The sequence below is a fragment of the Schistocerca cancellata genome, chromosome 9 (assembly GCF_023864275.1).
Source record: "Schistocerca cancellata isolate TAMUIC-IGC-003103 chromosome 9, iqSchCanc2.1, whole genome shotgun sequence".
In the NCBI taxonomy this organism is placed as follows: Eukaryota; Metazoa; Arthropoda; class Insecta; order Orthoptera; family Acrididae; genus Schistocerca; species Schistocerca cancellata.
In genome coordinates this window covers 297,064,277-297,136,365 of record NC_064634.1, presented here as the reverse complement: position 1 = coordinate 297,136,365, position 72,089 = coordinate 297,064,277, and the positions used below count along the sequence as shown (strand labels likewise).

The 72,089-nt window shown below is 42.0% G+C and overlaps 1 protein-coding gene across 1 annotated transcript; it reads right to left on the bottom strand.

Annotated features, from left to right (window-relative positions):
• Positions 1–20,830: 20,830 nt before the first annotated feature.
• On the bottom strand, positions 20,831–63,596 carry LOC126100330 (uncharacterized). The gene is made up of 4 exons (XM_049910943.1): positions 63,506–63,596; positions 52,523–52,549; positions 41,475–41,748; positions 20,831–21,070 (listed from the first exon to the last, which is right to left on the bottom strand). The coding sequence occupies exons 1-3, from the start codon at positions 63,551–63,553 to the stop codon at positions 41,506–41,508; spliced, it is 318 nt and encodes a 105-aa protein (XP_049766900.1). The 5' UTR covers positions 63,554–63,596; the 3' UTR covers positions 20,831–21,070; positions 41,475–41,505.
• Between the last annotated feature and the right edge of the window lie 8,493 nt (positions 63,597–72,089).

The following is a 72,089-nucleotide window of genomic DNA, read 5'->3' as shown; positions in this document are numbered from 1 at the left end:
TTTTCAATGCAACACAATTATCTTCTACATTTTTCTGGAAGACTTTGAAATTGTGCTCTCTATGAGCAATTTTCACATAGTGTTCTGTTTCAAGAGTACCAACTTTTGTTTCCACAGACCCAACTTGAGCATCAATCTTTTTCCAATATGTTTCTACTTCATTTTAAAGCTGTTTTACCTCCTCTACATTTTTAGTTATTCTTGTATTACTATTTTTCAGTTGTGTTTCAAGATCCTTCAAAGTACTGTTTGTTTCAGCAATTTGGGCACCTAAGGTATTAGTTAAAGTATTAGCTGTCACAGTAATTCTGACACCTAAAGAACTAGTAAAAGTACTAGTTGTTTCAGTTAACAACCTTGACAATAATTCTGCAATTCCACTGTCTGAGCCTGCAGCTTTAGTTTCATTAAAACCAAGGAATAGTGAACAAGCACTCACATTACACTTCCTCCAGCTTCATTGTCACAAATATGGTACTGTGTTCCTTTACTGTTTACTTCAATTTCACTTTCATTGCCAGTGGTGCTGTTGTTTGAACTCGCAACATTGTCAGCTACATGTTCCTGATTTTCTACTGGTACACTGCTTTGGTTAATATTGATTGCCATATTGGTAAACAAATGCAGTTTTAAACACTTTGAATGAAAATTTCAGTCTTTACCCTAAATTCCAGTCTTCTCTTGAAATTTCCACTCCACAGAAAAAAGAAAGAATAAACAATCAAAACATTTATCTCAGTTGTCCATGACAAGATAATGCTTTGTGTCCACTTTTTAGTTAATGTCTCTTTATTTACCTTCCTGCATCAATAGATTGTCCATTTCAGATTTCCATGTCAGTCTTTCCTTTTAAATTTCCCATTGTATTAGCATCCATTACTGCACAAATGAAACTGAAACTCAAAATTCTGTTAGCAAAATCTCATTTGCAGGGCAGCTATAATCCCATATTCTCCACCACAATTGAATTACAACAGTGCCAGGGGGGTGCAATCCCAGTTTATCTCAAGTTAATACATTGTTTCTGTGGGTGTAAAAGTTAGCAGAAAATTCTCATCTTCATTTTTGGTGAACTCTGGCAATGCAGTAGCTGTAAAAGGAATTGTGAGAATCTGCTCCACCAAATTTGATGCAACTTCCTGACCTCTTCACAGCATAGTTAATGATTTGTATGCCAAGACACTTTTCAGGTAATCAGATTGACCAGCTGTTTCACTTCTACAATTACATATTTATTGCTTCAACTGGCACAAGTTTCACACACAAAAACTGTTACAAAACTGGCTCTCTCATGGCTGATTTACCATTGCTTGTATATCATTTCCATAATTACAGGTGGCATCAATCATTATTACAGACAGAAAGTTTGAGGGATACAATCAAAATCAGGTTGGCGCTCACAAAGTGATATCAGAATATTGAGCAACAAGTCACTCCTTCTACATTGCAATACTAAGTTTTGCTTGGTTCCTAGTTTTTTAGTACTGAAATTTACAAAATACATTCACAGACAACACTTCACAAGATCACTTATATCATGAATGTTATTGGTTGGAAAATGTTCCTACATTTACAATAGTTCTTTACATAAATACAAATGGAAAGTTAGTTTCACTTCTTCTAAAAATCATTCTAGAATTGCAAAATGAGAATGAGATTTTTATATAAGTATCAATTAGTAGCAGTTCAACCTCTATAAAATTGAAATGAAATTAAGTACATACTCTGAGCTCGAACATAATGAGATATCTCAAACAGAATGACTTTCTGCATGCCAACCTGCATGGATTCCAAAAACAATGATCATGTGCAACTCCACTTGCAATTTTCTCACATGACACTAAGGCAGTAAGGCAGCTGCAGTATTTGATGATTTCTGAAAAGCATTTGAGTCAGTACCACACCTACAATTTTGTCAAAAGTATGAGCATATGGGGTATCAAGTGAAATTTGTGACTGGATTGAGAACTTTTTAGTAGGAAGAATGTAGTATGTTATTTTGGATGGAGAGTCACTGTCAGATGTAGAAATAACATGAGTTGTGCTCTGGGGAGGTGTGTTGGGACACTTGCTGTTCATGTTGTATATTAATGACCTTGCAGACAATATTAATATTAACTTCAGCAGACTTTTTGCAGATGATGCAGTTACCTATAATGGAACAAATACTAACAAAGGGGCTGGACAGTACTTACCTCAGCTCAGTACAGCCGATAGATACACATAAAACAGAACCGAAAATTTACGTTCCTAGCTTTTGGAACGAATGTTCCTTCATCGGGGACGAGAGAGGGGAAAGAAAGGGAAGAAGGGAAAGGAGATTCAGTTACTCACAACCCAGGTTATGAAGCAACAGGGAAAGGAAAATAGGGAGGGTAGCAAGGATGGAGGCATGGTTGTCAGAGGGAAGCCAAAGATATTCTACTGTAAGTACTGTGCCAGCTTCAAACCAAAGAGGATGCATACAGAAGTAAAGAGGTATATAGTATAAAGATAAACACAACTACGTAGGATGAAAAGATGCATGAATGGCTAAAGAGGAAAGGGAAAGAGGAGAAGACTGAAGAGTGAATGGGAGTGAGGTTGTTTAACGTAGGTTCAGTCTAGGGGGATGGCGGGATGAAAGGACGTGTTGGAGTGCAAGTTCCCATCTCCGCAGTTCAGAGGGACTGGTGTTGGGTGGGAGAAGCCAAATGGCACATACGGTGTAGCAGGTTCCTAGGTCCCTAGAATTATGCTGGAGGGCATGCTCCGCTACTGGGTATTGGGCATCTCCTAGGCGGACAGTTCGTCTGTGTCCGTTCATGCGCTCAGCCAGTTTAGTTGTTGTCATGCCGATGTAAAAGGCTGTGCAGTGCAGGCATGTCAGTTGATAAATGACACGTGTAGTTTCACACATAGCCCTGCCTTGAATTGTGTATGTTTTACCAGTAGCTGGGCTGGAGTAGGTGGTTGTGGGGGGATACATGGGGCAGGTTTTGCAGCGGGGTCGGTTACAGGGGTAGGAACCGCTGGGTAGAGAAGGTAGTCTGGGAATATTGTAGGGTTTAACAAGGATGTTACGGAGGTTAGGGGGACGATGAAAGGCAACTCTGGGTGGTGTGGGGAGAATTTTGTAAAGGGATGATCTCATTTCAGGGGTTGACTTGAGAAAGTCATATCCCTGGCGGAGTAATTTGTTGATGTTTTCGATGCTAGGATAATATTGGGTGACAAGGGGGATGCTTCTGTGTGGTCTGGGGGTAGGAACATTGTTGTTGGACGGGGAGGAATGTATAGCTCGGGAAATCTGTTTGTGGACAAGGTCTGCAGGATAGTTGCGGGAGAGGAAAGCACTGGTCAGGTTATTGGTGTAATTGTTGAGGGATTCATCACTGGGGCAGATACGTTTGCCACGAATACCTAGGCTGTAGGGAAGGGAGCGTTTGATGTGGATAGGATGGCAGCTATCAAAGTGAAGGTACTGTTGTTTGTTTGTGGGTTTTATATGGACAGAGGTGTGGATGTGAGCTTCAACAAAATGAAGGTCAACATCCAGGAAGGTCACTTGGGTTTTGGAGAAGAACCAGGTGAAATTCAGATTCGAAAAGGAGTTAAGGTTATGGAGGAAATTAAGGAGTGTTTCTTCACCATGAGTCCAGACCACAAAGATGTCATCTATAAACCTACACCAGGCCTGGGGAAGCAGCTGTTGGGTCTTCAGGAAAGCCTCCTCCATGCGGCCCATGAAGAGGTTGGCATAGGACGGAGCCATCCTGGTTCCCATGGCCGTTCCCCTGATTTGTTTGTAGGACTGGCCTTCAAAAGTGAAGTAATTATGGGTGAGGATGAAGTTGGTAAGTGTGATAAGGAACGAGGTTTTTGGAAGATCTTCGGGTGGGCATTGGGAGAGGTAGTGCTCAAGGGCAGAGAGACCATGGGTATGTGGGATGTTTGTGTAAAGGGATGTAGCATCTATGGTGACAAGAAAGGTTTCAGGTGGGAGAGGAGTGGGAATGGATTTGAGGCATTCTGGGAAGTGGTTTGCGTCTTTGATGTAGGATGGGAGTCTGCGGGTGATAGGTTGTAGGTGCTGGTCTACCAGAGCTGAGATACGTTCGGTTGGGGCTTTGAAGCCTGCTACAATGGGACGGCCAGGATGGTTCTCTTTGTGGATTTTGGGTAATAGGTAGAAGGTAGGGGTATGTGGCTCAGGTGGAGTGAGTAAGTCTATGGAAGCCGTTGTGAGGCCATGTGAGGCACCTTGGATTTTTAGGATTTTTTGCAGCTCAGTCTGGATGGAGGGAATGGGGTCCTGGGTAACAGCTTTGTAGGTTGAGGTGTCAGAGAGTTGACGCAGTCCTTCTACCACATACTCCACACGGTCAAGTACGACAGTTGTGGAGCCTTTATCCGCCGGGAAGATGACAAAAGAGCGGTCTATTTTCAGCTCCTTAATGGCACGGGATTCAGCTGGGGTGATGTTGGGGGTTGTCGGGATGTTCTTCAAGAAGGACTGGGAGGCAACACTGGATGTGAGGAATTCCTGAAATGTCTGCAAGGGATGGTTTTGGGGGAGGGGAGGAGGATCCCTTTGAGAAGGCAGTCAGAACTGTTCTAGACAGGGTTCAACACTGGGTCTAGTATTTGGGGGCTGTGTTTGGGTAGTGAAGTGATATTTCCAGTTGAGGTTCCGGGTGAATGAGAGGAGATCTTTAACCAGGGCAGTGTTGAATTTAGGTGTGGGGCTAAAGGTTAAGCCTTTTGATAGAACAGATGTCTCTGGAGGAGAGAGGGATCTGGATGAGAGGTTTAGGACTGAATTGGGACTGGTGATATGTGGCATTTGACTGTGGTTATAGTTGAGATTTGGCCTGTGTGGGGTATGTGCTGGGATGGGGAGATTGAGTAGGGTGACTAGGCTAGGTTTGTTGGCTATGAGGGGGGTTTGTTGAAGGTTCTGTTGTGGTTGGTGTTTGTGAGGGATAGGGAGAGGGACCCCACTTCTTGTGTTGCACTAGCACTGTGGATAGTTTTTTCAGGTGGTGTGTGGCATGGAACTCAAGTTTGCAGCTGGCTTCTAGGATGATGTTCCTGTGTTCTCCAAGCAAGGGTTTGAGAGGTGGTGGACTTTGAAGAGAGATAGGAGCTGTTGGGAGCAGTGGTTACATGAAGTAGTGTAGAGATTCAGGACAAGTTGGGTAAGGGCTAAGGATTGAAGGTTCTGGAAGTCCGGGAGAGACTGGTGGAAGGAGGAATTGCACCCGGAGATGGGAACTTTTAAGGTAAGTTCTTTAGGGGTAATTCCAAAGGTTAAGCAGGACCGGAGGAAAAGTATGTGGGATTGCAGTTTGGCTACGGTGAATGCATGTTTCCGGAATGAATGTAAATAATGTGGTATAGGATTAGGGTACATAGTGGGTAACTGGTGGGTAGGGAAATTAAATAACTAAAGTTGAAATAGTAATCATAAGAAGGAATAAAACACGGAGGGAAGGACGAGAAGGAAAGAAATTGTGTTGGTAATGTTCAATACCAAAGGAAGACCACTAAATAAGAAAAATACAGAAAAAGTTGACCAGACCAAGCAAGTATGTCCAGATCAGGGGAAAAGAACACACGTTGCTCAAAAACAGAGATAACGAGTGGCGAAAAAAGATCGCGCGTGCCGCAAAAGCGATCACGCGTGCCGCAAAAAAGATCGCACGTGCCACAAAAAGGATAGCGGGTGGCGCAGAAATGTCCCAAAAAAATTTTCTTGTGGCGGAGAAAGATAGCCAATGGCACAAAAATATCGCCAGCAACAAGAAATCAACGGAAATGGATGATACGGGTAGGTGTGAAAGAGATTGTTGGCAGTGATTGTTGGCTGGGAAACAGCGAATAACGAACGTTAAAACTGTGGAATGTTGAATAAATAAATCAATAAATAAAAAAGAGAAGAGGACTATAAACAGAACAAGATAATAGGAGGAAGATGAAACTAGCACAGTTAGTGACGAAAATATTTATTTATGTATATATAAAACACTGAAGAAGAGAAAGTGTTAAGATGACAGACATAAGTGATAGCCAACAAAAGGGACAAAACAATGAAGGATGTGGACCATATAGGTGATCTAAATGATTGATGGAAAATCTCATATAAAGATGTGAAACTTTGTTAGTATTTGTTTCACATCTTTATATGAGATTTTCCATTAATCACTTACCTATAATGGAGTAATGTCTGAAAGAAACTGCATAAATATTCAGTCAGATCTTCATAAGATTTCAAAGTGGTGGAGAGATTGGCAACTTGCTTTAAATGTACACAGATATAAAATTGTGCAATTCACGAAACGAAAAAGCATAGTATCCTATGACTGCAATATCAGTGAGTCACTGCCGGAATTGGCCAAATCATACAAATATCTATGTGTAACACTTTCTAGGGATATGAAATGGAATGATTACATAAGCTCAGTTATGGATAAAGCAGACAGTAGACTTTGGTTTGTTGGTAGAACACTGGAGAAATGCAATCTATATCTACATCTACACACTGCAAGCAACTGTGAGGTCCATGGCAGAGGACAATCAGTCTACAAAGGAGATTGCTTACAAATCACTCATGCGACCAGTTTTTGAGACCCATACCAAATAGGAGTAGTAGTGGATACTTAATGTATACAGAGAAGGGCAGCACGAATGGTTACAGGTTTGTTTGACCCCATGGGAGAGTGCCACATAAACACCAAAGAAAATGGACTGGCAGACTCTAGAAGATAGATGTAAACTTCTATGAGAAAGTCTAATAACAATGTTTCAAGAGCCAGCTTTAAATAATGACTCTAGGAATATACTTCAACCCCAATATATTGCTCACATAGGGACCAAGAAAATAAAGTTAGAATAATTACAGCATTCACAGAGGCATTGAAACAGTCATTCTTCTTGCACTCCATATGTAAATGGAATGGGAAGAAATCCTAATAACTAGTACACTGGAATGTGCCCTCTGCTATGTACTTCAGTGGTTTGCAGATTATAGATGTAGACATAAATATGAAGCAGTGTAATGAATTTAGTTTTAAAATGACCGGATAAATAAAATAAGAATGTTAAAAAATTTATGTAAGCCTGTAAATGTGGCTGCATGAGATCTGAATTGACACTTTATGTCATACGTGTCCTAACAATCATTTATCAGTATGTTTCCAACTGTGGTCCTTCCTTGCATGTGCAAGATGGACAATTAGGGGTGATCACTAACAGCACCTGCCACAGGTTAACCATGATGGAAGGTCCTCCCATACGTCATAAGGCTCACTGCCTGCCACCCTTTTTTGGGTGCAAAAGCAACTATTAATGATCTTTTAAGTGCAGGTATTGAATGCCCCTCAGACAGTAATTGGCCATCACTGATTTACCTTGTGCCTAAAAAAGACCGTTCATTCCAGTTGTGTGGTGACTATTGGAAATACTTGCAGCACTATTGACAACTATACTATCCCCCACATCCAGGACTTCACCCATCTGTTTGATGGGGCATTAATATTTAGTGCTCTTTATTGCCAGAAAGTGTACCTTCAGATCCCTATGTTCAAAGAAAACATTGCTAAAATGATAGTCATTACACTGTTCAGCCTATTCCAGTTCTTCTCCATGCACTACAGGCTGGAAAGCACAGCCCAGGCACAGCAGAGGTTCATTGACTCTATCTTGTTCAGTCTTCCATACGTCTATGCCTACCTCAACGATATTCCGATCTTCTCTCACTCTGTCAAGGAACATGGGAATCAAATGGCCTGGGTTCAGGCTGCCCTAAGTGACAACAGCTTAGAAATTAACTACGACAAATCACAGTTAGGATGTGCGAGTGCAACCTTTCTCCGTCACACCATCACCACTGATGACATCTTTCTAATGTCTGATTATGATGATTTCATCTATGGTCTACTCCTGCCCACAACTCACAGTCATTTAGGCCATTTTCTCATTATGTTAAATTTCTACTGCTGACATTTGTCCTACACTGTCTCCATCAAGGGTCCACTCACAGACCCTGTGCCTGGGAAAAACGTATCTGGGAAATGAAAGCTACAGTGGTCAGACAAAATGATTCAAGCATTCAATGCACTCGAGACAGCTCTTTCAAATGCTTTCATACTCATGCTTCTGGTCCCAGACACATGCATTGCCCTCACAGCTGACACGATTGACACTTCAATTGGCACTGTTATTCTGCAACACATTGGTGATACAACATAACCTCTCTGGTTCTTGTCAAAGAGACTCAGAGCTTCCCAATGCAAGTGGTCAGTATTCAACTGTGAATTATTCATGGTATATGAAGCCATGAGATACTTCAGTGTTGATACTGAAGGAAGCACATTTATGATTTTTACAGTCCATAAGCCACTTGCTAATGCTATTTGCAACCCAGCACAGGACAATGTGATTGTGAATTTCCTTTCTACAGTGAACTCCATCACTTTCCCTTTGGACAAGCTGGTACTGTGACAGGTGATCAACATTGGACTTCAAAATCTGCAACAGGGCCCCAACTCAATGCAGACCTTGGTGTCTCACTGCCTTCCTGGCTCTTCAGTCCCTATATCATGTTATACGTCTACAGTCAGCCTCCGCCGCCTTGTCCTATTCCCTCTGCGATAGATGGTTGTCTTGGCCACCCAAGACCTCAAGCACCCAAGCATCAAGGCTACTAAAACATGCCTCGTCATGGAGCATTTTGTTTGGCCTGGCATAAGTAATGACTACAACACATGGACAAGTGCTTGCATTCTGTGTCCGAGAAGCAACGTTGGACATCAGACACAACCACCACTGGGCAAAGGGGTATAGACATATTCTTTCAGCCACTGATCAGGTAACCAAATGGGTCAAGGCTGTACCTCTTTTGGATGTGACAGCCGAATTGGTCATGTACGCTTTCATCTTCACATGGATTGCACATTCAGGTGTCCCTCATCTAGCACCATGAAATAGGGATGGCAGTTTAAGTCCTTACTCTTCACTAAGTTATGTGCCCTCTGCTGTTGTTGACAAGTTCCATAGAACTGTTTATCATCCACAGAGCAACAAACTTGTAGAACACTGGCACCACACACTCAAAGCTGCTCTAATGTGCCATGATGGTCCCCAGTTGGACACCCTACTTCGAGTTTTAGTCGGTATTCGCTCTGGCCAACAAGATGACTTGAATGTTTCTCTTGCAGATATCCTTTATGGCAAGCCCCTAGTGTCACCAGCCAAGTTCATGGAAAGACTCTGAGCTCCCTCCCTGGGACAAGCTTCCCACCCTAGTCGAGCATGTCTGCTCACATGTTGCAAACATACACACCCCAGCCCCATGGTCACACATCCTGCCATAATGTACTGGCTCACTGTGAAATCATCATGCTACCATGTTATACAATGACACAGTTTGGGCAGCACTTCAGCCATCATACTCAGACCCACACAGGAGACTCAGCCATGTGAGTAACACAATGGGCATCTTACTCAATGGAAAATGCCAAATTGTTTCCATCAAAAGAGTACAACCCTCTTAGACCGTGGATGACAGGCCCTCCTCAGCTACTGCACCTCATGCAGAAGTGACGTGTAATGACACCCCTGCCTCGTGTGACATTGGGTGCAATGTGACACCCCCTCCCCAGTGTTCTGTTTTTTTGTGTGATGCTTCCCTACCAGGAAGTGTAGTAAGGATACACAGTTGCTCTTCTCTCCCCCACCCCAGTACTACTGTGTTCAGAGTTGATATCTCTGACTTTTGCATCAAGAACCTCTCCATCCAACTTTGTGACAGCACACTCTTCGTGTTTCTTGCTCTACCGTCCATATACGATGACTTATCCACCACCCACATAACTTTGCTTCACTCATTTGAGATACCATTTGATGGCAATGAGGACAAAATCGAGGCCAAAATTGCGAGAGATGGCTGCCTTTCCATTACTGTTCTGCTGCTTGCACCTTCATAAGATTTTTGGCACTCATTGGAGACACCCCTTTCCCATGTGGACAGATGCTTATGACTATCCCTTTGACTCTGAGACTACATTGTTTCAGGCATCATGCCCTTAACCTCCATTGGTCACCAACAAAAGACCCATTTGTGACTTTCTTCAGGCTGGCCATGATGTGGCTAATCATGCAAGCTTGCTGTGTGGTGGCCGACCACCATATCACACCCTATGTGGTTCCACACCAGCCTTGTTAGTCCCTCCTCTTTTCTGTGCTCCAAACAACTGGGGAGGAGGGGGAGGGGGGCACTTGGTTCCTATTGACAGTGAACCAAACAACTTCAGTGAAGGAAATGAAGATCTTTAGCTTTAGTTTTGCTTTGTATCATTTCTGTATACATGCATGCTTGCTTGTAGTGTGTTTGAGGTATGAACAAATAATGAGTTACATTGACTAGTTGGGCTTATGTATCTATCTCCGCTGAGTTTAGTAACTGAAACTCGTGTGCTCTTTCCATGTAAGATGTTCATTCATCACAATGCCTTGAAATCTGTGTGTATCAGATGCTTCATCTCTAAACAGTGATTCAGTATTTGTATCCACTTCAGATTGGTTATAATTTAACAAGAATTTCATCACCACTGTCTTATCCTCATTCAGTGTAAATGTATTCATGAGTAGATGTTCTGTGATGAGATAAAAATTTTCTTTATGGTTTAGTACTGCTAGCTGTTAAGTGCATTCTACCTAATAAATGGTGTATCCTCAGCACAGTTCACTAACTTCAAATTTTATGGTCATGTTATGTTATTGATATAACCAACAAACAAAAATGGCCCAAGAATACATCCATATGGAAGTCCAGAGCTGAAGAATCTTGTATATTGATTTTATTGTTAGGATCTCTCCTTGACTCTTATGTATTATCAGGGAGGGTATCTGGCCACCAACTGTTACTAACATTGCCTCAGTCTGTAAAACAAATCCAAGTCCTTCATTCTTCTAATATAACATAGTACACTGTCTTCAATCACACTCCTTCACAACCAGTTTTTAATTTGCATAAAAGTACTGAATGATTCACAGAATCAGTGGCCAAACGGCTTGTTCCAATGGAAGTGCTTGTGCGTAGAGAATATTTTCTGAGCATCTAGCATCAGTTGTAGTGTTTACAGTGAAACTTAGAGATAATGAGAGTCAGTGTACATTTCTATTTCTTTGCACCAGGAGGTTGGAATTTTTGGGTTCTGAAATCTCACCAGAAGGAAAGCGCCACACTGTGGAAAATGTACTATAAAATCAGCAGAAAAAATATCCAACCAGAGTTATAGAATTTGTAATTTTGAGGACTACAATGATTCAATTGTGTGCACATTGCAGTTTTTATGCAAGTGTTGTATGAGGTTTTGTAGTAGGGAGAACACTGAAGGAGGAGAGAGAAGCCTTTCATCAGATAAAAGAGCAACTTTAGAGGAGCATTTACCTGGGTTATGCAGATTTTGATCAGGTGGTTCACATGTATATTGATGTGAGCTGAATTGGAACTGGCATATGTCTGACACAGGTAGACTCAGAGGGAAATACTGGGATCAACACCACATACAGCTACAAACTGAGAGGAGCACAAATCAGATATTTCACCACTGAGATTGAGATTCTTTCCACTGTATATATCTCCAAAGAATATTGGAGCTATGTATTTGTTGGCTGGAAGCCTTTTGTTCCTACTGATTGGAAACACACAGTTTTTTAAGGAGCCACATATACAATTGAATTACATGTTGAGCCCTTGCATTAGAAGAGAAGATACCCCTAACAAAGACAAAAAGTCAGTCTTCAGCTGCACAAGAAAACCTTTATTTGATTCAATGATTTGAGCATACTTCACTTCTGAAGATGACAGTTTAAACTGCTCAAACTGGCAACCAAATAAAAGTTTTCTTCTGCAGCTGCTGAACTACTGCTATGAAAAAAATCACAGAGAAGATACTGACAGCAGCACACAAGTGCTGCTGTGTACAAGCTGATAAAGAGCCATGAGTTGACCTTAGGTTCTGTGACAGAAACTGCCCTTCTCGCTGTTTTTGTGTTTTTTAGGATTGAGCTACTTCAACAACTATGGCAAAACAAGCCATAGTCACAAGAGAAATAACAGCACTCATTGGGTTTGTTCATTTGTATCATGGGGATGATTATGAAATGAGAGTTGGCAATGCTCACAGTGCATACAAGGTGGAGTTTCATTCCATGGACATTTCCTCATAGGGACACTGAACAAAAATCTTAAATAGGTAACATGTCATTTGTGCTGAAGTAGTTTAGGATGTTAGGTATCATAAAATTGTGTCCTACACTTCACTCATGCAACCTTAAACCTATTTATCACTATTGCACAAACACGTAGCATTAAACAAGTAAATTAATTATGAGACAGAATTGCTGGCTAATACTTATTGTCTTAAGGTGAAATATAAAAAAAAGCTCCCACAAGCAGTACTTTGGTGTTCCCCACCTCTTCCCTGCTATCCCTCAGCCTCCCTGGCCCAGCCTCCTCCTTACCCTCACAATCTGATTGCTTCTCCCACCATGCACTGCTGTTCATAGTCTGGCCTCAACAGCCATGGTGTATGTGTGTGAGTTACATTTGTGTGTGTGTGTGTGTGTGTGTGTGTGTGTGTGTGTTATTTCTGATGAAAGCCTTGTTGGCCAAAAGCTTACTTTCTGACAGTCTTTTTGTTGTGCCTATCTGCGGCTCAGCACCTCTGCTATATGATGAGTAGAAACTATTCTTTTTAAATATGTGTCTATACATGTTAGTGAATATATTATTTATCAGTAACAATGTTACTTGATAGACTACATGCATTTGTATTGGCTAAAAGTTGTGAGATGAAAGTTTAATAAGAAGAATGAATACTGGACACACAAGATTTGATAGTAAGAGCCATTTCAAACAATGAATACTACCCCCTTTTAAAAAAAATAGTGCATTTATACAAGGTGATTCAAGAGCAATGTCACATAATTTGTGAGGTGATTCCACATGTGAAAATAAACCAAAAAAGTCCTATGAGCACATCTCTGATTGCAGACTACACACAACCATGAATCAGTTTGAAGATAGCTGTAAATATTACTTTCCAAATTGCTGTGTAGGTACTGTGGTGGACAGAATAATGGTGGGTCAGATGACTGATCCACCCTACAAGAGGTGTGGGGTTTTCTAGCAGATGGCAGTACTGTGATGTCTGCAAGCATACCCAGTGTACATTCATGGGTTGGATCAGTAAGCAGTCATGAGGCTGTGTGCATGCCATGCTTGAGTGTCATTTAATTGAGCAAGCCCATTGTGTCCATGAATGTTTTGAAGGGGGCTGTTTACCAAAGGAAATGAAATATGCTGAAGTCAAACCACTCTCCAAGAATGGATCTAGACAGATCACGGGAAATTATCATCCTATCTCAATTCTTCCAGTCATATCTAAAATATATGAAAAACTTGCTATTACCTAAATCAAAAACTTCATTGTGAAATATTCTGTTATCCTAAACAATCAATTCGATTTTCAGCAGGGGACAAACACCATAGATGCAATGAACAGTTCCATTGAGAAAATAAGTACATTATTGGAGAAGAGAAATAAGGTGGCAAGAATTTTCTGCCGCTTCACAAAGGTTTTTGATTCTGTAAACCATGCATTGCTTCTTTACAAACTTGAAAAATATGGCATTAGCAGCAGTGCCATACAATAGCTTAAATCCTACTTATCAAACAGAAAGCAAAGAGTTAGAATCTCCTTAAATGGTGCATATTATTTTTCTGCCTAGAAAAAAAATAAATAAATAAATAAAATAAAAAAAAATGTCTCAGGGTGTTCCACAAGGCTCCATATTAGGCCCAGTCCTGTCTCTCTTCTATGTTAGTGACTTACCATTAGATATCAGCTCCCCATCAGCTGTCTTAATTGAAGATCAAGATTCGGAAAAAAAATTCCCAAATCTGTGATCAGTATCCTCACTACCTTAGAAACTTAGTTTCAGCTAAATGGGCTGAATCTTAACATATCTAAGACTCACATGATGCAGTTCAAAACCAGACAGTCAAAATGTGAGCAGATTAAGATGGTCCACAACAATCAAGATATAGAAAAAGTTGACTCAGTCAGATTCTTTGGTTTAAATGTAGATAAAAAATGTGAGCTGGCAGGGACACATTGAATACTTAGCAAACAAACTGAACAGCTTTGCATTTACAATGTGAATATTACCAGCTGCAACTGACATGGACACACAAAAAGTAGCATATACAAGCTACTTTGAAACCATTATTAGGAATGATATTGTTTTTTGGGGTAACTGGCAAAGGTAGTGCCGATACTAAAAATACAGAAAAAAATCATTCAAAATATGTGCGCTGCAAATCATAAAGAACCATGTCATCCATTATTTCTAAAATTTAAAATATTAACTCTGCCAACCCTATACATATATGAGATTATTATATTTTTGTACACCAGGAATGAATACTTTGAGGGAAACCATTTTGTCCATTCACATGATACTAGAAACAAAGAAAATTTTATGCTCCCCATCCACTGCCTCAGAAAATTTGTAATACATTAAAAGGAAACAAGAATTTAGGTCCACTTAAAAGAAAACTATAAGAGGCACTGACACTGAAATGTTATTACTCATGGATGAATTCATGCAGGACAAACTGGAAATCGGAGCTGGATATAATGTGTTACATATTCCAAGAAATATCCTTACAGCATTATTATTTACTTTAGTGCTATTATTTATTAGTGTAAAAATCTTTGTAACTGTATTATAAATTTTTGACCTGTCTCCTGTAAGCAAACCAAATGGATTGCAAATGTATGTCATGAGACAAATAAAATGCAATTCACAATTCATAATACCAATGTACTGCATACATTCATCTATGCAGAATATGGAGACAAGTTGTTTGTGCACAGATACTGTAATGACAGTGCCCCTGCAGCTGTGACAAAATACCAGAGACATTTTCCTGATTGATGAACTACCTGTGTCAGGGTATTTCCCAGGGGTTTTGAAACATTAAACACTACCAGTGTTCATGTAACATCAGAATGTGAGAAAAGAGAAGAAATGTGAGGAAAGAGAAGAAATTATTGCAATGGTACAGTGGAGTCCTACCAACAGTGCATGGTGCATTAGCCGTCTGCTTGATATTCCAGAAATGCAAGTGTGGCGTACATTACATTTTGAGGGCTTGTACCAACTCCATGTGTAGCCCATGCAACATCTGTGTCCAGGTGACTTAGTAAGCAGACAAAAACTTTGTGAGTGGTTGGTTGCACACAGAGATGTTATTCAAAACATGTTTTTAAAGTTGAGGCTATATTTACATTCAATGGAATCATGAACACCCACACTTCTCGTATACAATTCTCATACATGGGTGATGGACAACTCTCATGACACTAGGGAAACAAGTGAATGTGTGATATGGTAATGACTGATGATCTGGTGATAGGGCCTGAGTTCCTACCAAATTGCATGACAGCCACAGCATATGGACATTTCCTGGCAGAAGACATACCTGCCCTTATTGAAGATGTGAGATTGGAGCAACAATGGCAAGTATACCTGCAACATGACTGATCACTAATTCACTGTATCACACAAGTATCCCAGTATCTTAACAACTCATTTTCTCAACAGGTGGATTGGCCATGGTAGACCCATTAACTGGCCTGCCAGATCACCTGACTTACCTCATTAACTTTTATTTATGGGGCTGGTTAAAGGAGAATGTGTATGTTACAAAGGTGGATATATGTGAAAAACTCATTGGTCGCATCACCCACACTGTTGCATGCATTAAGGCCTGCTAAGGTGATGTTCAGCCTGCAACAAAACACACCCTCCAACACTTTGACAAGTCCATTGAAATGGGTGGGGGGCCTCTTGTAGGATGGACGAGTCATCTGTCTCACCATTATTCCATCCACTATAGTGCTTACACAGCATTTCAATCTGTATTATTCACACTTGTCCATTATTCATGGATGTGTGTAGCCTTCAACACATTCCAATTCTGTAACGATCAAAATTTGGACACATGTTCACAGGACTTTTTCAGTTTATTTTCCCATGCAGAATCACCTCACAAATTGTGTGTCATTCCTCCTCAATCATCCAAATATAAAAATGTTCTGTAACGGTGTCAGAGCATATTGCCACTGTATCTCTTCCACCTTAATCACTTTTCTTGTATACTTGAACACAGACTTGGAAAAACATTTGGTCTTTCATGGTACTGTAGTACACTTCACATCTTATGCACCTCCCTGTGATGTGCATATCCTTGTCTCTTTCACCAATTTGGTACTACAGGTCCTGCCTTGTGTTGCTGTGATCTTGGTCACACATGTACATTTCATAAAGCAACACTTGCATTCACAGCTTTCACTACACTAGATGCATTCCATAGCAATTTGGTACTCACATTGTTGATGATGTGCAGGATGGGAGGAATGTTATAACTGCCATACCCTGGTAAATTTATCCATTTTGTGCTGGGAAATGGTGTTAGCAGCATTGTTTATTATTATACATCATTCATTATTTATTATGAGTTCTAAGAGTGATTGATTAGACTCTGTCTGTTCCCTGATTTCATTATTGGCATCACAGTTACAGATAATGTGGTCAGCTGTTCCCGTATGACCACAATGACAGACATAATTGTCTTTCCTGCTAAACCAGTAGAGGTAAATTGTATATGGACTATATCCAATTAGATAATGTACCATGTCATAACTGTTCAGAAATCCAGCTTTGGTTATTACCCTTTAGTCTAAGATCTGCACATCTTACAGTAAAGTCTAATGAGTAGATTCTGAGGAACACCAAAAAAGCTCAGTTGGCATTTTGCCAAAGGATATAGGATTTCTATGTAATGAAAGTTGACCTTCAAGAAGCATGTATGTGACTTTCTGTGGGGCACCATCGCTGCATCCAGGAGAGGACCCCATTCACTATTTCCTTCAAATCAGCTCTTGAGTTCCCTGATACCGCAGCGAAGACACCATCAGCATATGCCACCACTCCAATGATTTGGTGATCTACTTCCAATTGGCATAATTGAGATTTTATTGCAAAATCTCTAAATACAGGTTTGCAAATTGACTCCTGTAGGCACCCTGTTGGTAGTTCTTTTTATTACTTTTTGTCTGCTGGCTGACCATTCCACAATTCTATCCCAACAGTAATCTATAAAGCTGTAGTATAGACACTGGGGGACCTGCAGTTTACAGCATCAGACAAACATTGTGAGCCACCATAAATTATCAAATGCTCCCATGATGTCAGTTAATATTGATATTATGCAACTTTTGTTACATGTGTCTACTGTTTGGATGGCCTGGTTACATGCATCTTCAGTACATTTTGTAAAATCTCCTTCTGTGTGACTCGCGTTTGGATGGGGACAGAAAAATTGTTGACTGCATAGTGAGAGAAAAATAATTTAATAATTTTGAAAATCAGATACGCCCACAATCTGAGAATGATTCTCAATGAAATTGTTAGTCGCAGCACATAAAAGATTTATATTACAGAGAGAGGTACCAAAGGATTATTTTCTAGTGCCATCTTCATGATTATGGTTAATTTTATGATCTAGAAAAAATAATACCTGTCTCATTTTAGATTGGTATGTAGGAGGCAGAAGGCTTCCCTGAAGAGATGACCTGGGGAAAACTATTTTTCCTTTCATGTTTTGACCACGAAATTGGAAAGTTAAAGTCTGCAAGCTCATGAAAAGGAAGAGAATTATGCCCACTTAATTTTTACATATCACACAAATGGCGATTTGGACACAGTCCAAGCCAGCCAGAAATTAATCTGTTTTCACTTACCTCCTTTTACAGCCACGAAGTACAGCTAACTCCTTTGCCTTCCGTATAGTAAAAGGTGCCACAGGACCATAATAAGAATAACTATGTGCACTGGTTTCTTCACTTGAATGTTTATTATTAACTAATGAATGAGTCATACTCCCATCTGCCTGAGCTCTATTCAACCCTAAAAACAAGATCAAGCTTAACATATTTAGTGTTTTTACAGAGATCATAATGTTCCATCTGACACTGAAATTATTGATTGTAACACATCAGTTTCCCTTTCCTAAAACGAAACTGGCATTGATTAAGTCTGTGAAGCTCCTTGTGCCTGTCTCAGAGGAGCCTTTCCTGAATATTTGCAAGAGAATTAATTAAACAGACTGATCTATTGCTTTTGAGACTGGCCAGAACTTTGTCCTTGGGCTTTTTTGTTGCAACAGTTTTTGATAATTTCCAGCTAGCAGGCGCCCTACCCATTATTATGGAATTGTTGGGTACTTCTGCTTAGGAATGACACAGTTTATACTTTTATTTGTTTGAGAACTTTGGCATGGATATTATCTAGTCCTAGAACTTTCTTGGCTTCCAATTTCATTATAGCTAGGGCTATTTCTTCTTCAGTGAACAGCGTAGTTATTACACAAATTTTGTATTTATTGTTTAGCACAAATCTACATTGCACGGGGAGTTAGTAATCTTCTTGAACACCATCCAGAAAGTGTTTGCCAAGCAGCTATTCAGCTGACTGTCTCCATTCATGAGTCTTTGATTCATTTTTGGTTTTCACTGTGGATAAAATGATTGATTTTTTATTTTCTCTGTCTATGTTTTAAATGGCTTTCACCACACATTGGTCTTCAGCTGGTTTCTCAGGTATATTTCCCATTGCAGCCAGTAGGGCTGCTTTGATGGTAGCAGCTGGGGACTTCTGATCTCCCTTTTAACTTGCCTTGTACATTGCCTAATGTCCATCAGCTCAAGTGAGCATGACATCTCCTGTAATGATGTGATAGCAGTTTTAGGGATACATTTGAGTTGCATATTTTTTTTATTATTTCTTGCAATGCTTGCACCCTTAGGTCTACACTTTTTAATATTCTACTGACATTTGATACCATTTCATGTAGCTTGTCACAATTTGCTTTCTTCAGGTTAAATCTTTCTTTTGTAATTAGGTTTTTATTGGTATTATTTCTGTTATTAATAATGACTTTAATTATATTGTGATTACTTCTGGTCAATCCAGAATTGACTGTACACTTTGAAATTTTATGTACAGCTCTTCTTTTTGTGCAGTGCCTATGTTAATAGCTATGACAGCTCTGCTGTCCAAGTCGATTCATCACTAATGGGTCAAGTTTTTGAATTATGTTTAAAACCATATGTCCTCTGCCATCTGTATGTCTGCTGTTATCAACATGTAATAACAATGAGTGTAATTTGCTTCCCTGATTTTTTTCACTATGTGGTTCACTGTGATCAGGTGTAGTGCATATCATATTCGTGAGAATCCATTCACTTTTTTGATACGGAAATGCAATAGAAGTCGAATCCTCACTACTCATTTCTGAGGTTTTGTTGATACCATTCTTTATAAGCACAATAACTGTTCTTGCATTTGCTAATCCAAGGATGTAGCTTATACCTGGGGGAACATTCCCATTTTACAGCCAGGGCTCCTGGCTGCACAACAGAATAGAAGGCGTAGTACATCGGTGCCCAAAATGTGAACAGAGACATTATAAAGTAGGCTGTTCCAGCTTGAGTGGCCACCTGTGGATAGCCAGTTGCTCACAGGCAAGGACAGGAGGGGGGGGGGGGTGCAAACAGTTGAGGCATGAGTAGCCAGCCTGGCTGTAGGGTACATGACCATATTCCCAGGGCTCACACCCGTGAGCAGCAGTGGCCAAGTGACTCACACATGCATAGAATGCTTGAAGTTGTGTTATGTAGCAGGTAGCCTTTACCAAATGCACCGGCCTCCGAGCGAGTTGCGGGGTCCTGTCCAGCACTCATGCCCAAGGGGCAGTACTGGAACAGCCTATTACAAAGTAACTAAAATAGGTAAACACTTTGTGTGCAGACCAACACACAGATACTTCTGGAAACATATCACTGTGTTCTTTTCACTTCAATTTGCTATTCCTCTGGACACCAAGGAATTTGTGGTTTCATTAAATGCACATGTATAAAAGCTATTATTTGGACATGTAGACCATTGTCACTTCAATGTACTGATAGATGATTGACAAATATTATGAATAGTAACAGATCCAGTACCAAAATTTGAGGAAATCCTGATAAGAATTTATTTAATTAATGTTGAGGCACATACTTCCTGAAAAAGAAAATTTATCTCCAATGCAACCCCTCAATGAAAGGATTGAGGTGAAACTATCATATCTGAGATTTATAGTATGTTATAAATGAGATCTTCATCCAGACTCTGAAAGCCTAATGAATGATAACTGATGACCCTGTCATCCTCGGACACATGGAGTCATTTGGATGCAGTGTGGAGGGGCATGTGGTCAGCACTCCAGTCTCTCAGCCATTTTGCCAACTTTCCAGATCTTTGAGTTGTTACTTCTCGATTGAGAATCTCCACAATTGGCGTCACAAGGCTAAATGGATCCCACACAAGTCCTCTCAACAAGGAAAAACCCTTGGCAGGGCTGGGAATTGAACATGGGCTCTTCTCGTGGTTGCAATCAATGCTGACCACTTGGTTACAGGGGTGGATTTTAGTATGTTATGAATTTGTGAAACTACTAATGTTTACCAGTTTTCAGTTTCATTAGTACACACAGATTCTCTCCACTGGTGCTCTCAGGGCACTAGATAGTAGAAAGTTGACCGTCATTACCATATTGTTATAATACAATCTTACTGATCAGCAGACAAATTTTAGGTACTAGGGGCTACATTTGTTGAGCCTGAGTGTATTTGTACATATATAGCAAGCACAATTGAGTAAAAAATAATAGTCTGTTATCATTCTGTCACAATGTTTTATTTGTCTTCCTTCTGTCTTATAGCATAATGACCACATGATGAACTTCTTTTTAACTTTATCTTGTATTTTTTCCTTGTCAGTTATAAATTGTATTTCATGTCAGAAATTAAAAAAAATAAGACTCCACTGAAAGGTGCAATGATGCTCCTGATGGCCTGGAATGTTGTTTCTGGTGTCATCAGTGTGGATTGGAGAGATGACAGGTATGCTGGAACATAAAAAAAAGAAAGCCATTTGATGCTGAGTGATGCACATAAGAGAACATTTTTTCATACAAGTGACAAATTGTTTGCCCCTCCCTCATTTTCCTTCTTCCCTTGCTATTCCTTGAGCTATTGGTAAGGCCTTTAAAAACAAACTGAAATCTATTAGTGTGGAAATGGGTTATTTTTGCTACTGATTATGATATATCCTGTGAACTAAATTTGTGTCGGGGATGCCTCTAGTGCCCCTACCAGCTTCTTCATCTCCCAGTACCTACTGCAACTTACATCCTTCTGAATCTGTTTAGTGTATTCATCTCTTGGTCTCCCTCTACGATTTTTACCCTCCACACTGCACTCCAATACTAAATTGGTGATTCCTTGATGCCTCAGAATATGCCCTACCAACCTATCCCTTCTTCTAGTCAAGTTGGGCCACAAATTTCTCTTCTCTCCATTCTATTCAATATCTCCTCATTAGTTATGTGATCTACCCATCTAATCTTCAGCATTCTTCTGTAGCACCGCATTTTGAAAGCTTCTATTCTCTTCTTGTCTAAACTATTTATCGTCCATGTTTCACTTCCATACATGGCTACACTCCATACAAATACTTTCAGAAACGACTTCCTGACACTTAAATTTATACTCGATGTAAACAAATTTCTCTTCTTCAGAAACGCTTTCCTTGCAATTGCCAGTCTACATTTTATATTCTCTCTACTTCGACCATCATCAGTTATTTTGCTCCCCAAATAGCAAAACTCATTTACTACTTTAAGCATCTCATTTCCTAATCTAATTCTCTCAGCATCACCCGATTTAATTTGACTACATTCCATTATCCTCGTTTTGCTTTTGTTGATGTTCATCTTATATCCTCCTTTCAAGACACTGTCCATTCTGTTTAGCTACTCTTCCAGGTCCTTTGCTGTCTCTAACAGAATTACAATGTCATCGGCAAACCCCAAAGTTTTTATTTCTTCTCCATGGATTTTAATTCCTACTTTGAATTTTTCTTTTGTTTCCTTTAGTGCTTGCTCAATATGCAGATTGAATAACATCGGGGACAGGCTACAACCCTGTCTCACTCCCTTCCCAATCACTGCTTCCCTTTCATGTCCCTCGACTCTTATAACTACCATTTGGTTTCTGAACAAATTGTAAATAGCCTTTTGCTCCCTGTATTTTACCCCTGCCACCTTCAGAATTTGAAAGAGAGTATTCCAGTCAATATTGTCAAAAGCTTTCTCTAAGTCTACAAACACTAGATATGTAGGTTTGCCTTTCCTTAATCTATTTTCTAAGATAAGTCATAGAGTCAGTACTGCCTCACGTGTTCCAACATTTCTATGGAATCCAAACTGATCATCCCCGAGGTCGGCTTCTACCAGTTTTTCCATTCATCTGTAAAGAATTTGTGTTAGTAATTTGCAGCCATGGCTTATTAAACTGATAGTTCAGTAATTTTCACATCTGTCAACACCTGATTTCTTTGGGATTGGGATTATTACATTCTTATTGAAGTCTGAGGGTATTTTGCCTGTGTCATACATCTTGCTCACTAGATGGTAGAGTTTTGTTAGGCCTGGCTCTCCCAAGGCTGTCAGTAGTTCTAATGGAATGTTGTCTACTCCCGGGGCCTTGTTTTGACTTAGGTCTTTCAGTGCTCTGTCAAACTCTTCACGCAGTATCATATCTCCCATTTCATCTTCATCTACATTCTCTTCCATTTCTATAATATTGTCCTCAAGAACATCGCCCTTGTATAGACCCTCTATATACTCTTTCCACCTTTCTGCTTTCCCTTCTTTGCTTAGAACTGGGCTTCCATCTGAGTTCTTGATATTCATGCAAGTGGTTTCTTTTCTCCAAAGATCTCTTTAATTTTCCTGTAGGCAGTATCTATCTTATCCCTAGTGATACGCACATCTACATCCTTACATTTGTCCTCTAGCCATACCTGCTTAGCTATTTTGCACTTCCTGTCGATCTCATTTTTGAGACGTTTGTATTCCTTTTTGCCTGCTTCATTTACTGCATTTTTATATTTTCTCCTTTCATCAATTAAATTCAATATCTCTTCTGTTACCCAAGGATTTCTATTAGCCCTCGTCTTTTTACCTACTTGATCCTCTGCTACATTCACTATTTCATCTCTCAAAGCTGCCCATTCTTCTTCTACTGTATTTCTTTCCCTCATTCTTGTCAATAGTTCCCTAATGCTCTCCATGAAGCTCTCTACAACCTCTGGTTCTTTCAGTTTATCTTGGTCTCATCTCCTCAAATTCCCACCTTTTTGCAGTTTCTTCAGTTTTAATCTACAGTTCATAACCAATACATTGTGGTCAGAGTCCACATCTGCCCCTGGAAATGTCTTACAATTTAAAACCTGGTTCCTGAATCTCTGTCTTACTATTATACAATCTATCTGAGACCTTCCAGTATATCCAGGCTTTTCCATGTGTACAACCTTCTTTTATGATTCTTGAACCAAGTGTTGGCTATGATTAAGTTATGCTCTGTGCAAAATTCTGCCAGGCGGCTTCCTCTTTCATTCCTTAGCCCCATTCCACATTCACCTACTACATTTCCTTCTCTTCCTTTTCCTACTATCGAGTTCCAGTCACCCATAATTATTAAATTTTTGTCTCCCTTCACTACCTGAATAATTTCTTTTATCTCATCATACATTTCATCAATTTCTTCATCATCTGCAGAGCTAGTTATCATATAAACTTGTGTGATTGGATTGAGGAGTTCCTAGATAACAGGACGCAGCATGTTATTCTCAATGGAGAGAAGTCTTCCGAAGAAAGAGTAATTTCAGGTGTGCCGCAGGGGAGTGTCATAGGACCGTTGCTATTCACAATATACATAAATGACCTGGTGGATGACATCGGAAGTTCACTGAGGCTTTTTGCAGATGATGCTGTGGTGTATCGAGAGGTTGTAACAATGGAAAATTGTATTGAAATGCAGGAGGATCTGCAGCGAATTGACGCATGGTGCAGGGAATGGCAACTGACTCTCAATGTAGACAAGTGTAATGTGCTGCGAATACACAGAAAGATAGATCCTTTATCATTTAGCTACAAAATAGCAGGTCAGCAACTGGAAGCAGTTAATACCATAAATTATCTGGGAGTACGCATTAGGAGTGATTTAAAATGGAATGATCATATAATGTTGATTGTCGGTAAAGCAGATGCCAGACTGAGATTCATTGGAAGAATCCTAAGGAAATGCAATCTGAAAACAAAGGAAGTAGGTTACAGTACGCTTGTTCGCCCACTGCTTGAATACTGCTCAGCAGTGTGGGATCCGTACCAGATAGGGTTGATACAAGACATAGAGAAGATCCAACGGAGAGCAGCGTGCTTCGTTACAGGATCATTCAGTAATCGCGAAAGCGTTACGGAGATGATAGATAAACTCCAGTGGAAGACTCTGCAGGAGAGACGCTCAGTAGCTCGGTACGGGCTTTTGTCAAAGTTTCGAGAACATACCTTCACCGAAGAGTCAAGCAGTATATTGCTCCCTCCTACGTATATCTCGCGAAGAGACCATGAGGATAAAATCAGAGAGATTAGAGCCCACACAGAGGCATACCGACAATCCTTCTTTCCACGAACAATACGAGACTGGAATAGAAGGGAGAACCGATAGAGGTACTGAAGGTACCCTCCGCCACACACCGTCAGGTGGCTTGCGGAGTATGAATGTAGATGTAGATGTAGATACTACTGTAGTAGGCATGGGCTTCATGTCTATCTTGGCCACAATAATGCGTTCACTATGCTGTTGGTAGTAGCTTACCCACACTCCTATTTTTTTATTCATTATTAAACCTACTCCTGCATTACCCCTATCTGATTTCGTATTTATAACCCTGTATTCACCTAACCAGAAGTCTTGTTCCTCCTACCACTGAACTTCACTATTTTCCACTAAATCTAACTTTAACCTATCCATTTCCCTTTTTAAATTTTCTAACCTACCTGCCCGATCAAGTGAGCAAACATTCCACGCTCCAATCTGTAGAACACCAGTTTTCTTTCTTCTGATAACGACGTCCTCTTGAGTAGTCCTTGCTCGGAGATCCGAATGGGGGACTATTTTACCTCCGGAATATTTTACCCAAGAGGACGGCATCATCATTTAATCATACAGTAAAGCTGCATGCAGCCATAGTTTCCCCTTGCTTTCAGCCGTTTGCAGTACCAGCACAGCAAGGCTGTTTTGGTTAGTGTTACAAGGCCAGATCAGTCAATCATCCAGACTGTTGCCCCTGCAACTACTGAAAAGGCTGCTTCCCCTCTTCAGGAACCACACGTTTGTCTGGCCTCTCAACAGATACCCCTTCGTTTTGGTTGCCCCTACGGTACGGTTATCTGTATCGCTGAGGCACGCAAGCCTCCGCACCAACGGCAAGGTCCATGGCTCATGGGGGTGGGGGGGTTGGGGGGATTCAGAATTATCCTTCCTGAATGTTACCTTGATCACGAATCTCCTATGCTCACTAGAAGAATTAGTAGTGTCACAGAAGGGCTGAATCTCAGTAGAGCAAATGCTTCAGTATTTCCATCAGTATTGTAGTAGACAGCATAATGGTATCATGACTATTAATGTCACAGTTTCCAGTAATTTAGTGGTTTTAATGTGATTTATGTGACCTTCTAAATTAGATGAAACCAGTATGTCCTTCAGAGTCACCAGTTTATTAGACACCCTTTAGCTGGAATACCAATATGAATAAAGAATAATTAAGTGTGCATAAGAGCAATGTGTTACTAATTAAATGAGGAAAAGTTATTGAAGGATGAAGGAATGAAGTGTCCCATAATAATAGGCTCATGTTCGAGTAGAATTTTAGAAGTCTTCCCCTGTTAATACAAGAGGTGAGGAAAGCAGAGCAATATGCACTTGTTGGGCAGAATGCCAACAAGGAAGGACTGCTGATGGTACATGTAAAGTCATCACAAGATAGAGGTAATTCATACGCACTGTAAGAGCTGAGTGTCCAAAGTGCCAGTAAAACAGAATGACATCACAGAGAGAGGAGGATGCTGTCACTGTGTTGACCATGCAGAATCAAGTAACAAGCCATAAGTCAGATGTAAGAATGGTTATTCAGAGCACCAATGCTGCAGAATATGTCCTCCACTTTTTCTGAAAGATGAAGTTAAGATGCCTTTCAGCTACAGCTGAAGCATCCAGAAATCTGACCAGTCATGAAAAGCTAGTGAAGTGAAGTCATCATCACCAAGCATTAGCAACACACTCAAGGCAGCTCCTTTATAAATATTACACCTGTCCAATGGCTTGATCTACTTGTACTCAGTTCACAGTTGACAAACTTGTGGGTAGGATGTGTGTCGTTACATCCTGTAACTGTTACGACCATCTTTAAAGTCTGATGGAACAGCGAGTCCTACCAGGTGGACTTTGCCACTGCAAGCCACAGTGCTGCCATTCGAGTCAAGGCTAATGGGAAGCTGTGGGTGACATTTACCATCAGGCCTTCTAGAGGCCTAACTGGTATATCAGGGAGCACTCAATAATCATCATTGCACAGTGACATGCCACAGCCACTACCCATCTTCCGTTCCTGCAGACATACTCTGATGCTGTGGGCCTGACTCCTGCTGGAGGCTGCAGAGCGACCCAGTCTGGTGCCATACACTCTGTGCAGGACCAACGGGTACTTAGCAGGGCACACTCTATGATGTCAACGATTGTGCTCTTGTAACCCACTGCCCCATGCTGCTAAAACCAGAGGCAGTGCAGACAATCCCAGCAATGCTGTGGCCAACACGCTATTACATCACAGGTTGCCGAGTACGCACCCCCACAATTGCAATGGCTGAGACAGTGCAGTGCATGTTTATGTGTCAGCATACTGTGGCACAGCTAGCACCTTGCTGCCTGCCAGCAGGTGTGAATGAAGACAAAATGCATTTTGGAACAATAAATGCTTGTTTATTAACTATGTTTTAGTAGCGTGTTTGGGTACAGAGTAGGATGACTCGCACCAAGCCACTCTTCTCTCATGCCTGAGGGCTGATAGTCTGGCCTGATCCTGAGCTTGACAACCCAGTACTGTCACCTAATGTACTATCCAGACTCCAGACAGTTACACTACTATCTGTGACTGCAGTAATAATGAGTTACAAGTGGAATCAGTCATCTGATACAAATACTTGTCTGTATCAATTTGTAGAGATATATCACATAGGCTCATTCACAGGTAAAGTCAGTGACAGACATTTGGCTAATAGCCAGGATACTGGGAAAAATGCAATTGGGCTACACAGGGTATTGCTTACAATATATTGTGCAACCCATCCCAGAATACTGTCGAAGTGTGTGTGACCCACAGCAGATATGACTTACAGATGATATTGAACTGTACAAGGAAGAGCAGCACAAATATTCACAAGTTTGTTCGAACCACAGGAGAATGTCACAAAGATCCTGAAATACCTGAATTAGCAGGTCCTTGAAGAAGGACATTGATCAACTGATAAAGTTTCAAGAACCAGAACTAAGTGAGGAATCCAGGAATCTACTGGAAACCCCTAGTATTGCTTCTGTCATGACTGTGAATACAGGATTAGCCTTATTACAGTGTGCACATAGTCATCTAAGAAATCATTCTTCATGTTATCCCTACACACAGGGATCAGGAAAGCAATGGTAGGGCAGGTGTCCCAATCAAGGGAGGCAGGGACCTGGGAGAACATAGGCTGTTATAACAATTCCTATAACCAACAAGTTTGAGATACTCTCTTCCACCAAAACTGAAATTGAGCCACTGAGACTCACTTCACTTGTTTGGAAACCTATCGGTTGCCATGCCACTGGGAGGTAAATGCAAAAGGGTGGGTGTCTGTTAACATATAGTGTGTATGAAATTAGTTGTAACTTTTGAAAGTTCAGCATGGAATGATTGGAGGGAAGTATAGTGTGTATGAAATTGGTGTCTGTTAACATACAGTGTGTATGAAATTAGTTGTAACTTTTGAAAGTTCAGCATGGAATGATTGGAGGGAGGTGTAGTTGCAGACATGTGCTGAGTATATCAGCAGGTGATGGCGATGCCAGGCCTACTTGGTGCAGAATCTGTCAAGCTTTTTTGACCGTGTGAAAAGCAAGCTGCACGAGCTGGCCAATCTGTGATCTTCCTCAAATGATTTTAAAGAAATTATTCAATAATAATCTGATTCTCACACCTCATAGCTTATTTTGTCAGCTTCATGATGAACTGCCTATCATATCACTGATGGTCACAGTTATTGTGATATTTTGGTATTAGGTAAACTACTGCAAGTGCAAAATATGGGTTGCTATGAATCTGCATTTGGTATATGTTACGTCATATGTTGCTGCATATGAGATGCAGATAACATGTTGCATTATATGAAAGCCTGTGAAAGAGGCAGAATGAAGTATTCATAAATCCCTTGAATCTGATAAATGATCTGAGATATTGAAACACAATTTTGGTGAATGACAGCATATGATTAATATTTAAAACTATACCAGAGAAGGAAAGTTGCTTCTCACCATATAGTGGAGATGCTGAGTCATGATACGCAAAAAATAAATAAATAAATTCATACAGTTAAAGCTTTCGGCCTTAATAGCCATAATGGCCGAAAGCTTTAATTGTGTGAATATTTTTGTTGTGCCTATCGTGACTCAGCATCTCCACTATATAGTGAGTAGCAACCTTCCTTCTTTGGTATTGTCACATTCCATCCTGGAATTTCCATTGTTTGATTTTTGCCTGACAGCTTTTCTTCGATCCTAACCCTGTGCTGTTTTCCTTTGTAACTACTTTCTTTTGCATCCGCTATACGCAGTTATCTTCTTTCTTTCCTTTCCTGTGTTTCTTTTGTTGCCATACAAACCGCACTGCCACACTGTATCAACCGTCTCAACCGTGTGCAACAGATGGCCTCAAGACCACGCTGATTGCTAGTGCAGCATCTTAGGTCCCACATTACTCCCGCTGATATAATGAAGCCTATACCATCAAACTGATCACGCTCCCTGTTTCAGTTCCCAGATTTTTGCATGTTATCTCCCACACTTTTCCGGTGCCACACGATCTTACATCTCTAACTACAAACCTCTCCCCCCCCCCCCCCCCCTCCCCCACACTTTCACCATTCTATGCCTGTTCGCACCCACTAAATCCTCCTCGTCCAGTCACATCTGCTGTCTCCCTTACGCTTATCCACCCTTAAACCTGCTACCCACAGTAATATACATTCCTGGAAATGGAAAAAAGAACACATTGACACCGGTGTGTCAGACCCACCATACTTGCTCCGGACACTGCGAGAGGGCTGTACAAGCAATGATCACACGCACGGCACAGCGGACACACCAGGAACCGCGGTGTTGGCCGTCGAATGGCGCTAGCTGCGCAGCATTTGTGCACCGCCGCCGTCAGTGTCAGCCAGTTTGCCGTGGCATATGGAGCTCCTTCGCAGTCTTTAACACTGGTAGCATGCCGCGACAGCGTGGACGTGAACCGTATGTGCAGTTGACGGACTTTGAGCGAGGGCGTATAGTGGGCATGCGGGAGGCCGGGTGGATGTACCGCCGAATTGCTCAACACGTGGGGCGTGAGGTCTCCACAGTACATCGATGTTGTTGCCAGTGGTCGGCGGAAGGTGCACGTGCCCGTCGACCTGGGACCGGACCACAGCGACGCACGGATGCACGCCAAGACCGTAGGATCTTACGCAGTGCCGTAGGGGACCGCACCGCCACTTCCCAGCAAATTAGGGACACTGTTGCTCCTGGGGTATCAGCGAGGACCATTCGCAACCATCTCCATGAAGCTGGGCTACGGTCCCACACACCGTTAGGCCATCTTCCGCTCACGCCCGAACATCGTGCAGCCCGCCTCCAGTGGTGTCGCGACAGGCGTGAATGGAGGGACGAATGGAGACGTGTCGTCTACAGCAATGAGAGTCGCTTCTGCCTTGGTGCCAATGATGGTCGTATGCGTGTTTGGCGCCGTGCAGGTGAGCGCCACAATCAGGACTGCATACGACCGAGGCACACAGGGCCAACACCCGGCATCATGGTGTGGGGAGCGATCTCCTACACTGGCCGTACACCACTGGTGATCGTCGAGGGGACACTGAATAGTGCACGGTACATCCAAACCGTCATCGAACCCATCGTTCTACCATTCCTAGAATGGCAAGGGAACTTGCTGTTCCAACAGGACAATGCACGTCCGCATGTATCCCGTGCCACCCAACGTGCTCTAGAAGGTGTAAGTCAACTACCCTGGCCAGCAAGATCTCCGGATCTGTCCCCCATTGAGCATGTTTGGGACTGGAAGAAGCGTCGTCTCACGCGGTCTGCACGTCCAGCACGAACGCTGGTCCAACTGAGGCGCCAGGTGGAAATGGCATGGCAAGCCGTTCCACAGGACTACATCCAGCATCTCTACGATCGTCTCCATGGGAGAATAGCAGCCTGCATTGCTGCGAAAGGTGGATATACACTGTACTAGTGCCGACATTGTGCATGCTCTGTTGCCTGTGTCTATGTGCCTATGGTTCTGTCAGTGTGATCATGTGATGTATCTGACCCCAGGAATGTGTCAATAAAGTTTCCCCTTCCTGGGACAATGAATTCACGGTGTTCTTATTTCAATTTCCAGGAGTGTATATTTATTATTGATTAGTTATTCTCTACTTTGACCCTTGTGACTTCTTGCAAATTTTAGTGAGTTTTCACATTCCGTTATTGTCATCTTCCTCAGATTACATCTCGTTCCCTCCCCCCCCCCCTTGTGCGTCCATTTCGTGCTTTTCGTACTTTTCACACGTATTTGGGTGTATTTTTGTGTAATTTTTCAGATGTAATTCTACTTTCTTATGTAATTTTTTGCACCACTGTGGATCCTTGCTCCTTCCACCTGCGTCAATACAGAAAAGTTTCCTTATCCCTAGCCAGATACCAGTCCCACATACTGTTCCTGTGTTGTTGCTTGGCTCATTAAATCCCCCCTAATGGCCTTACCATCAAATTACCCATCTCTGGTTGCCACCTCTCCTTCCACAGTGACCTCCATGTGTTCAGATTCCGCCAATCCTTAGCCCTCACCAACATAGTCCTGCAAAACCATATCAACCAAGCCCAATCCTCCTTGCAGTACCTTCTCTCCATCTGCAAAATTCTCCTGCTATGCAATCCCAAATTCCTGGAACCCATAACACACATTGAAACTCTTGCCCTGCAGGAACTTGAGCACCATGAACAACACCACCTCAAAAAGCTCCCCATCCTACTCACTTCCTACTCCCGCCTTGGTGTACCACTGTCCACTCCTTCTACAACCACCTCCAAACCTTCCCCACACCCCCTCATGGCTGACAAACCCTGTCCCGCAGACCTACTACAATTACCGCACCCTCCAAAACTCCCTCCCACCACCACACAGAACCCAGAACCTAAACAGACCCACAACACAGTTACGAACCTTTCCTCCAGAAGCCTTAGGCCCACAGAAATATCAGTCCTTTCCAAAGGCCTCACCTTTTGCCCCACTCTCAAATTCAAACAGGCAGGACTGGTTAAAGACCTTCTCTCCTTCTCCTGGTCCCTACAGTGGAAACACTTTTTTGCTACCAACCCGACCAATCAGACTCAACCAAAGACCAATATTAAACCTTGCCTAACTCAGTTCTCTCCTCCATCCAACTGTGATCCACCCCCACTGCCTCCAAACCAACCCCTGTTAACTTTCCAGAATTTCTCCAGTCACTACTCAAATCCTTAGGCCCGTCCCATAACCTCTCCCCAGAGTCCATCTCTCTACTTACACCTACCACTCCCACCTTCTACATGCTTCCTAAAAGTCCATAAACCCAACCACCCAGGACGCCCCATCGTGGCTGGTTACTGTGCCCCCACTGAGAGAATCTCTGCTCTCTTAGACCAACACCTTCAACCTATTACCCGGAACCTATCTTCCTATATAAAAGATACCAACCATTTCCTCAACCGACTCTCCACAGTTCCTGTCCCTTTACCACATGGTGCCCTGCTCATCACTATTGATGCCAACTGTGATTTACAAGCTAAGCGGCAACCTCTGTGCTGCACTCTATGTAGACATGCCACCTGTACACTAACATTCCTAATGCCCATGACCTTACCGCTGTTGAACACTACCTTTCCAGACACCCTATGGATTCCAAACCAACAACCTCCTTCCCAGTCTCCATGACCAACTATATCCTCACCCACAATTACTTCTCCTCTGAAGGCATTATCTACAAACAAATCTGTGGTATGGCTATTGGAACCCGCATGACACCATCCTATTCTAACCTATTCATGGGCCATCTAGAGGAATCCTTCCTAAAAACCCAGAATCCTAAACCCCTCACCTGGTTCATATTCATTGATGACATCTTTGCTATCTGAAGGTGAGGACACCTTATTCACATTCCTTCAGAACCTCAACAACTTCTCCCCCATTTCCTTCACCTGGTCCTACTCAACCCAACAAGCCACCTTACTAGATGTTAACTTTCACCTCAGAGATGGCTACATCAGTACTTCCGTCCATATCAAACCTACTAACCACCAGCAATACCTCCATTTCGACAGCTGCCACCCATTCCATACCAAGAAGTCCCTTCTGTACAGCCTAGCCACCCGTGGTTGTCGCATCTGCAGTGATCAGCAGTTCCTCTCAAAATATACTGAGGGTCTCACTGAAACCTTCACTGACCGTAATTATCCTCCCATCCTTGTACAAAAACGAATCTCCTGTGCCTTATCTTTCCTGTCTCCCACCACCTCCCAAAGTCCCACAGTCCGGCCACAGAGGAGCATTCCCTCGTAACTCAGTACCATCCTGGACTGGAACAACTGAATTACATTCTCCACCAGGGTTTCGATTACTTCTCGTCGTGCCCTGAAATGAAAAATGTCCTGCCTACTATCCTTCCCACCCCTCCTACTGTGGTATTCCGCCATCGACCAATATACTCATCCATCCTTACACAACCCCTGCTCCCAATCCCTTACCTCATGGCTCATACCCCTGTAATAGACCTAGATGCAAGACCTGTCCCATACATCCTCCTACCACCACCTACTCCAGTCCAGTCACTAACAACACCTATCCCATCAAAGGCAGGGCTGCCTGTGAAACCAGTCATGTGATTTGCAAGCTAAGCTGCAACCTCTGTGCTGCATTCTATGTAGGCATGACAACCAACAAGCTGTCTGTCTGCATGAACAGCCACCGACAAACTGTGGCCAAGAAACAAGTGGGCCACCCTGTTGCTGAACACACTGCCAAACATGATATCCCTCATCTTAATGAGTGCTTCACAGTCTGTGCCATATGAATCCTTCCCACCAACACCAGCTTCTCTGAATTGCGCAGGTAATAACTTTCCCTGCAATACATCCTTCGTTCCCGTAACCCTCCTGGCCTCAACCTTCATTAGTCACTGTCCTCACCCACCCAGCCCCCTCCCTGTTCCCATTCCAGCACTACACAGCTGTCATTTCACTGCCACACCCAGTCTTTTAATTTCTTTTATTTCTTTCCTGTCCGCTACTTACCCCCTCCCCCCTCTGCACCTTCTCTCCTGCCCTCCGTCTTAACTGCAACACTTGACTATCTGCCACTCCCACCATACTATCCCTTCCTCTCTGTGGTGTCACCGCCAGACACCACACTTGCTAGGTGGTAGCCTTTAAATCGGCCGCGGTCCGTTAGTATACGTCGGACCCGTGTGTCACCACTATCAGTGATTGCAGACCGAGCGCCGCCACACGGCAGGTCTAGAGACTTCCTAGCACTCGCCCCAGTTGTACAGCCGACTTTGCTAGCGATGGTTCACTGACAAATTACGCTCTCATTTGCCGAGACGATAGTTAGCATAGCTTTCAGCTACGTCATTTGCTACGACCTAGCAAGGCGCCATTACCAGTTACTATTGATGCTGTAAAACATGTACCGTCAAGAGCGATGTTCGCCAGTTATGAATTAAAGTTAAGTATTCCATCAGCTACGTACTTTATTTGCTAGTCTCAATCCCTTTAACTGTTCCAGACCTCACGCCAGCCTGCGTGAGCTTAAACTCGTGCCATTCGGCTTCCTCCTAGTGGATTGGCTGTCTTGCCAGTCCACAACACTCTCCCCATGCCAGCCTCCTCCTTACCCCCCACCCAGTTGCCACTCCCATCATGCACTGGTGGTACTGTTTGCAGTGTGGTCTCAGGTCTCTGAGACTGTAGACATGTGTGTAAGTTGTGTTTATGTGAGTGTGTGTGTGTGTTTGCGTGTGTGTATGTGTGCCTACTGCTGACAAAGGCCTTAATGGCCGAAAGCTTTAATTGTGTGAATCTTTTTGTTGTGCCTATCACGACTCAACATCTCCACTATATGGTGAGTAGCAACTTTCCTACTCTGGTATTGTTACATTCCATCCTGGATTTTCCATAGTTTAATATTTAAAATTCCATATCTACCATGGTATTCAAGTAACTGCATTTTTTTTTCATTGAAATAATGTAATTTTTACGAACCATTGATAGCTGGTGAAATGAGAACTGTTGTGGGTTTTGCAGCTATATAAGTGAAGAAATTATACAGTGATTTTTATACTGAGAATGGGGTTTTTCATAAACTATTTACCTGTTCTGTCCTTAGTTGCTTGTTTAATATTATACTGTTTCAGTATTCTGTCATAATTACTTTTTCAACTGAATTATAATGTTAGTGACACTCTGTTGTGTTTTGGCAAAATAAGCAGATTTTAACATGGCAACAAGAAAAGTTAGGCATTACTCAATACTTGTCACAGTCCTTCACGAACCCTCTCCTCAACTAGCTTCTTGGTGTGGCTAACAACTTGATAGCAGTCATGTGGTGTTAAATTTGCAACAGCTTCTTTTGTCAGCATTTCAACCTCACTGAATGTACATTTCTTAGTGTTTTTTGCCACATTACTTTTCATCTAGACCCACAGATTCTCAGTTGGATTTAAATGAGCATGATAAAGAGGAAGGCTGATGAAATTATTTCCTTTAGCATTAGCTAGTTTGTTGACCTGGTGGCATGGGTGTTTGGCTTGTACAACACTACAAGTTCCATCAACTCTGGCTTATGCATGCTATGTTGAACTTCATCCAATGGAACATTTCTTTCTACCCAGAGCAAAATATCCACTTTCCTCCACTGCATTGTTGGAGAGTGGTATGAGCATTGTCCATTACTGTTGTTGAATTCAGAGGAATTTTTACCTCCACAGCCAGTGAATGTGTTCTTGGATGACAAATTTTAATGTGAATCTCATGTTCAGATATGCTGCACTGTTGTTATTAATGCAACATCAACACAAAACACTTGTTCACTATACCTGATACCACAAAACACTTCAGTGCAAAAAATACAATGATAGCTGATGAATGCAGATTTGCATCTAATGCTTGACACCATGTGGTACTGTTTATCCATGGTGTTGCAACAGTGGCTCTTTACCAATCAAACACCCGGCAGTGAAGTAGGGAAATCCAGCTCGCCATTGGTGTTACCCGGTCACTGGCATCACATACCCTCTAGCGAGCCAAACATCAAAAGTCACAACTAATTTTAAACACACTACAAGCAGTTCAAAGATATTTTGAATACTACTACTCATTAGGGAAATGGCATTAAGGAGTAGAAATGCAGATGCACTCAGTGTCTATGCGTGGGGGCCTCATTCAACAAGTTTAAGAGATTGTTCCAGCAGCCAAAGAGACAAATTGTGGTGTACATTGAAATAAATGGTATCTGTCATCAGGGCTCTAAGGCAATACTTGGATCATTCCAGCAACTGGCAGAGCACTTTCTGAAGACCAGCCTTGTTCATGAAGATTCGACAAAACTCACACTCTGCAGCTCTGTCCTCAGAACTGATCCTGACCTGCTGGTTCTTAGTTGAGTGGAAAGCTTGAACCAGAGACTTCAAAGGTTCTGTGACAAGATAGGCTGTGACTTCCTAGACTTACATCATTCAAAATATCCCAGGTGCAGATTTCACTTCAGCGGCTTCTACCCAGATTGGTGACTGTGTGTGTGTACACACTACGGCTTTTTGGATTAAGCAACTCTCCTTTAGTGCTGATAACTATAACTATAGGAGACTGGGAAACATTAGTGTAAAATCCAAACAAACACCCCTTCGGGTGGAGTATTAAAATGATAGAGGTTAACTGTCAAAGCATTCACAACAGAGTGCCATAGCTTTATGTGCTCCTAAGAGGCAGTGGAGCTCACATAATACTAGGTTTAGAAAGATGGTTAGCCAAAAATTGATAACAGTGAGTTTTTTGTGGAAAATTTAAGTTTATATTAAAAGAATAGACTAATGTGAAATGGTGGTGTATTTGTCATGGTAGACAAGAAACTCAGATCCACCAAGGTAGAAATTGAGAGCAAATGTCACAGTGTTAGGGCAAGACACAGTATTAAGCATGGGGATAAACTTTAATTGGATCTTTCTATTGCCTACCAAGATCACCATCATTTGTAACCAGAAACTTTAGGAAAACTTCATTTCGCTAGTACATAAGTCCCACAGTCATACTATCATCTTCAGAGGGAACTTAAATCACCCAACAATCAATTCAGGTAATTACATATTTGTAAGTGGTGGGCATGACAGTACATCTTGTGAAACTTTAATAAATATCTAGTCTTAAAAGTACCTAGAACAGATAGTTTGGAAGCCCACTCATGATGGAATTATGTTGGATCTAGCAGCAACAAACACACCTGACATCTTTGAGGATGACCACATAGAAACTTTATTAGTGCTCATGAGACAGTTGTAGCAACAAAAATTAATGAAATACAAAGGGCAACTAAACCACGAAGAAAATTTTGTATGTTCAGCAAGCTAGACAAAGAGGTAGTAGTGTCATATCTCCATGAGAAACCTGAAACATGTATTCTGGATGGTAGACTGTAGAGGAACTATGGATCAAGTTTAAAAGAGTAGTTAACCATGAACATGATAGATGTGTACTGGTACTTAGAAGAGTTCACAATGGGAGGGACCTTCTATGATATATGCCCTACAGTCACAATAAAGTACCTTCTAAAGGAACAGGAACTACTGCATAATGGAGCTATAGATTGGAATATGCTGAACGAAACTTCTTTGGCTATTATGAGGGTAATATATGAAATTTTCAATTACAACTGTAGCAGAATGTTATTGAAAGATCTCTCATAAAACTCAAAGGAATTTTAGTCATACAGAGATCATATGTTGTTAGAGGCATAAAGGTTAGTGTCCAGACACTCATGGACAAACCAGAAACTGAAACGGAGGGCAGTAAAGCAGAAATGCTGAACCCTGTTTTCAAAGGTTTCTTTATGAAAGAAAAGCCAGTTTGATTCTCACAACACTGCAAGGATGAGTGAAATAGATACACGTGTCAGCAGCACTAAGGAACTGCAGTCACTAATGTCTAACTCCAGAACTCAGTGCAATGCCTGTCAATTTATTCACCAAATTTGCATTTGAGTTAGCGCCTCTTTCAACCATAGTACACACCTCGAATGAAATGTTTTATCCAGTGGGTGGTAACAGAAGTAATCTAAAAAGATAACATCCAATATCCTTGACATCCATTGGTTTTAGATTCTTAGACTGTATTCTGAGCTCAAATGTAATGATGTATCTTGAACAGGATGACCTCTGTGCCAACCAGCATGGATTACAAAAACATGTCATGTGATACTTAACTCACACTTCACTCACATGACATCTTGAATCATATAGGTCAAAGTGCGGTAGCCAGGTAGATGCAGTATTTCTTGATTTCCAAAAAGCATTCAATCAGTTCCACACTTATGCTTTTTTTTAAAAGAATGAATGAAATTTATTCCTGGACTGAGGAATTCTTAGTCATCCTTGATGGAGAATCATTGACAGATGAAGACGTAACTTCAGGTAGGCCTATATAACTGTTTTGAAAACCTTGCTGTTGCTGTTCTATATTAATGACCTTGTAGACAATGTTTCAACTTTAGACTTCTCGCATATGGTGTGCCTCTCTATAATCAACTAGGCCTATTGCCTGTGGAAACTACTTTGATAATCAATCAGATCCTGGCAATATTTTAAAGTGGTTCAAATATTGCCAGTTTGCTTTAAACATTTGAAAATGTGTATCCTATGACTACAATAGCAATGAATCACAATTGGAATCACTTAAGTCATACAAATACCACTGTGTAACAATTTGTAGGGATATAAAATGGAATGATCAACGGGCTAAGTCATTGGTAAATCAGGTGGGAGGCTTTGACTGATTGGTAGAATAGTAGGGATTGTGTACAAAACACACATGTGACATCCTAGAATCTGTCTCAGGTGTGTAGAACCCTTACGAAATAGCATTAACAGTGACTACTGAATGTATACAAAGAAGGCAGCCAAATTGTCACTGATTTGTCTGGCTCATGGCAGGGCATCATAGAAATGTTGAAAAACCTGAACTGCAGTTGGAGATAGACATAAAGTATCCCACAAAAGTATACTTACAGAGTTTCAAGAGCTACTTTAAGTGATGAATCTAGAAATATCCTACAACCCTACATATTACTCCCCTAGGGACCTTGTAGATAAGATTGAACTACGTGTAGGACAGAGGCATTTAAACAATCATTCTTCTTGTGGCTATATGTGAATGGAGTGGTAGGCAGCCCTAGTACCTGGTGCAATGGAAAGCACCCTGTGTCATGCACTTCACAATGGTTTCCAAATGTGGATGCAGATATGGAAGAAACTCTTAACACATGGTACATTTGGAAGTACTGGTATCCTCTGCCATGCACTTCAGAGTGGTTTGCAAAAGTGTGGATTAGTGCCTGTAGCTCATAAGAATGCACACAACAGGAATGTTGCTGTGAGCTGGTGACATGCCCTAGACAGAATAGTGCACACTTTTCTAAAAACATTTTCAGAAATGTAATTATAGGACATAACTGTGAGTGGCTTGTACAGTTCTGAGCAATGAATAAGGGGCAGTCAAATGAAAATCGAACACCCGCCACAACTTGATCATAGAATGGTTCTATTCACCACATACACTAAGACTTTTATACCACTGGCAGATGAGATGATCAATGCCTGTTTTCTAGGATATGGTCAGCTACTAACATATCCACAACCGCACCCATCCTTGTACTTCCTTGATTGACTAAAATCAAAGTTCACATGCATTTTTCTTCAGGTCACGAAAAATGTGAAAATCACATGGTGAAAGATCTGGACTGTATAGAGGACGTAGCAGTATTTCCAAACCAAATCACTGAAACATAGCCTTCATCCGATTGGCAGTCTGGGTGCTCGTGTTATCAGGATTATTTTGTCTGACAGAATTCCTTGGCATTTGATTTTAGGGTGTGTCACAGTTTCTGCAAAGTGTCTTCATAGCACAGCACATTGACTGTGGTTCCATGCTTTTGCAGTCAAAGAAGAAGGTCATCAAGACCTTAACAGAACTTTTGTGAACAACTTTGGATTTCTTTCGCAGAAGAGATGTGGGATGTTTTCACTGTTAGCTTTGTTGTTTACCTTTGGGCTGTCAGAATTCTGTTGGACAAGATCATCCTGTGGCACAATAATGTCTGCCCTAACATTGTCAATTGGAAAAGGCTACTCTTCAGTGATTTGGTTTGGAAACACTGGAACATCCTCCGTACAGTCCATATCTTTCACAATGTGATTTTCACACCTTTGGCGACCTGAAGATGTCTGTTCCAGTCAGATGCTGCATGGGGTAGCCATGCGGTCTGAGGCGTCTTGTCACGGTTCACACAGCTCCGGCGGAGGTTTGAGTCCTCCCTCGGCTTAAGTTAGTTTAAGTTAGATTAAGCAGTGTGTAAGCCTAAGGACTGATGGTCTCAGCAGTTTGATCCCATAGTCCTTACCACAAATATCCAATTTCGGTCAGATGAGGAAGTGCAAGAGTGGATGTTGTTGTGGATCCATCTGTTGCTAACCATGTTCTATGAAACAGAAATTGATCATCTTGTCTCCCAGTGGGATAAATGTCTTAATGGAAGTGGTGATTAATTTGAATGGAACCATTCCATGATCCTCTTGTGGCCAGTATTCAGTTTTCATTTGACTGCTTCTCATAAATATATTAATTTATATCACCTATTCATTTTACCAATGTCTGCCCCCTGTAGCTGAGTGATCAGCGCGACAGAATGCCAATCCTAAGGCCCGGGCTCGATTCCCAGCTGGGTCGGAGATTTTCTCCGCTCAGGGACTGGGTGTTGTGTTGTCCTAATCATCATCATTTCATCCCCGTCGACTCGCAAGTAGCCCAAGTGGTGTCAAATCGAAAGACTTGCACCCGGCGAACAGTCTACGTGATGGGAGGCCCTAGTCACACGACATTTTACCGATACTTCCAAAATAATCAGTCAGATTCTCTATTTGTAAATAGTATCAACAGCTGCTGTATAAATACTTTATTAATTGTGTTACTGTGTATGCAACTACTAAATGAGTTTTTTGTCATACTCAACACTTTGATTTATTCAGCTAAACCATTGCCAATGGTAGGTTTTCCTTACCTGTTTACTGATGCAATTTGGATGTCATGTCTGCATGCATATCTCACTAGGATTTGTCTCTTTCTCACTAGTGATGTATATAAAAAAAAGAAGAAACTGGAGACCATAAATGACATGCAATGAAACACAATATGACAGCCAATGAACATTACTACTGAGGAAATATTTTTTGAACAGCCAATAACACCAATGGTGGACAGCAGCAGGATGGAGGGGAGTAAGAGGTATGTATATCTCCCAGCCCCCTGCTTTACCCCTAACAGGTATTCTTCTCAGCTGGCTATTACAGAATTAGGTGTACTATTTGTTCACAACATCCTGACCAAGTCTCCCTAGTTCTGAATCATCAGAAGTTGGTCAACTTTGGGCCACTAGTGTTTTACGTCTGGTTGCTGCCAATACTAGCAATCTTAAGAGACAGCATTTGTGTGTACACTAGCCATTACGTTGTAACAGCTATGCTGCAGCAGTAGGCACATGTGTAGTTCTGCACTGCGTGAGGAATGCACAATTTGTTGCACCCACATCCCCCTTCTCACTGAGACAGTCAATGTATTGGACATCAGTGGGCAAAGCTTGCTTCCTCAGCTCATCGTACACTGCTGTGAATTCAGTCAGGACATTGTGAACAAATGTAGATATAGGTGTCACCTCCACTCCCATTGCACTGCTCCTCCATTGGTGACACTGATGTGCCATTTAGCATTCCCGTAAGCCACCAGTAAAGAGTCTTCCTGTTGCAGACAATCAATATTTACCAGTAGAATGTTTTCTGGTCTCCAGCAGGTATCAGCCCTGAACTTTCTCGGCAGCCTGGATGCCACCTGCGGCGCCCGTCTTGGCCATCTCAATGGGCGTCTGCATGGCGACCTTGGCAGCGTCAATTCCACCTTTGGCTGCCTCAGCACCACCACCAATCATTCCACTGCCTGTCCCAATGCTGTCTGCCTGCCGCTTCACCACCGTCTTTGATCCATCAGTGACACCAGAGGTGCCTCTGAAGCTGCTGGACCACTGATGGTGATTCACCACCTGTGGGAAGAGCAATACTATTGTTGTTACGGTCTTACGTATGAAGGCTGGTTCGATGAAGTTCTCCAAACAAGTCTATTCTGAAAGAACATCTCCAGTTCTGTACAAATGCTGCAATCTACATCCACGTTTATCTGTGTACTGTATACAATGAGATGACAAGTCATGGGATACCTCCCAAAATCGTGTTGGGCTTCCTTTTGCCTGGTTTAATGCAGGAGCTCCAAGTGGCATGGACTCAATAAGTCAGTGAAAGTCCCCTGTAGAAATATTGAGCTATGCTACCTCTATAGCAATCCATAATTGCGACAAGTGTTGCTGGTGCATGAACTAACCTCATGATTATGTCCCATAAATGTTCAATGGGATTCCTGTTGGGGAATCTGGGTGGCCAAATCATTCACTTGAACTGTCCAGAATGTGCTTCAAACCAATCACAAGCAACTGTAGCCCGGTGACATGTCACATTGTCATCCATAAAAATTCCATTGTTGTTTGGGAACGTGAAGTCCATGAATGGCTGCAAATGGTCTCCAAGTTGCCGAACATAACTGAGGACTTAGTCCATTCCATGTAAACACAGCCCCGATCATTTCAGTGCTACCGCCACCTCCCACAGTGCCTTGTTGACAGCTTGGGTCCATGGCCTAATAGGATGTGCACCACACTCGAATCCTAGCATCAGCTCTTACTAACTGAAATTGGGACTCACCTGACCATGTCAGAGTTTCCCAGTTGTTTGGGTTTGGGGTCCAACCGATATGGTCACGAACCCAGGAGAGATCCTGCAGGTGATGTGCTGTTGGCAAAGTCATTTACGTTGGTCATGTGTCATCATAGTCCATTAACACCAAATCTGGCTGGACTGTCTAATGGATACGTTTATTGTACATCACACATAGATTTCTGCAGTCATTTAATGCAGTGTTGCTTGTCAGTTACCACGGTAATTCCTGAAATATGGTATTCTCGGCACACTCTTGACGCTGTAAATCTTGGAATATTGAATTCCCTAACAAGGAAGGAAACATAGTAGGTGAATATGGATTGGGTGGAAGGAATGAAAGAGGAAGCCGCCTTGTAGAATTTTGCACAGAGCATAACTTAATCATAGCCAACACTTGGTTCAAGAATCATAAAAGAAGGTTGTATACCTGGAAGAATCCTGGAGATACTAAAAGGTATCAGATAGATCATATAATGGTAAGACAGAGATTTAGGAACCAGGTTTTAAATTGTAAGACATTTCCTGGGGCAGATGTGGATTCTGACCACAATCTATTGGTTATGAACTGCAGATTGAAACTGAAGAAACTGCAAAAAGGTGGGAATTTAAGAAGATGGGACCTGGATAAACTGAAAGAACCAGAGGTTGTACAGAGTTTCAGGGAGAGCATAAGGGAACAATTGACAGGAATAGGGGAAAGAAATACAGTAGAAGAAGAATGGGTAGCTCTGAGGGATGAAGTAGTGAAGGCAGCAGAGGATCAAGTAGGTAAAAAGACGAGGGCTAATAGAAATCCTAGGGTAACAGAAGAAACATTGAATTTAATTGATGAAAGGAGAAAATATAAAAATGCAGTAAATGAAGCAGGCAAAAAGGAATACAAACGTCTCAAAAATGATATCGACAGGAAGTGCAAAATGGCTAAGCAGGGATGGATAGAGGACAAATGTAAGGATGTAGAGGCTTGTCTCACTAGGGGTAAGATAGATACTGCCTACAGGAAAATTAAAGAGACCTTTGGAGAGAAGAGAACCACTTGTATGAATATGAAGAACTCAGATGGAAACCCAGTTCTAAGCAAAGAAGGGAAGGCAGAAAGGTGGAAGGAGTATATAGAGGGTTTATACAAGGGCGATGTACTTGAGGACAATATTATGGAAATGGAAGAGGATGTAGATGAAGACGAAATGGGGGATAAGATACTGCGTGAAGAGTTTGACAGGGCACTGAAAGACCTGAGTCAAAACAAGGCCCCGGGAGTAGACAACATTCCATTTGAACTACTGATGGCCTCGGGAGAGCCAGTCATGACAAAACTCTACCATCTGGTGAGCACGATGTATGAGACAGGCGAAATACCCTCAGACTTCAAGAAGAATATAATAATTCCAATCCCAAAGAAAGCAGGTGTTGACAGATGTGAAAATTACCGAACTATCAGTTTAATAAGTCACAGCTGCAAAATACTAACGCGAATTCTTTACAGACGAATGGAAAAACTGGTAGAAGCCGACCTCGGGGAAGATCAGTTTGGATTCCGTAGAAATGTTGGAACACGTGAGGCAATACTGACCTTACGACTTATCTTAGAAGAAAGATTAAGAAAAGGCAAACCTACGTTTCTAGCATTTGTAGACTTAGAGAAAGCTTTTGACAATGTTAACTGGAATACTCTCTTTCAAATTCTGAAGGTGGCAGGGGTAAAATACAGGGAGCGAAAGGCTATTTACAGTTTGTACAGAAACCAGATGGCAGTTATAAGAGTCGAGGGGCATGAGAGGGAAGCAGCGGTTGGGAAGGGAGTGAGACAGGGTTGTAGCCTCTCCCCGATGTTATTCAATCTGTATATTGAGCAAGCAGTAAAGGAAACAAAAGAAAAATTCGGAGTAGGTATTAAAATTCATGGAGAAGAAGTAAAAACTTTGAGGTTCACCGATGACATTGTAATTCTGTCAGAGACTGCAAAGGACTTGGAAGAGCAGTTGAACGGAATGGACAGTGTCTTGAAAGGAGGATATAAGATGAACATCAACAAAAGCAAAACGAGGATAATGGAATGTAGTCAAATTAAGTCGGGTGATGCTGAGGGAATTAGATTAGGAAATGAGACACTTAAAGTAGTAAAGGAGTTTTGCTATTTAGGGAGTAAAATAACTGATGATGGTCGAAGTAGAGAGGATATAAAATGTAGACTGGCAATGGCAAGGAAAGCGTTTCTCAAGAAGAGGAATTTGTTAACATCGAGTATAGATTTAAGTGTCAGGAAGTCGTTTCTGAAAGTATTTGTATGGAGTGTAGCCATGTATGGAAGTGAAACATGGACGATAACTAGTTTGGACAAGAAGAGAATAGAAGCTTTCGAAATGTGGTGCTACAGAAGAATGCTGAAGATAAGGTGGGTAGATCACGTAACTAATGAGGAGGTATTGAATAGGATTGGGGAGAAGAGAAGTTTGTGGCACAACTTGACTAGAAGAAGGGATCGGTTGGTAGGACATGTTCTGAGGCATCAAGGGATCACAAATTTAGCATTGGAGGGCAGTGTGGAGGGTAAAAATCATAGAGGGAGACCAAGAGATGAATACACTAAGCAGATTCAGAAGGATGTAGGTTGCAGTAGATACTGGGAGATGAAGAAGCTTGCACAGGATAGAGTAGCATGGAGAGCTGCATCAAACCAGTCTCAGGACTGAAGACCACAACAACAACAACAACAATTTATGAAATGGAATGACCCTATGTCTAGCTTCAACTACCATTCTGCATTAAAAAATCTGTTGATTCCCATGGTGTGGCCATAATCACTTCAGAAACCTTTTCACATGAATCATATGAGTAAAACGACAGCTCCACCATCGCATTGCCCTTTTATATCTTGTGTATGTGGTGCTACTGCCATCTGTATGTGTGCATATTGCTATCAGATGACTTTTGTGACTTCGGTATAGTCGAGCCTTAATCTGCCTCTACAGTGTGCTAACTGTAAGTCTGTAAGTTGGCCAATTCCTAGAGTGGGTTATGGGGAGTGCAGGATGCCTTCATATTGGCCGCTACGGGGTGAGGACCTATGTACAGGTAAAATTCATTTAAATGTTGTTCTTAATTGAAATTGTCTCATTTGCTCATGTATTTAATAAAGATCATCATTGCAATAGTTACATAGGCTATGTATCACAAAAGGAAAGGAAACAGTTAGAAATAAAATGAAATACAACACAGTAAAACAGCAGATGCCAATGGGTCAGCCATGGTTCCTCATAAGTTGTTCCATGTGTGATGGCATCGATGTGTATAAGGTGCAAATGGTGCCCTGTGGTTTGGCCATCCATGCTGCATTCGCCTGGTTCCAAAGTTTATCTGTGGTGGTTGGCACTGGGTCACAGCACTGCACTTGTTGTTTTACCACATTCCACATATTTCTGACTGGCGACAAGTCTGGTGATCTGGCAGGCCAGGACAAAAGGCTGACATCCTGTGACACCAAGACAGCACATGTTCATTCAGCAACATGTTGCCGTGCATAGTCTTGTTGAAAAATGACGTCTGGGATATTGTGCAGAAAGGATATGGCTACAGGTTGCACGATGTCATTCATGTAGGTCACACTGGTCACAGTGCCCTGGACAAACACTAACTGTGATTTGTGGTTGTAACCAATAGCACCCCACACCATTAGGCCTAGAGTTGGCGCTGTATGTCTTGTGGGAATGTGGTCACTATGATGCCGCAAACCCTGTCTGTGGCGAAACGAAATGCTGCTATCATTTTGACACTAACAGAATCCGGATTTGTTTGAAAATACTATCTGATCACATTCCCGTCCCCAGTGACGTCGTTACATACACCATTGCCATCTAGCATGTTTCTGCACGTTTGTAAAAGATAGGTGGAGAAGTGGATGACATGCATGAAACCCATGCTGTAATAAATGGTGGCAGACTGTCACTGCTGATCATGTACGATGTGTTACACTGTTCAACTGTGTGGCAGAGCTGAGGAGGACGCATATCTGTCATACAATGCCATTTGGATGGGATGTCGATCTTCTTGGGGGTGGTCTGGGTGGTGCAACCTGACCTATTTCATTGTGTTCTATGACCACGCATCAACCATTCTAGACACACCTGTTGCACTGCTGAAACACTTCATCTCAGACGAGCAGTTATTTCCCAGATGGATGCATCACATTTTCTCATGCCAATAATTTGTCCTCTTTCAGACTCATTGATTTGATGGTATGGCTAAGGTATATGTCTGCAAGGTATCCTGCACATTTTCTCAAGTCACACTGGTCCATTAACTTCAGTTTATAGTAACAATGAGACCCACGGGCACATTTCACCAGTAGGTGGTGTTGCACCGTGATATCACAGGCCGATGTGATTGAAATGCTAATCATTTTTGCAGAGATTACTAATGTACATGTCCTGCAAATATGAATGTCCTGTCTCTAGTCATTCGAGGTATTCTGTTTTTTTCTGAACATGAGTGTACTTTACTACCCTTCTCTTATGCGTTCAACTATGTATTACCAAAGATAATACACATGTTACAACTTTGCTGTTCACAATATGAATATTTGGCTTGCTTCTATGTATTTATGGCATTAATTGGTTGCCAAAAGGGACTCTAAAGAAATTGCATGATGTATATTAAAACATATTGTAATAAATTTTCAGAAGCTAACCCATGGTGAAGAAAGGAAGTTGATAATTTAGCCAGACTGTTGTGTTGGTCAGAACAAAAATTGGTGCAGTGTGTCCTTATATATGTATTTGATTTCTAGAAATCAGAAAATTATGGTCTCTGGCCATAGCTTCTTATCATGTGACTGGACCTTCATCCTCATTGAATGTCATAAAAAATTATTTAAACCTATAGCTCCTGAAGATTGGGCACATGTCATTGCCAAATCTTGGATGAAAAAACTGTCCTCTGTGACAGAAATAAGCCAAAATGACTTCAAGGACTGTCAGTGTATACTGGCTGGTCTAACAAAATGTGTAGTGAAAATAACAGAGTTTGTGTGGCTCGAAATACCCCAAGATCACCCTGTCTCACTCTATGCAAGGATAAAACACAATATTCTGAGATCAAGGAATTGTTGTCCAGTGTTTCCACTTACTTATGGGTTACTTGACCCTGATCAGTTGCTGTCTTGTACCACACGTAGCTTCTGATCAGTAACAAGAAAAATGTGGATCTGATAGATATGATTCAGTTCATGAATAAACAAGAACATCTGACTTCTACCAAAACCTGCCCTCCGAATGTATCTGCTATGTGTTACACTCCAATGTGCAGAAATTAGATGAAAGGCCTGTTTTGTTAAAGGCTACAGCAAGTTTGATGTAATTATCTGTGTTGAACATTACTCAGTTGATGGACAAATAAGAACACCATCAAAGTCACAAGAATTTTATTCTGTTGTACAAGGGTGGTTTGAAAAGTTCTTGGAATCACCATGAGATGTCAGCACTAGCGCAACGAGTTGTTCACATGATATTCATTGGACTGTTTCCTGTAAACAAGTGTCACGTCAGTGCTCTCTGTAGAGAGCTGTGGCAGTGACATGGCTCTGTTGTTCCCGCGTAGTGATTTGTGAAGATGGAAAAAATCGAGATTCGAGCAGTGTTAAGTACTTTGTAAAGAAAGGTATGAAAGTAAAGGACATACATGCCAATTTACAGAATACACTGGAGGACTCTGCTAATTCCTATTCAAATGTTGCCAAGTGGAAAAATGAATTTAAATTTGGTTGGGATAGCTCAGATGATGATCTGTGCAGTGGTCGGCCAAGATGTGTCACTACTCCAGAAATCATTGCAAAAGTGCACAAAATGGTGATGGAGGATTGCCAATTGAAATTGCATGAAATTGCTCATTCTTGCCAGATGTCATCTGAAAGAGCATATCACATTTTAAGTGAAGAATTAGAAATGAAAAACTTATCTGCAAGATGGGTGCTGCGACTCTTGACGCACACCCGCACACATGTGCTTTTGCCATGGCAAAATTACACAAACTAAGGTATGAATTGTTGCCACACCCGCCTTATTCACCAGATGTGGTTACGTCAGACTTCCAGCTCATCCAAAAACTGAAAATTTCTCTTGGTGGATGAAGATTCACTTCAAGAATTGATAGCCAGAGTTGACAACTTTTTGCAGGACTGGAGGAAACTCATTTTCGAGATGGGATCAAGGCACTGGAACATCGTTGGCCCAAGACTACATTGAAAAATAAAAAAGGTTTCAGTGATGTCAGTACTTTTTTCCTCTTCCGTTCTGAGAACTTTTCAAACCATTCCCGTATGTTCTGCTTTAAAGTATGCTGTGTCACATATCTTAGTTAATGTGTATTGTTTAATTCTGTACAGCACATTCGTAATAGCACATGTCTAATTCTGAAATGGTTTTGTGTTATGGCATGATTCTTTAGCCCTTCCTATTAGTGACATCATCCACAAGAGTGCAGAGGAATAACATGTACTGCCATGTCACCACTGCAGCACTCCCCAGAGTTCAGTCCATGAAAACATGGAACACACACACTTCCTATAAAATCATGAAATGCGACATATCACATTCTTACAGCCGTCCATTACTGTGTTCTGTCAACCAACCCCTTATTTTAGTGAAGATGGGCCATAAATTTCTTTCCTCACCGAAGCCATTCAATACCTCTTTACTACTTATCCAATCTAACTGTTTCAGATAAGGTTTTCTTGGTATTACCAGTCTGCAATTTATGTCCTACTTACTTCTCCTACTGCAAGTTACTTCCCTTCTCAAATAACAAAACTCATTTCTACATTTAGTTAATTTTCTAACCTAATTCCCCCTGCATCATCTGGTTTAACTCAACTACAATCATTACCAATGATTTACTTTTGTTGATGATCTCATAGCCTCCTTTCAACATACTATCCAGTCCAGTTAACATCAATAAAATTACAACACCAGGAAGGACAGAAAATAAAGGAAGTTTACTTGTTGAGTATATACAGTACAGTAGGAAAAATAGCTGCATAATCTTCCCTTATACAAGGAATGTTTGTTGTGTTATTCCTATCTACTTTGTGCAGTTTCTCTAAAATGCTAATCATTTGCATATCCCAGCTTGTAGCATACTTCAAGGCTAAGATATCCCCTGATGTGTTCTCTGCTCTGCTCTCCATCCCAAGCTGTCCCATCACACACCGCATAGGCATGCGCAATGGTGCTGCCAAGGAGTGTGTGCAGAGGAGCATGGGCAGCTGGGCGCATCCGCATCTATGCATCTTGCTATTGAAGTGGCTATACATTATACAATGTGTACATTATGCAAGAAATAGTGTGGAAGTATGGATCAAACACACTGAATATTGTTAAAGCATTGCATACTTTACTTTGAATCATATCACATAGTACATATGAACTTGTAGAACTATTTTCGCAGATATGATAAATTTCAAAAGTGAAAAAGTAAATAGCTATTTCAAAGAGTAAATATAATTCCCTAATTCACATTATACACTCCTGGAAATGGAAAAAAGAACACATTGACACCGGTGTGTCAGACCCACCATACTTGCTCCGGACACTGCGAGAGGGCTGTACAAGCAATGATCACACGCACGGCACAGCGGACACACCAGGAACCGCGGTGTTGGCCGTCGAATGGCGCTAGCTGCGCAGCATTTGTGCACCCCCGCCGTCAGTGTCAGCCAGTTTGCCGTGGCATACGGAGCTCCATCGCAGTCTTTAACACTGGTAGCATGTCACGACAGCGTGGACGTGAACCGTATGTGCAGTTGACGGACTTTGAGCGAGGGCGTATAGTGGGCATGCGGGAGGCCGGGTGGACGTACCGCCAAATTGCTCAACACGTGGGGCATGAGGTCTCCACAGTACATCGATGTTGTCGCCAGTGGTCAGCGGAAGGTGCACGTGCCCGTCGACCGGGGACCGGACCGCAGCGACGCACGGATGCACGCCAAGACCGTAGGATCCTACGCAGTGCCGTAGGGGACCGCACCGCCACTTCCCAGCAAATTAGGGACACTGTTGCTCCTGGGGTATCGGCGAGGACCATTTGCAACCGTCTCCATGAAGCTGGGCTACGGTCCCGCACACCATTAGGCCGTCTTCCGCTCACGCCCCAACATCGTGCAGCCCGCCTCCAGTGGTGTCGCAACAAGCGTGAATGGAGGGACGAATGGAGACGTGTCGTCTTCAGCGATGAGAGTCGCTTCTGCCTTGGTGCCAATGATGGTCGTATGCGTGTTTGGCGCCGTGCAGGTGAGCGCCACAATCAGGACTGCATACGACCGAGGCACACAGGGCCAACACCCGGCATCATGGTGTGGGGAGCGATCTCCTACACTGGCCGTACACCACTGGTGATCGTCGAGGGGACACTGAATAGTGCACGGTACATCCAAACCGTCATCGAACCCATCGTTCTACCATTCCTAGACCGGCAAGGGAACTTGCTGTTCCAACAGGACAATGCACGTCCGCATGTATCCCGTGCCACCCAACGTGCTCTAGAAGGTGTAAGTCAACTACCCTGGCCAGCAAGATCTCCGGATCTGTCCCCCATTGAGCATGTTTGGGACTGGATGAAGCGTAGTCTCTATCGGTCTGCACGTCCAGCACGAACGCTGGTCCAACTGAGGCGCCAGGTGGAAATGGCATGGCAAGCCGTTCCACAGGACTACATCCAGCATCTCTACGATCGTCTCCATGGGAGAATAGCAGCCTGCATTGCTGCGAAAGGTGGATATACACTGTACTAGTGCCGACATTGTGCATGCTCTGTTGCCTGTGTCTATGTGCCTGTGGTTCTGTCAGTGTGATCATGTGATGTATCTGACCCCAGGAATGTGTCAATAAAGTTTCCCCTTCCTGGGACAATGAATTCACGGTGTTCTTATTTCAATTTCCAGGAGTGTATTTTCTAAATCAATAAGTAACTTGTATTACACACTGTCTAAAGCAGCCTACTCAGGGTTCAAGCTGTATCCTTACCAAATTTCATCGAAATTGGTTCATTGGTTTAGTAATATGACATTATATATCTTGATCTATGAGTTGCACAATGATATGATTTTGGAGGTACTTTCAGTGGTATATGTGAACACTGTCTGCAAGATGTGTTACGAATAGGCCTACAGTTGTAGTAAAGAAACAATAAATTGAAATGCCATGCCTGATGCGAAAATGAGCAGTGAATCTGTATTAAGCGATACACTGTTTTCCTTTCATCATTTTGTCGGGGTTGTCAGCGAGAAAAAATTTCATAAAGCTTGTAGTGTGTTTATGTATAGAATGTGATGCAAGTCAAATACTGGAAGAATAAAAACTGAGTATTCACGTGTTATGGCCTACACTTCATTTTCACGCCCATCCCTTGGATAGGTAGGTGGTTATTACCTCCATAGCAGTTCTATTCAGACTGTAAGTATATGTTACCAAGATTGGTTGAAATTGGTTCTGGGTTTTGGATGATGTGTAACATATGTACATACATACATTTTTATGTGTATGGATACATTTTTTTTTTCCATTATGCGGTTGTGATGAAATAAAGCCTATATGGTGTCCCAGGCTGTCCTCAAGTTACATTCGAAAATCCCATGAAAATTCGTCTAGTAATTTTGAAGGCTAACATGTTCAAACGGGCAGACAAGAAACTTTTGGTAAAACTTTAAATCACGAAATTTTTCTGTGATCCGATTTTTGTAAGCTAAAGTCTGTACAGTGCCCCAAGGTATGCTGAAGTTATCTGTGAAGCCCTGTGAAAATTCGTCCGGTAGCTTAGGAGAAGCGTGTTCAAACAGACAAGCACGTCAGTTTTACAGTTTTATTATTAATTTAGATTAGACAAAATCATGTTCTAATTCTTGCATAAAATTGGTACAGTAGTCGGAACGTCTCTCTGTGTATAACACAGATTTTGTTTAAGTCATGGATTTTAAGTTAATTTATTGAGGATTCTGTTTCTATTTTGTTTATATCACTGGGTGATTTGCTTTGCGACTGTCAAGCTATTGTTACTTACACTTGCTGCATCACTGTGAACGGCTACCTGAAATGAAAAAAAGAAGACGAAATGTCAGTAAACTTTTATACTTGTCGGCAGTAAACAAAGGCAGATTTCAGCAACAAAGTGTCAAAACATACATACTAGTACATCTGTTCAAAACTTTTGCGGCAAATGAAATCGACTTTGCCTTTTTTGGTGCTTGGGGGGGGGGGGGGGGCTTACATTCACTGAAATAATTTTATACATGCTACTACAGCTGTTAATACTTTAAGGCAAACACGGCTCTTAGTTTCTATATCAGGGAGGGTTGCAACATTTCATTAGACAAAATGGTTGTTCTAGGGCTCTCTTGGATACTTTAGTGTAACAAATTTACTAGAAATCATAAGTTTTCGAGATGTTGTAGTAGGAATGCTATGAGAATTCTGACCTGATTTTACCTTCATGGACATCACATGATCGTGAAGGTAATAACATGCCCATCACAAGAACACTGATGTCTTCAATGATCTTGAGCGTATGACATCTCCAAGACGGCAGGAAATTTAAAAATAGTGGTAATATTAAAAATTAAAAAATGGTAGTTGCAAGGAAATTACAAAAATAAAGATGGCAAATGGTGGTAAACATTAAAAAAAAAAATGCAAGGTGGCCATGGCAGGAACTACCATTGTCCCAATCATGGTGGCTAACATTACCCCAAGTGCATGATGAATACTATTGGGGTAACGAAGGTCACCATTCACAGTAATGGTAGTCCCTACAATTTGCGTAATACCAGTCAGCAGCTACTGGGCAATATGCTATTTCACCCAAATGTCATGTAGTTTCCTCTGGTTGACGATTTAGCATTATCAGCAGAACATGACAAATGTTTTGTACTGCAAGATAAAGTTAATACCCTAGCATGGAATTACTGTAATGTTTGACTGACATTGAAAGTGGGCAGCTGAAAGTGCAGGAACAGACATTACTTTTTCTTCGGAATGCAATCTTTTTATAAGGAAATTTATGTATAGAACACTTTTGTCTAATTTTTCTCCACAAACTCCTCCATCCCTAATATACTATGCAAAGAGATAAAATTTTCTGATGAGACAGAATATTAAGTGCTTACCTATTTATTTTTTGACATTGGAAATACTGTTAGAGACAATACTTCTGAACATAGCACAGAATTCTGACGCTTGTATGTGTGTGTGTGTGTGTGTGTGTGAGAGAGAGAGAGAGAGAGAGAGAGAGAGAGAGAGAGAGAGAGAGACCCATGTAATTTTTTAATGTATAAACGAATACTTTTGTAAACGCTGCTAATTCAGATGAAGAAGGTTGGATGTCTTTTGTGTGTGTGTGTGTATGTGTGTGTGTGCTTTAGAATTTTTTTCGATAAATGATTCTGTGGGAAATTACTGTGTATAGTTCTGAAATGGAGAGTTTGGCAAAAAATGTATAGTGAATATCGGGAATCCATCTCGATATTTAAAAAAAATATCATTATTTGCTCTTGATATATCGAAAAAGTATCGAGAAACTATCAACATACTTGCCTATAAAATTTCGGCTGCCCATTGTAAATGCACTGCTGGCTGTAGAGCTGTATTTTTAAGTACTGATTTTTTTATTAGATATTCTGTACATTAACAAGCTAGCAGCCTGCCTATCCGCGTTACAGCAAGAATTGAAAAGAAAATTATGCATGTTCATGCTTGGTAATAACCACCTTGCTAAGAATGGTAACTACATGTAAGTGGTTCAATAAAAGTAGTCTGATGGGTCCTTCGTTAAGTTTCGTCACCTATCGATTTGTCCAAAACACTTCATGTCGACTTCCCTGTTTTTGCAGTTCTGCAAACGCAACGACCTCGCAGTTATAGCATCACTGCATGAGGTAGTTAACGCTGCAGTTTCTGTTGGTACCAACGAGCATCGATTACACCAGCATTTCCACTTACATATCTTTGCCCGCCACAAACACCAGTTTTGTATTTCTTCACCATTTTCAGCAAATGTTTTTGAAGAATGTCGATGTGAAGAAATAGCACACTTAAAAATTATTTTTTTAGACAGCTGGTGTGGTATTTCTTCACATCGGAAATCTTGTTATTACATTCATGCCGCCAAGCCTCAGTGCAATCTGACTTCTTCTTTTGTGCCACGTCTACTTGCTTCATACAGTCAGAAGAAAAGATTGGACATGATGGAAGCTCAAAGAGTAGTAAAACTTCTTCAAGCAGTGAAAGTAAAATTGTGTTCTACTACAACTTCGAAAGAACATCTTCAAATATTTACCAAATATTGTGAAAAAATATAAAACAAAAATATTGGCGCTCGATATTGCCTTTTTGATATCGATACAACAGGGGAAAAAATATCGCCGATGTATATCTGAACTTTTTTGGAAAAAAATGTCAACATGTCTATATTGACAGCCTCACTACACTGTAACTGATTGTAAAAAAATTTCTGGTAGCGTCCTATTGTATTTTTTTAATTTACTTCCATCCGCCATGTATAAGTTTTAAATTCACTATTATCCTCCATCATTAATTTTTAAATTTCCCATCATCTGACATCTGATGATATCACTGAAAAACAGGTGTGGATTGTGACTTCATAATGATGACATCACAGAGAAGTGTGCTTGACTTATATCACAAGTGTAAACAAATTAAATCCTTTTGACTAGGCGAGCCAGAATCGGCATAGCATGTTTTATCTGGTGGATCACTGAGGACGCCTGTTTTCGTAATATGAAAGTATTAATACGAATAACCAAATATTGAAATAGAGACATTCATCATTTCTCATGTATATTCAGTCTGCAATGAAGCATGATGTTCCAGTAACGGTTTCTATGCTATGGTTGGCTAACAGAAGCAACCCAAGGAGTCGCCATATTATCCGAAAATTAAACAGAGAACCGACTCGTGGAGATAACATCTTGGACCTACTGATTACAAACAGACCCGAACTTTTCGACTCTGTAAGTGCAGAACAGGGAATCAGTGATCATAAGGCCGTTGCAGCATCCCTGAATATGGAAGTTAATAGGAATATAAAAAAAAGGGAGGAAGGTTTATATGTTTAGCAAGAGTAATAGAAGGCAGATTTCAGACTACCTAACAGATCAAAACGAAAATTTCTGTTCCGACACTGACAATGTTGAGTGTTTATGGAAAAAGTTCAAAGCAATCGTAAAATGCGTTTTAGACAGGTACGTGCCGAGTTAAACTGTGAGGGACGGGAAAAACCCACCGTGGTTCAACAACAAAGTTAGGAAACTACTGCGAAAGCAAAGAGAGCTCCACTCCAAGTGTAAACGCAGCCAAAACCTCTCAGACAAACAGAAGCTAAACGATGTCAAAGTTAGCGTAAGGAGGGCTATGCGTGAAGCGTTCAGTGAATTCGAAAGTAAAATTCTATGTACCGACTTGACAGAAAATCCTAGGAAGTTCTGGCCTTACGTTAAATCAGTAAGTGGCTCGAAACAGCATATCCAGACACTCCGAGATGATGATGGCATTGAAACAGAGGATGACACGCGTAAAGCTGAAATACTAAACACCTTTTTCCAAAGCTGTTTCACAGAGGAAGACCGCACTGCAGTTCCTTCTCTAAATCCTCGCACAAACGAAAAAATGGCTGACATCGAAATAAGTGTCCAAGGAATAGAAAAGCAACTGGAATCACTCAACAGAGGAAAGTCCACTGGACCTGACGGGATACCAATTCGATTCTACACAGAATACACGAAAGAACTTGCCCCCCTTCTAACAGCCGTGTACCGCAAGTCTCTAGAGGAACGGAAGGTTTCAAATGATTGGAAAAGAGCACAGGTAGTCCCAGTCTTCAAGAGGGGTCGTCGATCAGGTGCGCAAAACTATAGACCTATATCTCTGACGTCGATTTGTTGTAGAATTTTACAACATGTTTTTTGCTCGAGTAACATGTCGTTTTTGGAAATCCAGAATCTACTCTGTAGGAATCAACATGGATTCCGGAAACAGCGATCGTGTGAGACCCAACTCGCTTTATTTGTTCATGAGACCCAGAAAATATTACATACAGGCTCCCAGGTAGATGCTATTTTCCTTGACTTCCGGAAGGCGTTCGATACAGTTCCTCACTGTCGCCTGATAAACAAAGTAAGAACCTGAGGAATATTAGACCAGCTGTGTGGCTGGATTGAAGAGTTTTTAGCAAACAGAACACAGCATGTTGTTATCAACGGAGAGACATCTACAGACGTTAAAGTAACCTCTGGCGTGCCACAGGGGAGTGTGCACTTGGTGCAGGGAGTGGCAACTAACCCTTAACATAGACAAATGTAATGTATTGCGAATACATAGAAAGAAGGATCCTTTATTGTATGATTATATGATAGCGGAACAAACACTGGTAGCAGTTAATTCTGTAAAATATCTGGGAGTATGTGTGCGGAACGATTTGAAGTGGAATGATCATATAAAATTAATTGTTGGTAAGGCGGGTACCAGGTTGAGATTCATTGGGAGAGTCCTTAGAAAATGTAGTCCATCAACAAAGGAGGTGGCTGCCAAAACACTCGTTCGACCTATACTTGAGTATTGCTCATCATTGTGGGATCCGTACCAGATCGGGTTGACGGAGGAGTTAGAGAAGATCCGTTTCGTCACAGGGTTATTTGGTAACCGTGATAGCGTTACGGAGATGTTTAGCAAACTCAAGTGGCAGACTCTGCAAGAGAGGCGCTCTGCATCACGGTGTAGCTTGCTCCCCAGGTTTCGAGAGGGTGCGTTTCTGGATGAGGTATCGAGTATATTGCTTCCCCCTACTTATAACTCCCGAGGAGATCACGAATGTAAAATTAGAGAGATTCGAGCGCGCACGGAGGCTTTCCGGCAGTCGTTCTTCCCGCGAACCATACGCGACTGGAACAGGAAAGGGAGGTAATGACAGTGGCACGTAAAGTGCCCTCCGCCACTCACCGTTGGGTGGGTTGCGGAGTATAAATGTAGATGTAGATGTAGATTTAAGTTGCTAAGTTAACATGATGTAATAGGCACTTCTTGTATTTATACTCATACTTTAGTATTACGACAATATGCTGTTTAAGCGATACACATACATTCAAAATCTCTCCGACACACGTCTGTTTTAGTGCAGTTTGTTGTGATAATGTATTGGAAACTGTGATGTCGTCGGCTAAACATGTTACTTCACATTATGCTTTTTACTGACTCACCATCTGCGGCAGTTATCCACAAGAAAATAAAACTCGCAAGAAGTATGCACAATACAGTCACGAAAAGAAATTTGCCGATAATGCACTTTATACCGGAAACACCGCCAGAAAACAAAGAAATGATTAACAATTGAAGGTAGTAGCACATATTTCATGCCTTTATTTCCTCTATCATTCGCGAAACTCGAGCTAGATGGTGATGCATATGTTACTGTATTTTGGTGCACTATAGAGATACATTTAAAAAAATAGCATATCTTTCCTACAGTGTACTGAATTGTCAAATCCAGAAACAAGAAAGTATCTGTCCTGCTATCAAAACATTAATATTAAACGTCAATTAAAGATACATAATGGAGATAAACAGGGACTGATGATTCAGCTGCTCACTTGATTCCCCACCGTTGTTAACATCAGAACGAGAAAATGATGTGAAGATTGGTAGGACACTCCTAGGTTCCACAACCAGAGCCTTCTAGTAGGCTATAGGAGCTGTACCTCTTAGCATCCACATCCCCAAAACTCTACTACATGAAGTTAACCGGAATTTCAAGTAACAGTTTTAAGACTAGCTACTGCCTGTTTGTAAGACATCCCCAGACGTCAGGAGTCAAAAAAAAAAAAAAAAAAGAGTAGTTGTTTCTCATTATTTAATTCTGTTGGGAAATTTTCGAATTGCATTGTGTAGTACTGTACACGATTTAAAAATATAGTTTCATACATAAATAGGGGTGAGTCTGTAGAGAGCCTCCACTACAGGCTGTACTATGTAATGCGTCAAACCGTCTTCAGCACAAAAAAATGTGCATGACTTGTTTGTATCACCTCAACTTACTATGGATTTTGCCACGCGGTCTAGCCCGCTGCTTCCCGAATGGGAAGGCGTGCCGGTCCCTGGCACGAATCCGCCTGGTGGATTAGTGTCAAGGTCCGGTGTGCCGGCCAGCCTGTAGATGGTTTTTAAGGCAGTTTTCCATCTGCCTCGGCGAATGCGGGCTGGTTCCCCTTATTCCACCTCAGGTGCGCTATGTCAGCGATTGCTGCGCAGACACTGTCTGCACATATGCTCATCTTAAGCTTGTGGTCTCGCGGTCGCGTTGTCGCTTCCCGAGCACAGGGTACCGGGTTCGATTCCCAGTGTGGTCAGAGATTTTCATCTGCCTCCAGATGACTGGGTGTTTGTGTTGTCCTCATCATTTCATCATCATTCATGAAAGTGGAGAGATTGGACTGAGCAAAGTTGGGAATCTGTAAGGGCGCTGACAACCGCGCAGTTGAGTACCCCAAAAACCAAACATCATGATCCACGTAAGCGTACACCATACTGACTCTACCACGCAAACATTTAGGGTTACACCCGTCTGGTATGAGATGCTCCCGGGAGGGGTGTGGGGTCGACTGGGGGCCGAAACGCACAATAACCCTGCGTTCGGTGTGGAGCGGCGGTGGGGTGGGTGGACTGCTGTGGCCTGTTGTGGAGTTGTGAACTACTGAGGGTTACGGCGGGACAAAGCCTCTCCGTCGTTTCTGGGTCTCTGGTTTAAATGCACAATACTATCGATTTTTATGTGCTACAAGAATAGAGAGTTTGTCAAGTTGTTTATATAGTTTTGTTATATTTTTGTGTTGAAATATTGCAGATATGTAACTCCTGACGGTCGAGAAAAGCTGCGTCCTGTCAAGTCAGCGGGTTTGCAATGCTCAGCCAACTGTTGAATCGCGGCGTGCGGCAAAAATAACAACTACGGGGCAGCTGGCCACTAACAAGGGAACCTTCCCATCGCACCTCCCTCAGATTTAGTTATAAGTTGGCACAGTGGATAGGCCTTGAAAAATTGAACACAGATCGATCGAGAAAACAGGGATAAGTTGTGTGGAACTATGAAAAAATAAGCAAAATATACAAACTGAGTAGTCCATGCGCAAGATATGCAATATTAAGGGCAGAATGAGCTCAGCAGCGCCGTGGTCCCGTGGTCCCGCGGTTAACGTGACCAGTTGGGGGACGAGAGGTCCTTGGTTCAAGTCTTACCTCGAGTGAAAAACTTAACTTTTTATTTTCAGTTTATGTGACAAACTCTTATGTTTTCACCACTTTTTTGGGAGTGATTATCACATCCACAAGAAAACCTAAATCGGGCAAGGTAGAAGAATCTTTTTACCCATTCGCCAAGTGTACTAGTTAGGTGGGTCGACAACATATTCCTGTCATGTGACGCACATGCTGTCACCAGTGTCGTATAGAATATATCAGACGTGTTTTCCTGTGGAGGAATCGGTTGACCTATGACCTTGCGATCAAATGTTTTCGGTTCCCATTGGAGAGGCACGTCCTTTCGTCAACTAATCGCACGGTTTTGCGGTGCGGTCGCAAAACACAGACACTAAACTTATTACAGTGAACAGAGACGTCAATGAACGAACGGACAGATCATAACTTTGCGAAAATAAAGAAAGTAAAACATTCAGTCGAGGGAATATTTGAACTAAAAACCCCTCGTTCCGCACCTGCTCACACTAACCACGGGACCACGGCGCTGCTGAGCTCAGATTGGCCTTAATATTTCCTGTCTTGCGCATGGACTACTCAGTTTGTAAATTTTGTTAATTTTTTCATAGTTCCACACAACTTCTTCCTGTTTTCTCGATTGATCTGTGTTCAGTTTTTCAAGGCCTATCTACTGTGCCAACTTATAACTAAATCTGAGGGGGGGTGCGATGGGGATGTCCCCTTGTAAGAACGTTTGTCGGCGACTGCTAAGAAGAAACGTTTATTGTTAATGAGAGAATTAGTGTGATTCTTTTGTTCACAGAGAATAGTTCTTGGTTTGTCCTTCTAGAATTCCAGTAGATTGCTGAAGTAGTGAGCCTCAAGAGAGATTATCTCAAGAGTGTGATGAGATCAGCTCACACGCACGATACGTTAACTGGTATATAATGGAGATAGAACTCAAATGTGTTCAAAGCAGTTCTAAGTCGTTAAGAAAGGTATTTTGGGAAGACTTTCGGCTTGTGTATACAATGATTATTTCGCCGATTTTGGTAGACACGCCAGGTATAGGGAAAAGCTCTGATTTATTGAAGTGTGTGATTAATTTCACGTAGATGTGATTAATAGTGCCTTGTGCTGCTTAATAGCTACACAATGGTAGGAGAACCGGGTTTCAATATTTTTGTGAGATTTTCTGTTGGATGGTGTACCAGAAGAGACGTGTTCACGCGAATACGTTTAGTTATTTTGTGGTTGAGGATTGAAGCACGCACTAAGAGATAGTAGCCTTGCATTTTGTTACTGTGATAGTATAGGTGTACGCAAGTACTGAGGAATAGTGACCTAGCAGTATTTGGTTGGATTTATTGTGTGACTTCACCGTAATATATTAAATTCCGGAAATCTCGTTGGATGCGCTGAATGTGTAGTCTACATTAAAGAGAACGGTCGTCGTACGTAATAGTTATTTACGGAGAAACAGTCGGAAGTTTATTGAGAATTTTATGGCTTTCCCCCTTGTCCCTAAACGACATATCAAGAACCATTTATTAGAGAACACGCTAATTCTCTCTGAAAGAGATCATCGAGTGTTGTGTTTTGGATTTTAAATATCAGTGGGTCACATAAGTCAACTCCAGTGAATGAGGTTTGCCTGATTATTTGAAGTTCATATAGCTGAAAATTGGCTGTGACACTCACGTTTATTGTTTTTTAATTTTTTTAAAGTTATGTTTTCGCTTAGTGGGGTTTTGAATAGAGAACCAGCACCAATAAAATAAGGCGCTGACTTGTACCTGTAAATGAATTAATTGAAGGAAATAAAGAAAACGATTTTAAACTGAAAAAATCAGTACCTGACATGTCCTTTATCCATAAATTATTACAAGAAAAAATAATCAAAGGCTTATTTGAAAGCAGACTAATATCTTGAATATATCTTTACGGAATAAAGTAAATCCAAAGGTGAATAAACTAAAAAGACTGGGATACTGGCACAAGCAAAGTTCAAAGAAAAAGAAGAGAAGGAATAGAATTTTTTCAGGTAATAACTTGCAACGGAAAGAAAGATAATTAATAATTATTTAAATAGGGAAAACAAGTTTATGTTTTATTGCAAAGTGATTAATTATAAATGAAAAGTTATTCCATTTAATTCTGAAAGGTTGAGATTAACGAATTAGTTTATTAAGATAAAATTCTAATAGAGGCAAGGATACTGTTGTAGCAAGGCGCTATTTATAGAGGTTATCGTTGATTGATAACGAGAGACGAACAATATAAAATTATAAATTTGCCTTGTGAACGTATTCTCCGATTTGCGTAAAAATTTGTAAAGTTCACACTGTCTGAGTGAGATAATGAGGTCCCATATTCCGAGGAGTGTAGGGTAGGGGACAATGCGTAATTACGACTAGCAACCGGAATGGTACTTCCGTACACCTTAACACTAAAGGATTTTCTTTTTAATTTTTAAAAACTCCAAAATTTTTACATTACACCCTGTTAGACGTTATATGCTGAGTATACTATTATTAAATTACATGTAACGCATGGAGCATATGACCATGCAGCACCCCCTACCGAGGGCGCTTCGCGGCTAGTTGACTTGTTTAGCCTCAGTATACGCTCTGCTTCAAGACTGCTTGTGTCGCAGTTATAGTCGTATGTTATTGGACACTTTCTTTGAGTTGTCAAGGCAGTACGCCTGGTTGATTAGGAAGGAGTTGAAGTTTGTGGTACGTAACTCATATGACCCGATCTCATTTTCTGTAACGTTGAGACGTGTTGAGTGTGCTGTTCACTTATGTTTTCTACTTTTTTGTAACAGATGTCTGAAGATGGGTGTAATCCCGAAACGCGTAACATGTTCTAATAGAAGAGTCAACTGAACATCTCATGACTTTATTGCGATTGTACAGCATTGGTTGCCAATTATTAACATAAAAATGATCGCAAGCCTAAGACGGGATTTTATGTCCTGTTTTTTTCTTTTTACACCGCTTAGGGCTTGTTGACCAAACCACTTCTGATCGTTCAGATTCTATATAAAAGACATACTAGTAGTTGCATCGGTAGTTGTAACCATGCATTGCACTCTGCATGGATCGCAGCGTTTCTTTTGAATTATTTAACATGTTGCTGATCACGCAGTTACAGCTGCAAGACAAGGCAAGTTGTCCGTTGCGTACAGGAGCATTGGTGTATAACTGTTAGGAGATATTAGACAATATTTTAAAATTCACAGTCAGATACTAGGATTTATAGGAAGAATGATTAATTTCAGTTTTTTGTTCTCTATCAGAATACTGACATGTCCGAGAAAATGTGGTTCCAGAAAATGTTTGAATACTGACATGTCGGAATAAGTGTTTTCAAAGTACTGGTTGTACGGCTTTATATCATATTTTATGATAACGATAATAAAAGTTTTCTAGATTCCATTTGCAATTTTAGAGAAAAAGTATAGGTAAACGATAATATTGTCAGAGATGGAGCTTTACAATTTTTCTGTACGTCTTTCATTAGGCTAATAATAATTATTACAATTTTTGATAGTTTAAAACTAACAGCTTTCACAGTCGCTTATGAAAACGTGTCCCCATTGAGCGGAAAATAACAGAAAAAGAATCTGGTTTCGGTAGCCACCCATAAAGAAAATTTAAAGTTAGTTAGCATTCAAAGATGGTTTCACATTCACGTTCCGAAATTATCGGTCATGTTTCTAGAAAGTTTCCAGAACAAAATGCAAGCGTTAATGGCAAGAACATTAGCGAATTAGTCTCACCGAAAGAAGAGCTACCGCTGCTACGGCAAACAGTCCGAGGTGGCTCATGGCTTCTGCGCTCGTGCTGTTGGTGAAGGACAGTAACAGCTTGTTTGCTGCACAGAGCGCTTTATATTGGCATGCGGTCTTCCTGGAGCGAGGAATCCGTGCAGAACATGGTTCGCCCTGCACGCCGCCACTTCCTGGGCCCCGATCCCCGTGGCGCAGATAGCATGCATTGTTTTTCAGGTTCTCGCGTGTGCTACATATCCGCCTAGGGATAAACTGCAGCGTTGGCAGCGTACAAGTCAACGACTCAGAGTAACTGAAACTATAGTGGGATACATATTGAAACGTTCCAGCTAGTGATCTCTGTACTTCCCGTTCCTGGATGGAGACCCCTGCTATCCGAGCATGGAACATACGCGTCCTAACGGATTTTTTGTCACCTACCATGCAGTAACAAGGCAACAAAAGCTTTGATCGCTTTGTAAATGACTAAGGATTATTTGTTACTTTTCCGGTTACTAATCTTATCTTATTGACTGGTATAGGCATCGGGAAAGGGGTTGGGGGTGGAGCAGGGTAGAGATGGCGATATCGCTGAAACAAACGGTTCGGTTATACCGGTTTCTTTCATCCCTAGTTTAACCTGACAGTTGAAACCGCTCATAATAACCGATTTCTGAAATAATCGATTTTCGGTGTTTTATTATTGTTCTTTTCAGTAGCAGACGTAGACATCGAATAGTGATTGAAAAATTCTGTTACTCAGTTAGGCATTTGCATTTTAAGTTTCAAGACACCTAGAATCAAAATATCAAATAAAATAGGCAAATAAAAAAAAAACTTTGTCCATATGCTGTTCTTTGCTTTCCTCGAAAAGTAATGAGGGGTTGAATACTATGAAAAATCAACAGTATTCTCCCACTGATCGTACTTTTTTGAAAAACTCTGCTCAAAAATCATGTTGCAATCGAGAATTATACTAATATTTGGGCATAACGAATAGTTAGTGTTAAAGTATAAAAACTGGGGATGGAGAACTCTATTTTTCGTGTTGTCTGTTCGTAAGGGCTACAAACAGATAAAGGCATACTGTGCAAACATAGACAGCAGATTAGTTGCTTTCTATTTGTATTATAAACAATGAATCAAAGTTTTAAGTTTGTTACTGTTGCATTAATTTCCTCTTTTAGTATTTCATAGAAATGACAGACAAATAAGGTTTTGAGTAAAATTGGTAGCGCTCTTTTTCTTTGATTATTTCTAATGATGAACCTGTTTTGTAGCCAAATATATTTATTTACTTTTTAACAGGAATTTGAATACAATCGACTTTTTGATGACAAAACTAAAAATGCTCTTTCAAATAATTCAAATGAGCAATTTAGATAGTAAGGAAAATAAAACATTTACCAGTTGGCGAGGGTTAAAATTTCAGTTTAATTAATCCAATATTTAATGTCCAATATGTGCATAAATACTCGTTATATAATGTGCTGATCTATAAGCCTATTCCTGTCATCGGAAACAATATCATTCAAAGAAGCTACCAATCATCCATAAGTCAGGACTTTCATACCGACAATAAATATTTCTGCATTACAGATGACAAGCCTGTCATATACCTTCTACTCTGCTCCTCCCCCCCCCCCCCCCACCACCACCAGCACCAGCACCAGCACCACCAAAGTATGGATCGCTTCTTCTGGATAGTAAAATGGATCGCTTCCTCTGGATAGTAAAGGAAAGTATGTCTCAGCAATGCTCTAGCGATTCTTATATTATCTATTTGGTGCTCTTTTCCGTCGGCGTTCTTATTAGCGTAGCTCTGATTGCTTTTTCCATTTTCTATAATCACGCAATATTTCAAACCAATGGAAATTTTATGAATAAATATTACATATTTTTAAAAAAGTTTTATTGAAAAACCGAAAGTTTTAGCATCACTCCTATAAAAACTGACACAGCGGCTGTCTACACGGTTATTAGTAAAAATAGCATCACTCCTATAAAAACTGGTACAGCGGCTGCCTACAAGGTTATTAGTAAAACAAAAAATGATCTGTTACAAGGAGACCAAACAAATACCGAAAAATACAGCTTATTCAGAACTAAAACACCGGTATCAGTTTTAACCAGTTGGTTTTTCCCATCTGTAGGGGAAGGAGGACTGGAAGTAAGACGGGGCAGCTTCTCCCTTCTCGGAACTTGGATGTAGACATTTTCTTCCTTTCAGAATTCTGACACATTTTTAGAAATGGTTATCAGTACCTCTTCAAAACCGCAGATATAGCATATCATAGTGCGACGAGAAATACTGTGATTTTGACAGTAGCTACATAACTAGGGTTCAATTGCTTATCGTGCTGTTCATGGGGAATTTTGGCCCTTTCCTTGGCGCGGAGTCGATTTTGGTACTGTCCAGCAAGCAAGGCGTATTCCAAACTTTACAGAACATTGCCAAAATAAAAACCTCAAAATATTCTCTCTCGCTTGGTGGTACAGCGCCCATCAAGCTGCAGCAAAAGCCCGATTGGACATCCAACACGAAATCAATCCCCAATCACCAGAGCAGCCTCTCGTCCAGCACCAGCGGTATATAAACGTGCTTTTAGTGTTATAACTGGCGATATCCAACCCTAAATCCCACGAGGACGGCATCGGTTAAGCCCTGGGCTGTTAAGAATTAACTACACAAGCCAGTCTGAAGGTGGTTTTAGGACGTTTCCCCATATTCAGTTAGTCGAATGTTAGGTCTGGAATGTACTTTAGACAAACAACCTGTAATGCTTCTTGTCCACAATTCGAAGAAGTGAAACACCTGCACATCCTCAGACAGTCACCTGTTTAATGCTTCTTCTCCACAATTCGAAGAAGTGAAACATCTGCACATCTTCAGACAGTCACCTGTTTATAATGCGGCTTTGTTATTTTTCTTAATTGGTTATGTTATCCTGTCTTTCTTTCACTATTTTACTTTAATACTTACCTAGACTAAACTTTAATCAAATTTCACTAACAAGACAGAGGCAAGATAACATTATCTGTAGCCACAAACTTCAAAATATAAATTAAATAATGGTATGCTATACTAAATGGTACTGTTACATGGCTGATTTTTATTGAATGCTCATCTTTGTAGCAGCTATTTCCCGTATAAGTCCTCTAACAATTATATGAATCCTTTCTTTCGGTATTCCAGTGGCCTCCGTGATATGGTCTTTAGCCTGATGGTTGCTAATAGCGCTCAAGAAGTGAACGGAGTATATAGCCAGAGGTATTAAATCGCATATTATGGTTCGTCAAATATTTGATCGGAAATGTTAAACGGTACGCATGCGGCAGCATGCACTATCTAATACACTATGTGATCATAAGTATCTGGACGTCCCCAAAAACATACGTTTTTCATATTAGGTGCATTATGCTGCCACCTATTGCCAGGTACTCCATATCAATGATCTCAGTAGTCATTAGATATTGTGAGAGAGCAGAATGGGGCGCTTCGCGGAACTCACGGACTTCGAACGTAGTCAAGTGACTGTGTGTCACTTGTGTCATTCGTCTGTACGCGACATTTTCACACTCCTAAACATCCCTAGGTCCACTGTTTCCGATATGATAGTGATGTGGAAACGTGAAGGGACACGTACAGCTCAAAAGCGAACAGGCCGACCTCGTCTGTTGAGTGACAGAGATCGCCGACACTTGAAGAGGACAGTAGTGTGTAATAGGAAGACATCTATCCAGACCATTACACAGTAATTCCAAACTGCATCAGGATCCACTGCAAGTATTATGAAGTTAGGCGTGAGGTGAGGTAACATGGATTTCATGGTCGAGCGGCTGCTCATAAGCCACCCGTCACGCCGGTAAATGCCAAACGGCGGTGGTGTTTAGGTGCGGTCGTATTGTTCTTGGAGGGGGCTTGCACCCCTTGTTGTTTTGCGTGGAACTATCGCAGCACAGGTCTACATTGATGTTTTAAGTACCTCCTTGCTGCCCGATGTTGAAGAGCAATTCGGGGATGGTGATCGAATGTTTCAACACGATCGAGAACCTGTTCACAATACACGGCCTGCAGCGGAGTGGTTACACGACAATATCATCCCTGTAATGGACTAACCTGCACAGAGTCCTGACCTGAATCCTGAAAACGCCTTTGGGATGTTTTGGAACGCCGACTTCGTGCCAGGCCTCACCGACCGACATCGATACCTCTCCTCAGTGAAGCACTCCGTGAAGATTGGGCTGCCATTCCCCAAGAAACTTTCCAGCACCTGATTGAATGTGTGCCTGCGAGAATGGGTGCTGTCACCAAGGCTAAGGGTGGGCCAACACCATATTGAATTCCAGCATTATCGATGGAGGGCGCCACGAACTTGTAAGTCATTTTCAGCCGGGTGTCCGCATGCTTTTGATCACATAGTGTATGCTCCAAAACGCCGAGCATATTATTGGATTCTCCTGGGACTCATGTCTTGGCTTTTATTCTAAATTAGCATTTACATACATACTCCGCAAGCCACCAGGGAGAGGCCACTGACCCTTAACATAGACAAATGTAATGTATTGCGAATACATAGAAAGAAGGATCCTTTACTGTATGATTATATGATAGCGGAACAAACACTGGTAGCAGTTAATTCTGTAAAATATCTGGGAGTATGCGTATGAACGATTTGAAGTGGAATGATCATATAAAATTAATTGTCGGTAAGGCGGGTGCCAGGTTAAGATTAATTGGGAGAGTCCTTAGAAAATGTAGTCCATCAACAAAGGAGGTGGCTCCCCCCAGGGGGTCCACAACTCTTTTGTGGATAAGTGCGTAGCGAGCATGGGACCCCGAGCTAATGTGGCCTTCCTTCCTTTCCGGGCTGCATACCTCCCCTTTCCGCATCCTTCCCCATCCCCCATCTTCGCCCCTCCTCCCCTCACCTCTGGCTCTTTCCTTCCCTTTCTCCCCATCTGGGAGTATGGTTTGTGCCTACGTCCGGAGACGGACGCTTGTAAATGTAATGCATTCTTCGCCTTCTTTGCTTGTATGTCTTCTTCCTTCCTTTGTCCTTCTTTTTTCCTTACCTCTTCTCTTAACCCTTTTCTCCGCTGCAGCGTTTGAGACCTCTCTTCTTCCTTTCCCTTTCTCTTTCTTCCTCCCTGTGCTTGTCTGAAGGCCGACCCACGCATTTTTGTGCGTAGCCAGTGACAGGGTAACGCGTAATTCCCCGCCCCGAGTAGAGAGGTAGGACACGTGCGTACCCCCTGGTAACGGCCAAGCCCATGGAGGGGTGATTACCCGAGCTAATACTTTCCGAAAGTGCCGATTGGTCCATCCGTCCGTTTGTCGGGAGGTTTGACCTGAGGTGTGAACAATCACCTAAGGCGGGAGTGCCCTCAGAGAGGGCCCCCACAAGGGAGGAGCGCGCCATCGGAGACGCCGGTAATCATGGGGGATTCTTCCGCAATGGTTTCCTCACCTTCCACTGTCTGCTCACAAGCGTAAGTTCACTGAGTCTCAGCCACAGACAGTTCTTCCATCGTTGCCACAGTTCCTTGTTGTTTCTCAGTCTGACGAAGGTCACGACTTCTCCACGGCAACCCTTTCAATATTCAGAAAGGTGTCGACGCAATTGCAGGTCCTGTAAAGTCTTGTTCCAGATTACGGAATGGCACCTTGTTGTTAGAAACAGTCAGTGCCCTCCAGGCACAAAAATTGCTGCGTACTTCACTGCTCCACACCTTCCCTGTCCGGGTTGAAGCGCACTGCACTTTAAATTCCTCGCGTGGAGTCGTATATACACGCTCCCTCGATGGATTGTCTGATGAAGAAATTCAGCACTACCTGTCTGACAAGGGCGTAACGGCTGTTCATAGAGTTATGAAAAGGGTTGACACGAATATCATTCCAATCCGCACTGTCTTCTTGACATTTGACAAAGTTCAACTCCCATCGAAAATCAAAGCAGGCTATGAGATAATTTCCGTTGGCCCTTACGTCCCAAAGCCTACGCGTTGCTATCGGTGTCAGCGGTTCAATCACACCAGCCAGTCCTGTTCCAATCCGGCCAAATGTGTTACGTGTGGCAAGGATGCCCATGAGGGTGCTTGTCCACCTCCATCCCCTCGCTGCATCAACTGTATGGGTGACCACGCTGCTTCCTCTCGAGATTGCCCCGTTTTTAATGACGAAAAGCTCATCCAGGAAATCAGAGTGAAGGAAAAGGTGTCGACCTTTGCTGCTCGAAAATTATTCGCCAGTCGACAACCCACCGTGCCTCAGACAGGAAAATACAGCACTGTCCTTGCTTCTCCTCGGCCAACAAAGGAGGCGGCCACGCAGACTTGCGACCTCACCTTTAGTGCCACGATCGTCAGATCGGCCAGTGCAAAGATCGCCCGTTCAACCTCACCACTTTCGCCTGCCCACTCTATGGCTCACCCTTCATCGGGTTCTGCTAAATCTCGAGCCCAAAAATCAGACACCAAGACTTCGATAAAAGAGCATACTCGTGAAGATTTTTTACGTACCCCAACTTCACAACCATCGGTTCCTCCTTCATCTAAACATCATATTTCCAAGAAGGCTACAAAGAAACCCAGTTCATCTCCTTCTCCGCCAAGGCGTGTCCCATCTACAGCACCACCTGGCGGAAATCGCCCTCGGCCGTCTTCTGTGTCGCCGAGGCGCAATGCTGGCGGCCGATCAACCGGCCGATCGCTGGTGGCAGGAGCTGCTCCTGAACAACCTATGGATCAAGATCTTCTGCCTCCGGCTGAATGCCATTCCATGCTGTCGGTCGCAAGCTCTGAGCAGTCGTTGAGTTGACGGCACCCTTGGTCACATTCCTCCATTTTCTGTTCACCCTATGTCTATTGTCCACTGGAATATCCGCGGCATTCGAGCCAATCGGGATGAATTGTCTATCCTCTTACGATCCTACTCGCCGGTCATCTTCTGTCTTCAGGAAACAAAGCTGCGTCCCCATGACCGCTTTGTTCTCCCTCATTTTCAGTCCGTCCAATATGATCTCCCCTCTGTTGAAGGCACTCCAGCCCATGGAGGACTCATGATTCTTCTCCATGATACTCTCCATTATCACCCAATCCATTTAAACACTTCCTTCCAAGCTGTCGCCGTCCGTCTTTCCCTTTCTGGATACACGTTCTCTCTTTGTACTGTATACATTCCATCGTCCACACCAATGGCACGAGCTTATCTCCTTGATCTTCTTGCTCAGCTTCCACCCCCCTATTTGTTGGTTGGGGACTTCAATGCCCACCACCCGCTTTGGGAATCTCCACATCCTTGTCCCGTGGCTCACTATTGCTAGACGTCTTCCACCAAGCGGATCTAGTTTGCCTCAACACTGGGGTCCCTACGTTTTTGTCTGCCTCCATGACAAATTTATCTCATTTGGACCTTGCGGTCGGTACTGTTCCGCTAGCTCGGCGCTTCGAATGGTTCGCCCTTGATGATACACACTCGAGTGACCACTTTCCATGTGTCCTTAGACTGCAGTCTCAACTGCCATACATGCGCCCGCGACGCTGGAAGTTTACCCAAGCCGACTGGACACTTTTTTCGTCTCTAGCGACATTCGACGACCGTCACTTTCCTAGCGTCGACGATGAGGTCACTCATATTACAGACGTTATTCTTACAGCTGCGGAACGTTCAATACCACGGACCTCAGAACTGCCCCGGCGCCCCCCAGTTCCTTGGTGGAACGAGGCATGCCGTGACGCAATACGTGAGCGGCGACGTGCTCTTCGCGTTTTCCGCCACCATCCTACTTTGGCCAACTGTATCCGCTATAAGCAGTTCCGTGCGCGAAGCCGTCGTGTCATCCGCGATAGCAAGAAGGCAAGCTTGAAATTCTTTATTAGCTCATTTAACACCTTCACTCCCTCCTCGGAAGTTTGGAGTCGGCTTCGACGGTTCTCAGGCGTGCCTAGTTTCTCCCCGGTCTCTGGGCTCACTGTCGCGCATGATACATTAGTGGACCCCGTCGCAATTTCTAACTCATTGGATCAGCACTTTGCTGAGATTTCGAGCTCTTCAAATTACCCGCCAGCGTTGCTGCCGAAGAAACGTGCAGCGGAAGTGCGACATCTTGCTTTCTCTTCTCAAAATCGCGAAAGCTACAATACTGTTTTCTCCATGCGGGAGCTCCAACATGCACTCTCTTCTTCTCGCTCCTCCGCCCCAGGACCGGATGGTATCCACGTCCAAATGTTGCTGCATTTATCAACACATAGTCTGCGTTACCTCCTTCGCCTTTATAATCGAATTTGGACCGACAGTACTTTTCCCAGACGATGGCGGGAAGCTATCGTCGTTCCTGTTCCGAAACCTGGAAAGGACAAACATCTCCCCTCTAGCTATCGCCACATTTCTCTCACGACTAGTGTCTGTAAGGTTTTGGAGCGTATGGTGAATTACCGTTTAGCTTGGTGGCTGGAATCCCGCAGTCTTTTAACACCTGCCCAATGCGGATTCCGAAAGCATCGTTCGGCAGTTGACCATCTTGTTGCTCTCTCCACTTATATCATGAACAATTTTCTCCGGAAACGCCATACAGTAGCAATATATTTTGAT

Excerpts from the sequence above, each read along its gene's own strand:
- LOC126100330 (XM_049910943.1), bottom strand. The coding sequence starts at position 63,553 with ATGAGCCACCTCGGACTGTTTGCCGTAGCAGCGGTAGCTCTTCTTTCG. Across the intron at positions 52,550-63,505 it reads CAGCGGTAGCTCTTCTTTCG|GTAGCCGTTCACAGTGATGC; the intron begins GTGAGACTAATT and ends TTTTCATTTCAG. Across the intron at positions 41,749-52,522 it reads TTCACAGTGATGCAGCAAGT|GTGGTGAATCACCATCAGTG; the intron begins GTAAGTAACAAT and ends CTCTTCCCACAG.